Raw genomic sequence first — 60,948 nt, 5'->3', positions numbered from 1 at the left:
TTTGTAAACAGATATTATGTATGATTTCAATGAACAAGACAGACACTATTCTGCAGAAATGTTTAGATTGTTGTAGGATTAAAAGCATTTAATCGTCATGGCAACTATTATATCCAATTACACCAAAGAATAAAGGTAGGCATGTGAATGTTTCACGAGGTGGCGAGTGGATGACTTTTGTGAAATTGAGTTGAGTTTGTTGTTGGACTACCAGCCATGTTCAGATGTTATAGAACTCTTTGTTATTCGGTTTATAATTGAATTAAGTCGTTGTTGAAAAAAGAAATCTCAGAAGATTTGATCTTATTGAGCAATTTTAAAAAACTTGGATCCAGACAAAACATGGAAGTCATTTTCATTCACACTCTGCTGTGATGAATATTGACGATGAATACATCAGGTTTATCTGCATTTCCACAATATATAATACACAGGATTCACTGCTACTACTTAACTACTCTAATTATTTGGATACCTGAGGTAGAAACTTGTTGCCATGGTAAACGAATACTTGTCATTCCACTGTAATGATGAAAAGGTTGCTTTTTTAGGGTTTCCAAGTAAAAATGATAGAATAATAGAAATTTTGTGGGGAAATGACAGGAGGTATGAAGCGGAGGGTTGGCTGCTGGTTCAGTCTGAAGAAGAAGAAAAAAGTTAATATCGACAAGCTCAAAGCACTTTTCAGGTGAAGTCTGTTTCATAAACGTCCGCTATTGTGCTATTTTATACTTATCGTTGGTTGTAGTTAAATGCAATTAAACACTGTTTGCTAGATTTACAAAGAGTCTGACTTCTGCCAGTGTTTTTGTTAACGACTGTTCTGTATTGTTCTGTTTTCACACTAATTGTGTATTGATTTTCAAAGAAGGAAAGGATCTTGCTTTGTCATAGTCTTTTCTGAAGTGGTATCAACTTTCTTTTATTGAAATTATAAAGAGTTTGACGAGAACATTTAATCGTCTCAGCCTAGCCCATATATACCATTCACCTGGGCCTGACATAGGCTTATGATCCCACTGCCAACTTTTCCCCCAAGACGGCAATTTTAACACATAGGCTACCTGGAGTATAACTCCACTTACGTTTTTATATGATTATATACTTTACATTTGATTATTTGGTCATTTGATTAGCTGCTTAATTATAAAAATTATTCATCGATCCATTTTGAAAGCAATTTCTTGCAAGTCGCAAGCTGCGTAACGTATATTTCAGCGTATTAGCCTCCTCCAAGGTTTTCATGCTAAGAATATGTTTTTTTTGTGTACCTGGGGTATAAGCCCACCCTTACGTTCTTCTGCTGTGACAAACGTGAACGTCACCCAAATTGTGTGCGTTGACATTCTCAATTTCACATTTGCTGTGCACTGCTGCTAAAAGGTTCCATGCAACAGTCGATGTCTGTATTTGACGCAAAATTAAACGCCCAGGAAATATTGTATTGAAAATGTCAACATGTAATCTTATGAAAATTACATATGAATATATGCATTGCTTTACTGTAGATGAGAGAATTGGTTATAACATGGTCTGTGTGCATTTTACTACTCTTGATTTGTGGAAAGTTTGACGCCGGTTTGCAGGTAGTGATACCCCAGCCTCCTCTGTGCAGCAATTTGGATGGGTGGGCATCGATTAGGAAATTGCCAAATGCACACTGAATTTCCCATGAGGATGGGGATTCAGGATGCAGACATTCAGTTGCAGGGCGCAAGAAGCCGTTTATGACAAATTCTTTGACTCCTGTGGTCCTGTCTCCTTCCCACCATTTATAAGAGGAAGAAAGTGTACCAAGGTCATGCAATGCTTGAGTGCTTTTGAACTTACTTTTGTAGATAATTATGGTGAAGCCTTTTACTGCATATTTTCGAATAGAAGCCGTGGCTACTGTTTTTTTGATCATTTTGCGCGGCCTCTATTTTTTAATCGGATCAACAAACAATCAGACTGTTTTACTTTGTTGCAAATCCTGTTTAATCAGTGGATGCTGTAAGAGACTGCTCACATTCCGAGTCTCTTGTTGAAAGAACATTTTCACACTTCTAATTCAGCACGCATTCAGGCATTCAACTTGGACTTGTACTCAATAGCGGCCGCAGCTCATTTAAATCTCTCCGACCGCTGTGTCCCACAAGGTGGGGTTTACGCCTTCCTGCTCTGGATTCAGGATTGTGTTCTGGATTGATTGGCAAGTTTGTCAAACGATTTCTCAATTGACATTTCCACCCGTAGTAATGCAAATGATCATCTCCACTCTATGGAGAAATTTTCAACTTATTTCATGTTTCGAGTTTTACAACTTCCTCTGATGCACGTGGCACCTATTCATGTTGATTTCCAACGTTGTGGCATGAGTGTCGGCTATTTTCACAATCTTTGCGAAAATCTGCTTATTATCTTGTCTGGTTTTGGCGACAAACAGCGTGCGAAGCGTTTTTTCGAAAAATGTGAATCAGCATCACGAGACTTAGGCCTCGAACTTCCAAGTTTACAAAATCAGATCAGGTTCGAGAAGCGTCGCGCCTCAGCAGACAGGAAATGCTTCTGCAAAAGAGTGCTCTGCATCTCTCTTTGTGAAAGTTTTCCAGGAATGCTTTGCTGCACTGAAGAAAAGATCCCTCAGGAAGATTTGGCATCAGCTTCAGCGGTTGAAGACGCATTTCTCCAACCAAGCAAACCTGTATCTACTTGCATTGCCGAGCTGTATGGCAACGATTTGGACTTAAACCATCTTAACCTCGAAATGCAACAGCTTAGAATAGTTGCTGAGGCAAAGTTATTTTGTCTAGTTTGTGTGAATGACTTTTGTGAGTTTTTTAAGTCTGATGCTTGTTATAAAAAATTATTTCCAAATGTGCTGACCTTGCTTTGCATTTATCTGTCGTTACCATGCACCACCTGTGAAGCAGAACGATCTTTCAATACTTTACGTCTTCTGAAAAATTATTTGCATACTACCATGTCTCAGAAACGGCCTAATCACGTTTGTATTTTAAACATGTTAAAAAAAGACTTGAGTTAATTCAGAGCAGACTTACTTGAGTTAATTTCTATAATAAATGAATGGATTGATCGCATTAATCCTTTCACCAGAATAGTTTTTCCAAGTGAGATTATTTTAACCTCCCAGTGCGCTTTATTTTTTGCTTTTCGTTACTCACTTTTTTGAATGGTATTTCTGCCTGTATATTTTAAATCAATGCAGTTCGAGTCAAAAGGTGATATATATATGCTTTTGTTGAAAATGTTTTTAAGATAAAGTCAAATGTCTGGTGTAATACTATATTGCCTTCTGCGCCCAAAATGAAAAGTATGTTGGCAGTGCTTGTGTTCGGTCAGTATATCAGTAATATGGTAAATACAAACAAAAATGACTAAATATGACGTTACTTGAAGTTATGTCTGTACAGACACCAAACATAATGATCGAAAATAACCTTAGGACGACTTTTGACTATTTGTATGTTTAAATGTCTGTGGAGCACCTGTAATACAGTGCATCACTCTATGGTTATGCAATGCCAGTAATCTGACATTAGAAAGATATTAAATCAAGATTTCTATTTTTAGTGAACGAAGAATAGAACTGGTTGAGGTAAGATGTCTATGCTTTTAATGAGTATTTTACTTCGCTTTCATTTTTCTGTTAATTTCGCTTCAAATTAATTTTGTCAAATATTTTCTCAGATCAATTTGAATGAGAGTTTGGATGATCAAGGCCCGTTTCATGTCATTGTTCACAAACTGACAGATCTCATGATCGATGAGATGGATGGGAATGAAAAAGCTGCAAAATATTTATCGCACTTCCAGGTCAGGTTTACTCTGCATGTTGTTATGAACACACTGGTTTATTAAGTGCTTTTTCTCCACCTTGTAAAGATGATAATTGCTGCACAGTAGAAGCCACATTGTGTATTATCTGTCCAACATTGTAATATTACACTTTGACATTTTGGGCATGACATGACATGACGTAAGCATTTTCTTATCGTAAAAAGGTTGGCTGAGTCAGATTGGATGGTAATGCTCATGTTATATTGCTTGGATGTATGCCTCATGTCTGGTTAAAAGTCGCAATTTTATTACCAACGTCCACTCCCACCATCAGGCTTTTACTGCCCAATTATGGCCTGGGAACAGCTCAAGTGGCTGCAGGCCAATGCTGGGCCACTTAGCTCTTCACAGATGGGAGATGCAAATGTAGATCATGCAACATCCTATTACCGTGTCTGCCACATCTGTCACGTGACCTGCGGCTTCTGCCTCGATATCTAGTGGTGGTTATTGCTTGAAATTGCGTTCTTTGTATTGCAGTGTTATCTTGAACGAAATCCTGGAACCGTTTTGGTTGACCCTCTTCACAGCATCAGGCGACTTTTGAACCGATACGAGACTTACAAGTTGATCAGCGAAACCAAGTTGTGCAAACAAGGTGAGATGAGTTCACTATGATCAGTATTTAGCTTCAGGTTCATCTCATGACGTGAATATGTCATAATTTGGGCAGATCACGTGATTCATGTTCCCTCCTTCGCATTGATACTGTCAAGAAATAAAGAGGAAACCCTCGCACAAATGAGAGATGCCAACGTACACTTTCCAATAAGTACAGGAAACAAAATTTACACTTAAAATTCTCTTCATTTAATTTCATTGATCCTCTTTATGTTAGATTCTTACAAAGCTACCTGATAACGTTTCTATTTTTGCATCTGTTTAGTGTGCAAGAAGAATATTGCCCACGGGTCAGAGTCTCATAAGGTTCAAATGTTTTTATTCGATAAAATTGATTGCAGTAATATTTTTGCCAAAGCTGGTTGTGAGATTATTAGCAGCGTTCCTGCTGTTTGATAAACTAAAATATTCCACAACAGATGTCAATAATCTTTAATGAACACGGCTTGGATAATGTGGACCCCCCATGTGTGGCTCAGACCTTTGTTGATCACAATGCGATGTTATACAAGGTAAGTCAATGCCTATCTTTTATGCTGTGACTTGCATTGTTTGGAAGTTCATCACCATCACTCAATTCATCTATTTCAAAACAAACCGAACCTTTTTGGTCCAAAATTGTGGTCAAAAAGTGAGTTAATTCGTAAAACAAACAAATGACATAGAACCTATATATTTAGATTAACAGCTTTTTTGCTTGACACGCACGGCCTTGATTTAGGATTTCTTCTCGTCTTATGTCCCAGATCTTTGTGATTGCCAACAAGTATCAGATGGTGGAGCGGCCCTCCTTGATCAACTTCTCACGCCCAGAGTGGAACGATCATTCGACGATATTTTTTAACTCTCACGACATTTCCAGCGCTGACTCACTCCGAAGCGAGCTCACCACGGTCTCTTTATTTACTTTTTCTTCTTGTTTGTAATTTGCTCACCAACTTCTGTCTGCAGCTTGGTAAGGGCGAGGATCATTGCGGCAAGATTGACTCGGAGATCGTCCATCGATTAACGCAGCAGTTACATCAGGAAGTTCAAATGTCAATGTATGGCATCGACATCATAGTGTGTCCGAAGACATTGAAGCATTATATCATTGACGTGAACGTTTTTCCAAGTGAGTGCCTGCACCAAGGTTTTTACAGAAACTTCAAATATTTTCTCCTCTCTGGTTGTAAAATTTCTGTTCACAAAGTATTTTATTCACGCCCAAGTTGTCCAAATAATTCTACTCGTGATTCTGATAAGGTTACGATGGAGTGGATGGATATCACGCGATGTTGGCCGACCATATCGCATCTACAATTGACAGACAGTCAACGTCGGTTGATCTCTTGAAGATAAAGAAGGGGGAAAGGAGATTATTTAATGGAATCCATGCGAAAGTCAACGATCCTTTGTAATCCACTTGAACAGTTCCACCTTTACCCAATTTTGTTCCACACAAAGCTTGCACTGGTTCAAATGGAATGATGACTTTTAAAACCGTTTTATCTTGAATCGAGCATTTTGCATGATCTCTGTTTTAAAGCAATTTATCCACTGTGCTTCGGTCCCACAATGCTACTTGCTTGTTGCTTAACTTCTTCAAAAGCAACAATGGTTAAATTGGAATTCCTGTAAACGTTGACAATCTTGCTTCTTTGTTTCTGTTTATTGGTCGTACATTATGCACTTTCATGGTCTCGTTTTATAAGCGGATGATTTTGCTCGTTAACCGGTCATTGATATGATAGTTAAGTCAAGGCTTGTGACGGGAAATTTTGCTCCCATGAATGCTGTTGTACATGATATCTTCACCCCAATACTCAGAACTTGATCAAGTGTGTGCAGTCGCCTATATGCAAAATTACGTGTGTGTGCTACAAAGTAAAATCAAAGACAAACCTTCGTCAAATATTGTGTTTCACTTGAGAAATGGTGATGTAACAATGTGTATCGATCATTGTTTTACTGGAACGATCCCACTGCGGATACAAAAGATATCTGAAGTTCTGAACCCAGATTCGCGTTCTAAGCGCAGGAACTGTGCGTTAAAACCCCCTCTTTCAAGACCCACTTCTTCATCTCGAGAGGTTTGTGGGGCAACAGCCCTAAGGACTACCAAAAGAGTTCGCTTCTTTTCACTACGTCTGCTAGTTCTGGTGAAGGGATGTCTAGCAGTGGCCACCTAGTTCTTGGATAACCGCTCGTTGACTTACTTTGCTTAGTAGTTGGGGCCTCTCAATATGAAGAAATATAGTTGCTCAACATTTACGGTGTTCGGTGCGTTACGCATTTGATGAACTCAGTAGTGTTGCACCACAAACCCGTCTCGAAAATCTCACTTCTGAAGTGTAGAGCTGTCGTTTTCGTTATAACTTCATTATGTTATTGTTTACTTACTATGGTCAGTTTTATTTACCTTGCTTGTTTTTTTAGATAATGCTTAGTCAAAAAGAAACAGCAATCTGTGTTAAGTGTAGAAAAGGCTATCGGACTGGTGATTCACTGTGTCATGTTGGAGCTTATTTCTGCGAGAGTGATAGTACCACACACCCTTTGGACACTATAATTGGTCATGCTTTGAAACTGGATTGTGAAACGCTGGTCGCAACTTTGCAGAAAAATAAAGAAAATGGCGATATTACGTACATCCACACATCATGCCGTAATTTCTTGAGAAACCATGCGAGATCCAAGAAACGTCCAGCCTCAAGCACTAAACAATCCAGTAGCAAGAGAGTATCGACCCGGTCAGATCAACAGTCGTTCGACTTTAAAAAGCAGTATTTTTACTGTGGATATAGTTGTATGTTTGATGAACGGCACCCTGATCGAAATAAATTTGAAGAGATGCGGACAAAATCATCAGGTATAAGTTATATTACGTAACACTTGCTTTATGCCAAAGTAGAGACGATGAACTTACTAAAACTGTTCAGGCACGACTGCTTAGTGCACACGACCTGGTGGCTGCTGAAGCCAGATACCATGTACCATGCAGAACAAGGTTTGAGAATCCTGCACAGTATTCAACACCTGGTCGTCCAACATCCACTGAAAAAATGACATTGTTTAATGATGCGTGTAAAAAAATGGAAGATGATATGGACTTGTACACCGTTGCAGAGTTTCATTCCATGATGCAGGAACTTGGTGATGATGTATATTCATTGAAGATGACCCAAATAAAAATAAAAGAAAAGTATGGAAATTCATTGCGCTTCGTCGAAAGAAATGGCAAGAGTAAAATTATTCTCCTTGATAGAGTGAGTGGAATTATAGGTGAAAAATGGTATGAGGAAAGAGACAGCAATGTATCTCAGGAGACTGAGCGCATTGTTAAAACAGCAGCAAAATTCATAAAGGATGCCATAAAAAATCATGAACACGAAAGCAGTACGTATCCTTCAGTTGAAGATATTCTTGGCACAGAAAACCCCCATGTACCTGAATTGCTAAAAGTATTCATGATCGAATTGGTTATGGCCCCAGTTAAACAGGTAACATTATCACAAGCCTTGTTTGCTGCAACCCGTACACGATCTTTAATGCCACTGCAATTTGGACTTGCTATAGCGACTGACAATCACCTCTCTTCAAAATGGTTGAACACTTTTCTGTCAAGGTTGGGATTTGCTGTGAGTTACGACGAGGTAAGTGTAGTTGACTTTCTTTCCCATGTCCATGTCCACAGGTGTGCAGAAGTGACAGATGCACTCAGTACAGTCACGTCATTGTCAAATTCTGATGATAAACACAAAGAGGCATTTGCTGGAAGAATCAAACGTGATAATGATGATTTTGAAAAAGTACAAACCTGGTTTCGTTCACACAATCCATTTAAAGTTGGAGTTCAGCTTATGGCTCTAGACTCAGGGTTGGTTGATGACAACAACAGTGTGACCTGTGACCGAGCTGAGGAGATAGGGGCGTCTATCCAAGCTGAACTTGATGGTAAAACCTTTGCCAACTATTCCTTCAAGAGGAAGAAGCAAATACGTGCTATACAGAGCCTTTATTCCCGTGTGAAAATTGACCATGATACTATCACCATTGATCCATTAATACTCTTTTTGAGATTGGTTGTTGTCATAGAGAGAAAGCCAGAAAACGAAATTGCAGACTACTTCTTCTACGAGTTATCACCGTACCCAATGTCACTGTTCAAAGATGGAGTTCTAAGAACTGCGCAAAAATCAAAACTAAAGTCACACATCTTGGACAAAGTTGAAATGACTAAAGAACCGGACTCCACAAAAATTATTGATGGCGGTGCCTTGTTGTGGTGTTGTGACTGGAAGAAGAATGAGAAGTTCCATGAGATCTTCAAAAAGTAAATCAGTTTTCTTCAGCATTTGCGCGCCAATGTTATTGTTTTTGATGGCTACAGGGTGTCAACCAAAGATTCGACCCATCAAAAACGCTCTGGTAAGACGTCTCAAACTGTTGAATTGAATAATCAAAATCCTTGCCCAACTGAAAGGAACATCTTTTTCTCAAACTATACAAACAAACAAAGATTTGTGGTGGCTTTATCGAAACAACTGGAGTTGAATGGTTTCAAAGTTCATTTGTGCCCTAGTGATGCAGATACAACAATCGTTCAAGTTGCTTTTGATTCGGTAGGTGGGACACCTGTAACTGTGTACTCCAACGATACTGATGTCCTTTGCTTGCTAGTGCATCATGCTATGCACCGCGACTATCCTGATATCTTCTTGACAAACATTACAAGAGAGAAAAACTGCCAGCAAAGACAGTGATACAGAGTTAGAAATATTATTGCGAAGGTAGATGTTATTGTTTTGGAGTACTTGTTATTCGCTCATGCATTTAGGGGCTGCGATACAACTTCAGCAGTTCATAAATTCGGCAAGATATCTGTATTTGAGAAGTTGAAATCAAGCAGTTTGCGAAATGTTGCCGATGTTTTCTACGAAGACGACGTGTCTCCAGACCAAGTTGGCAGGGCTTCGATACGGTTCTTCGAATTTTTAAACTCGTCTACGTATACTTTATCGCAAATCAGGAAACAGAAGTACGAGGAAATGGTCATGTCTAATCGTTCTCACGTTGATCCAGCTCTCCTTCCACCATCACCACGAGCTGCATATCACCACGGCCTCAGAGTATATCACCAGCTGAAAGTTTGGAGAACTTTAAGCAACTCAGATTTGAAACCCTTGTCATGGGGTTGGCAAAAGAAAGATGACATGTTTTCTCCAGTGATGACGGATGTAGCTGCTGCACCAGAAGATGTCTTGAAAATCATTTGATGTAGCTGCAAGGGATCATGTAACAGACGCTGCTCTTGTCGGAAAGCGGGCTTAACATGCACATCGTCATGCAAGGAATGTTGCGGAATGACATGCACAAATACTACAGTCGTGTTTGATGACGAATTGGGAGAAGAAGAGAGATATTTTATGGATGCGTTTGCATGATTTTGATTGAAATGTGTTTATATTTTATTAGAACTTAAAACTGTAAATATCGTTTTTACATCTTTACAGTTGGTTTAACCCTAGCAAGACCGGGCTTTTTTGGCACTCCAGGACTGGGGGTGTACAGATTTTTGGTGTATTTTTGTAACAAAATACCCTATGAAATAGCATTTTAACTAAATACATCTTCACTACGTCTTAGATAACTTTTATGTGTTGCTTACATGACCTTGCTTATAAAAGAAAAACCTTTTATTTCGGTGAAATCTCTCCTATTATCTCAGTCTCGGTCAACTTTTACCCCCTTAAACGTGTGATAAATACCTCTTAATAAAGTTATGTTTTATTTTTTTTGCTGTCCTATTGTTAGTTTGCTTTGCTGATAGTAATATTCCAATTTATGGTGTTGTATTCTGTTACGAAGGTATCGTATTTTAGCTTATAATTGTATTATAATGTTAGGCAAAATAGTGTTTTACCCCCTAGCACGTTTTTGGTCATAACTTTTTTTCCCCAAGGTAAAAGAAATGACAAAACCCATCATTGAAAAGCTGATAAAATTATCTTTCCAACAGTATATAATACGTCTTTATAAGAATTTTTTCTAGGTTGACCAAAAATTCTACAGGACTATGATGTTAAAGCAACAAACTGTCGGATGTGCTTCACGTTACGATGTATAGGCCAATCACGACTGCCTCTACTTTTTCTGCATCAAACACCACGCAGCTTCCTAGGAAATTGTGTGCCCTAAAATCCTTTTTAGTAGGGGAGGGTGGGGTAAAGCGGATCACCTAGTCCTAAGGCTTAATCGTTACAATTCACTGATTTCACCAAAACATTTGACTTGTTTGTTTTGAGAGTTAACTCTAAGCCTAAGGTATTTCGCTAATTTTTGAAGTGCCCTTTTATTGATTGCTTGCTTTCTTACATAAAATTTTTTTTGATTTAAAAACACCTCCATTAGTCCACTTTACCCCACATGTGTGGTTTGGTGTCACTGGTTACTTGTCGTTGTCATGGTTAGTTGACGAGTTATTTCATCTTGTCTGCGCTGTCAAAGCTGTGCGAGCTTCTGTCAGTCGCTTACAGCAGATGCAAAACCCTACTCAGTTATTTCTTGTCCAAAGTCAACTTCAAATTCCCTAATTCGTTGGAGGCGGCTGTCGGTGGGTGACGTCATAGGTGTCTTTGTAATTTTGTGCGAAGTCGCTGCCAAGGTCGTTCGTTGGTCGCCCTCTGTTGCGTCATCAATGCGCAACAATGTTTGCATAAAATCCTTCCAACGATCGTCGCTTTCTTTCATGATACGATTTCTTTCATACACGTCATTGTTTCGTCATGAAAGCGTGATTGTTACGCATGAATGAGCATGATTACGTGATGTTTGTTTAAATCTTCAGCTTGTGAGCAAAGATCAGAATCAAGTTCAGAACGGGTGGACCCTCCAAGCCCAAGTTGAAAGGTGAAGCGACGACAGGAATCGCAGGAGATCCAACGCGTCATACATTCCAACCAGGATGACGTAGATGGTAATATAGAATGTTCTCAGTAGGGAGACTGTTAATTATTACATTTAGCGAAATTCCAACTCAAATTATTGTTTTGTCTCATGAGTTTAAATGATCACGTGATCTGAAGTGAAGTTCAAGATGTAATTTACTTCGTCCGCAGATACCCAAAATGATGTGACGTCATCATTCATGGTCGATGCTTGGGAACAGAGCCAGCAGAAACTCCTCGAGATGGCGCTAACACAATTCCCGAAATCGTCAGCTGAGCGGTGGGACAAAATCGCGAAATGTGTCCCGGGAAAGTCCAAGGTGCTTCCCCTCATACCAGATTGTTTTCCTAACCTTGAAATGTTAATAAGTTTATGACGTAGTATGGCACATGCAGAGAAGCCACCACTATGGAGAGCCAAATTAACCATATTTGGAACTCAATGGCATACCATATTTGGTATGTTTGGCAGACAATAAAGTTCTGTTTTTCACCAGTTGTGCCTATTCCCGATGATGCTATATTAGGTTATTCCGCGAATTTCATTCTTTCGATTGGGTTCGTCCCCACGAAAAACCGTTGATTCTTCACATGCTAATGTAGAGGAAATGACGTAACCGAGGTTTATTACTACTTCACAGGAAGAATGCATCGCACCATACAGATTTTTGGTTGAAAAGATCCAGCAGCAAGAACCTCTTCCACTCTTATCAAGGCTTTGCGAGATGATGACGTCATAGCGAGTAGAATGGCAAAGTGGATTAGCATAGACTTGCGAGCTCAGCATGGAAATTTATAAAACAGACCGTTAAAAATGTTTGTATTAATATTTCACGTTGATTCATTGACAAGCCGGGCTTCACATTTACGTATTTAGTTTCCTAGATACTTTAGATCAGGGATGTCCAACCTTTTATTATAGTGGGCCGCATTGTCACTTGAAATAATTCAGTGGGCCGCAGAACCTATTAATTTTCAAGAAAAATTGATGAAATTAACTACTTTAACAATATCAGTCATCAAAGTTTTCGGAGTGAAAATGACTAGCGGGCCGCACAAAAATCTCAGGCGGGCCGCAGGTTGGACATCCCTGCTTTAGATAAAACCATGATCTCTGTATATCCTTAGAGATATTTAAACCTATAATTATAACAGCTATGATGGAACCATTGAAACTCCTCCTGCACAGCCTTGCTCAGTAAATATTTTGCCATGTTGAGTTTCTTATGAGTTGCGTTCTGGAGGAGTTTTCTATGACGTCAGCTCAAGTATCGATGTTTCTTAAACTTGAGTTGATTGGGCTCGAATATTAAATTATGCATAGACCCTTTTATTGATATTTGCAGAAATCGACCCTCGGGAATAAACTAAATCCGAACATAAACTTCCCTTTAAGCATAAAGCGCGTTGATGAAACAAACTGAGGCAGACCTTGCAGCGCAGTAGGCCATGTTGGTGATCAAGTTTCGAGTGAGAAAGAACATGATTGTTAAGTCGTTTATCAACCGATAGGGTCGAGATTCGTCAATTTTATCAGTTGTTGAAACATTAATCAAATGAGAAGACATTTGCTGATCACCTGCTCGAGACGACAAGAGATCAAAACAAATGTTGATTCAAATCAAATTCAGAGGAGCTTCGACAATTATCGTTTTAAGTTTCTCTTTTTCTCCGATTTTTAAAACAGTTTACATTTGCGTAAAAGTCGCAAACTTAATGAATAATTCAGCGGTTTTTGTGGTATTATGTGGATAAAATGCAGCCCCAGTCAGAAATTTATCTTTGGCCTTACTATGTGATATCTACTGCACATGTTAAGAACAAAGTTGGCCCAAGGTACGTCCGCCATTCAACAGCCAGAGATATATGTTAGAAAGAGGTCAGGAAATTTGACAATGGGCAATGCTTGGCCCAAGTATGGCGACCGATCATAAGCCTTATATAACCATGCAAGAGCCTGAGAAAAATTATCTTATATTTTTCTCTGGGCCTAGTCTTTACCTGACATAAAACTCTTTCAGTAACATTACTAATAGCTACGATCATTTGCGACTTAATACAACGTATATATACGTTTTAAATGGCATTTATTGAAAGTTGAAAAAAGCGAGAACGCAGAAAATTAGAAAAAGAAACGAAGATAAAATACAAAGTAAAATAGGAGTTCTTAATTATAGGTAAGTGTCTTCATCTTGCCCACTGCTGCAAGACTCCTCCTCAGACAAAACGTAAGAAATGTGAGACTCTAATGCGGCTCTTTTGGTCGGTAGAACATTGTCAAAGCTGCAGTCTACTGCAACCCTCTTTGCCCTCCCACCTTCCCAATCTCCCACTCCATTAAATACAAACTTTGCCGCCGTGGCAATATCAGCATGCAGTGCTTTGCAGTGGGATGTGTAGTGTAATGTGTCTTGAAATAAAAATGCAAATATCAGTACAAGTCATAACGTTTGCTAATATATATGTACTGTATACTATACATACAAACAAACATAATTAAAACCAAAACTTTCCAACAGGCCAGTCCATGTTAATACAAATTTGGAATAATTATTCAGTTGTTAGAAAACTTGTCTACCAACTAAATATCACAATATTAATTGAAATTTGTAGTTAAAGCCTTACCAAGAAAAACATTATATAACTTGTGATCTTTGAAGGCATTCTTTATTTTCCTTCTTTTTTGACCCAGGCCGCTCCACGAAAATTCTGAAGCTAACGACTTTGTCATAAAAACCCTGACAAAATTCCTGAGCGTTGCACGTAAGGACTGTACGTCGACTTTCCTTGCAATTAATTCAATACCCTACAACAAGAAAATGCATTAGCAAATATAACAAACAATGTGCGCAGATATGAGTTACATTGATTATTTTGTTTGGCATACCTTTTTAAACAACTTTATCTTAAAATTTGATTTAAGGTAAGCTTGTTTTAGCACTTGATCGTAATGTTATATAATTTCTCCAAAAGTGTCAGTAAAGCTTACATGTAGATCCTGCAGAGACTTGTCCAATTCTTCCATTGTTTCCGATCTTTTAGGAAGAACTGGGGCCTGGTAAGTCGACTGGTGACCACACTGTGATAAGCCAGGTTTGTCTAAAATTGATTTGATAGCATGCAACTGCTGGCTTATTACATCAAATCTTGATGCAATATCTTTTGAAAGCTCCTGCAGCAATTCTGTTGTGGAACTATTAGGATTTGCAGCACCGCAGTTCACAGCCACAGTCTTTTGCATTGGCTTTCCTGGTCTCATGAATACACTGCAATAAATAATGTGTACCTAATATCATACAACAACGAAAAGGCTGTTACATCATTTATAACATCACATGGTAAGTTTACAGGAACTTCTTACAGAAAATTAGACAGTTTTTTCATCTGCTGGTGGTTTTAAACATTGACATTAGGTTTAACATGGACTAAAAAATTAAACATTTTCAAATATCTACAACAAACAGAAAACACACACCAACCAAGAATGAATGCCATGCAGCAATTTAACAGTAAATGGAAGAGTATTTACCTTTCATCATTAGTTCGTACAAGACTTGATCTTGCATTTTCGTAATACTCTTCATCAGGCTCACTGGACAGCTCACTGGTTGAGCACTGCTGTGTTGTATATGCTATTCTGCAGCACTTTTCATACAAACCTAATAAAAATAATGGAACAGGTAAGTCTCGTTAATCTAAATGAGTTTACACAAAAAGGTTGGCTTTGGGTAAAATGATATTTCTGTGATGTTTTGTTTCTCCTGTTAGCGAGTTACATGCTACAAGATTACAAAACCTCACAAAAATGTCTCAGTAATGCCAACTAAACAATATTTGTATTACCTGCTTATAGTCATACACAACAATTAATACTTATGTACTCACTTGACTGACACAATACTGTGCACTTAAATAACTTCCAATTTTTTTGTGGGGGGAATTCTTGTTTTCTCATAATCGCAATGTCCACAGACGAATTTGTAGGCCATTTGCATAACTTGCCTTCATCACATAGCCAACTCCGTGGCACCACATCATTTGTACCCCCGTTAAACTTTACACACACAAATCTCTTAAATTTTTTCATGATCTGCAACAAAGTAACGTTATCACTGTACCAACTTTAGTGAAAGGGCAACCAGTCAAACCATTACATAAATTTGTCTGTTACAAAGTTTTTATACATCACAAGTACTGTACAAGCGCAGTGCACCAGAACACAAATGTTGAAATTAAACAGAATGAATGACTTCACATGCAACAAATTTGTTTCTAAAAGGCAATAAAATGCATTTCTTGATTGAAGAAGTAACCTTGATCGCCTCATAGCGCTTACTAATTTCGCTTACCTCATATATTCCAACTAAATTCGAAGAAACAGGATTCGTAAAAAAAGCATTCGTATTTTTGTACCTTTTAACAATAAAGTACATTCCACCCTCACATTGTATAATATTGAAAACTCTGTAAACGGTAGATGAGATACAAATTGTGGAATCAGCAATGGAATTACGCTTTATAGAGCAATTGCTATGGGGTAGTTGAACATCACAAAAATGCAACAGACATGACCTTTCAAACTGAGGAGTAATTACACCTGTTTCTACACATGGAGTTAATTCACAAGTAATGTTGCTACGTAAGCATTTTGATGTAAACAAACAATTTTCATTGTCATGAAAAGCATGTTTTGCAACTTGTTGCAGTGGTTTGAAACCAGATCTTACACAGTTTTTAAGCACTCCTAAATAACTTTCAAATGGAAAACTATTTACATTTTCAAGAGACCCATACAACACATAATCATCAACGAGGTGTAGCAAACTATGAACATTATCAGATACAAAACTTTTCCCATATAACGTTGCAGATTCGCTTACAAATTCGCGCAAAAGATTTGAACAAACTTGCAAGTGTTGAGGACTAGTGTTTTGATATAACAGAAAACGCATCGCAACAGTCAACTTTAAAAAGTGAAAGTATCTTGATTGCGATAAAACGTTCTCATCATGTAGCATAACACAACCCACGTATAACATAAACAACCTATATTCCGAAGCTTTCCAATATGGCAAATCAGAAACAGGTCGCAATTTCCTATTAAACTCCATAGGAATGAAAGGCTTCATCTGAACCACTTTCATGCTAATTCTTGCAATAGCATCAGAAGAAAGTTTAGCTTTACGTTGTCTGCAAGTTAATTAATGCAAACGATTATTTAGGCTACTGATTTTAAAGTTTCTCAAGTATTATCTGTAAATAAATTTAAACCAAAAATTTATAGCTTAGGCCTATACAGTACTCACAATAACATGCAGCTTGTTTACCTTCGCACACCTTTCCACCAAGTCATAAGCCTCTTTGTGACACCAAGGCAGGAGAGGTGCATATAATCCAGCACAAAATGCGAAACCATATCTACTCCAAAATCAGTTAATGCTGAATGCCCTTTGTGATGTTCTGGATCACTTTGCAGCACAAAATCAACATCACTTCGTCGTATACAATTAGTATTTACAAAACAAACCCGGCCTTCAATGTATTCTCCATGGACAGTGCATCGTTCACAGCTATTATAGCCAGTGTGAGATTTTATAGCTTTAAACGATGATCTTGCTGGTGCATCACAGACAAATATACCACGATTGGCTAAATGATAAGACAATCCTTTGGTAGTTACTGGGGTGTTTTCAAGGAACCTTAAGTCATCCATCAGAGCTTTTAAAAATACATCTGCCGAAGGCATTTCACGATTAGGTGATTGCTCGGAACAATAAATGCCTGCACACAAGGGTCTCATTGGTACTTTATAAAGAGAAATTAAAATAGGATACAACTTGTAATTCGGAGAAGATTTAAATAGTGGTAAACCATCAATATTTATAATGAGATGATAAACTGTTTGATGGTTGACATTTGAAGACAAGATATCTTGAAGACCCTTTTTCCAGTTAGAAAGATGCACATAGCTTCCTCCAGCCATTGTTTCATATTGCAACCGTGGTGGTGGTAATAAAGTTTTATATGAGCACGGTAAACTATTATTTACATTGCGTAACTGGTGAAGAAGCCTGGTGACTGCAGCATTTGGCACATTTTTCTCCAATATTACCCAATTAATAATTGCTTGACGCATAGTTACATTTTCGGAAATCTGCGCTGAAGGAGAGTCAACTTTTTCATTTGGGTGAAAGCTTGTAGTTTCAATGAAATCACAACCTTCGTTACTAGTGTCAGTTGAAATTGAGCTACAGCTAGCAGACTCGTCACTTGAAGAGGTTAAGTCATTTACGCTGCTATCTGCAGAAGTTGAAACACAACTGACAGACTCAACACATGAAGAAGTCGTTTCATTCTCAACAAAATTAGGAACGCAACCGACAGATTTATTACTTAAAGATGAAGACATGCTATTTTCGATATTTGGTTCATTTTGACATTGTTTATCTTTTTCGCAAATCTTTCGTCGTTTCCACTTTTGCTGTCTTGACAACTCTTCATAACGTTTATAAAATATTCGAGAAGATCGTTTCTTAGGCATAATTATCTCAAGCTTAGTTACTGAAAAAGGAATAAACATAAGCTGTATTCTGTAAGACTGCTGATGGAGACATTCTGTAAGACTGCTGACGCTAACTAATATTGGCAAACAAGTCACGGCTTATCAGATCTAGGCTAAGAACAGGAATTCAAGACAAAGAAAAGGAATTCCCATGAGGCTACATTTCGTAAAAAAAGCGCGGAATAAATCAATGCCACGCGATTGGTCAAGGGGAAGGACCTCATTGGTAGAACTATGGGTAGAGTGATGACGTAGAAACTCTTCGGCGTAAAGAGAACAACTATAAAGGTTTGCGATTTGGTCGCCATTTTGAAAATGAGTATTGTGTACGAGCTGTTGAAAGCGTGGCAGTGAGTTAGGTTTTATAACTACAAATGATTCCAAAAGTAACACTTTTTGCGTTTTTGCATAAAATTTTGAAAATGTACATTCCATCTTATAATAATGATTTATAATTAAGTGAACCGGTTAATTATTCTACTTGCGCCTTGCATTTTATCGCTACTTATTGTAATATCGCACTACCACAATTATCATTACAATACAGTGTCTACTGTGTGATCATTATCACATTATACAATTTTCACACCTACAATGTTGGTAATGAATAATCATCTATAGTCCCAATACAATTAATTGTTTCCAATTACCTGGTAGGCCTACAGTGACATGCAGAAATAAGGCCTTTCAAGTTTGGTGAAAGGATACGTAAATAACAATACAATACTTTTGATAAAACGTACATAAAAAATTTCGATTTTTATACCAATATTATGCAAGAAATTCTTACTTGAGGCAAGGTTTGGAAAAGTACCATGAACCATCGATGGGCTGTTTATGATAAACTAGGATATATGTAAGATTATGTAGCTCTTTCTTACGAACAAACATAATACACACATAATCTGTTATAATCAGACATAAGTGATCAAATGGCCATACATAATCTGGTATAATTTCCGACTGGGGCGTTGTTTTTAGGCAACGCACATTTTGCTTCATAATGGTCCTATTTTATGTCGCTTATATTAATATTAATCACAGTGATTTCGGTCAATTTTAAAGCATCTGGATGAACTAATTTGTCGACTAACAATGCCGACTAATTCTTGCTGTGTATCTCTTGGCATCTCAATCGACTTTGCCATAGCACAGTGTCAAAAAGTTTGGATTGGTCTGGATCAATTATTAAAGCTTTGTATAAAGATGGCGGCCTCTTGTCTTTGACATTACAATTTTTAACATTTCCTCATAAACTGAAATTATTTACGGATCGTTTTTGAAAGGGTTTTATAATGTCTTGCCACCAACCTTCACTGCAATTGCCCTCGTGTGGTTTCGGTTTCAATAAGACAAGAGGTGCCCGCCCCACCTGCCAGTCTCACAATGAACCAATCACAATTATGTTTCCAGCTTTAACAAGCGATGAGTAGGAAGCTCGAAATGACAAGGTTGGCCAATCCTGTGTTTGGCGGGATGTTGAGGCGGTCGAGCCGGCAGAGCAGTTTAAGTTTTGTTCCTGACCTTCTTATGCAGCCAATTATTCCGGTAATCGCCAAGTTAAGACGAAAACGTTGTAGAAGGAATTCTCTCCCCGCAAACTTGCAGCAAAGATCTTGGATTAAACGGGTGAACTTTGTTTATATATAACCTTCATTTTTTATTTTCTGTTTACTTTGTTTTATTTAAACAATAACGAAACGGTAACGCAATTTTTGCCTTAATCAATTTATCTTATTATTATTTCATGTGGATTGCAACTGTGGCAGCTATCTTAATTTAATTCATAGATAAACGGAAATAATTGGAACAAATCTCTATAATTAGATGGGATCCGGTGACAGTTGAAAGTGTTACCTTGGGTTGAAATCGGACCAGTTGAAAACATTGTCATTTTGTAAATTTCCATCTCGATTAAAAATAGTGGCAGATGATCGAGTTTATTTTCCACAGCGGTTAAACTTTTCTTTGAGAAAAAACAGAACCTAATTTGCAAAATCTTGTTTAGATTCGACTTGATTATTTTCGTTCTTGCTGGAAAGTGCGTGTGCATTATTAATAGGTCCGCATTTTAGGTTTCAACCTAATTGCCATACCGCTTAGGTCTACTTCATGCGTGAAGGAATTTTAGAGAAAAAGGCCGCATGAAAGCAGGGTTGCCAGATTTTGCAGAGCAATATATACCAAATATCAAAAAATTATATACCAAATGTATACCAAACGAATCTGCAAAAAAAAACCAAATTTATACCAAACAGATCTGAAAAAGCAAATGAAACGTTAATGTAAAAACACTTTTTACACACACACCAACTTTAGGAGTAATTTTTGAAAGCTATCTAACTTACAGAAAAACGTTACTTTGACTGTTTAATTCATAATATGACTAGTTTTATTGATTAGTGACTATTGTTAACGCAAAACACTGCAGATCAGTTCTAGCCCACATAAATTGGTTCTGGATTAGCATTAGTTTCATCATCTGCAAAGTTTGCAATAAGGTGCATCTCCTCCATCACTAGATTTAGAGATCCAAGGAAATTCATGAGACCATTCTGAACGAAATTTTCGTTGACCATCATAACGTGGTTTCCATTTCCTTGATGCCATTATTATTCAATTTTGAATTAATCGTATAACGCCTTATAAACCAACTAAATTTAGCGCCCAGCTACCGTTTTCTCAAGACGGCTGAGAACAGTGAGTGACAGTCAGCACTCAGCAGTTCAGTTTCAGTAAATTCAGTCCTACACTCTACTGTTAGTCTGTTACTGCAGGGTTGCCAGATTGTAAAGTAAATCTGTGATAGAAATTCAGAAACAGTTTTTTTAATTTCAAAAATATACCAAGAATATACCAGTTTTCCAAAATATACCAAACGAAAAAATCGCATACCAAACAGGTTTGAAATATTCCAGATTTCTGGAATTTGGTATATAAATATACCAGTTGGCAACCCTGCATGAAAGTCGAGGCTTGTTGTTAACCTCCCGCATATTAAGAAAACCTGACAATATGTAAAGTCTGTGTTCTGGCTCATTTAAAACTCTGCGTAGAGAAGTTATCAAACGCATTTCTCCGCTTCTATTTCACGAGAACTTCCTGTTTTGGGCGAAAAGTCAGTTGAACGTATTTAGACCAATCTTCAGGTCATGTTTGTTTGCGATGAGTTTGAAGAGTTTGCGTTTAAAGTATGCTTTGTTATGCCAATGTGTGGGTTTAGTTTCTCGATGAGGGAATTATCAGAAGAAATATTGTTCCAATTACTTTGAGCAGACTCGAGTCCCAGCATTTTACTTTATTTACATTAAGTATTGGCAGATATTTTTCTTAAAAAGGAAAAAAGGGAATTTCATCCAGTTCTTATTCATCAGTTATTATCGTTTATGACGAGATAGCCTATTAGATGTCTATGTTGTTGCAAGGTTTTAGCAAAACGATCAAAACCATGTTTTAAGCAAGAAGCGATCCGTCAGAGCCGCTTGATCAGGTTCAAGCGATGTTTACTCGAGTTGACGCACTATGGTTTGTTTTAAACGTCTGTGTTAGATCGAAGAAGAGTTAATCATTGTATAAGTAGAAGCGCTTCGCTTCATTTGTTACTTGAGCAAAGTTGGTGGAAAAAGCGAAGTTTTCTTCAACATTTTTTAACACTTCTGGAGCTTACTAAACGGGTCTGATTTGACAAATTTATATTAAAATGAAAAATCCATCGAACTAAAAATCATCTAACTCTTTTGTTTACCGCACACATACCTTCGACCAACATACAGTAAACTCATTGCTTGTGTAAGCCTTGGGTTGGGTTCTTTATGACTCTCGCGTTGCTGTTGATGCATGAAGGCTATTGTGTGATTGTACGCGGCTGAGTGAACGTTTGAATTCTCAAACTGATTTTCGTTGTTGTGCTTCTGGCATGCAAGGAATGATTGCCATGATCTATAGAATCAAATTATTCGGGCTATTTAAGTTTCTTTGCGGTTGTTTGAGCTTGCTCCGCTAAACGTCCCATCCAAGTAGCTTAATAGCAATTGGACATTTTGCAATGCTTTATTATTAGGACAAAAAAGTGTTTGATAATGTTTGGTTTCCAAAAGTTTTTAAAAGCTATCCATCCCTTGTTGTTGTGAAACCTGAGACAAACACCACGATAAACTGTTTTCAAAGTTGCTTTATCCTGCTTGGCAGAACCTTGCTTACGTCAGAGAGAAAGAGTATTCTATGCTTGAACGAGCAAAATAGTTTAGTTAAGAGATCAAGAAGTCACACCGAGGTTAACGAAAAGGCGTTTAAGGTTAAGCGATGCGTAGTGAGCAAAATTTGACGATTGTTAACCCACGAAGTCAGTTTTTATGCGCAGTGTCACTCACTAATGTGGTCAAACCCTTGAAGAAAAAATTGCCTCAATAACTCTGAGAAAGATTGTTAAGACTAAAATCCGACTAAAGTCTAAAATTGTTTTAAATAGCTCAGTCGCGTTTCGATATTTTTTTGTCTGCTTTTGACCTCAGTCTAGATCCCGACGCTGAATGCATCGGTGGCCGAATAAACAGCTTTCCACGCCCGCTGATAAATATTAGTTGCTCGTGGCATGAATTGGTGACAGGACATTTGACTTCATATCGCAATGCAATGTCAGGTCTGTGCCATGGTAATGTGTCTAATAAGGTCTGGTGAGAGAAAGTGAATTGTTTTAGTTGAACCAGCGCTGAATCAAGCGGGAAGCAAGTTTATCACGTGATGGTAGGCCTGTTAATAATTTTGATTACTAACAAGCTTAAGTGATTAAGAAGCAAAATTTTAATTTTTATTTTCCTATGAAGCAATCGACTTCGTCGAAATGCGGATGCAGGAGGAGCACGAACCTGAACTTCGGAGGTTGGAGCCGCTCTCCTCCTTCGCAACCCGGGACACAACATTTCATGCAAAGGTTGTCTTTCACACAGACATCTTATAAAGTGTTCTACTGGCTATTGTGGTTTCGCAATCTGACTGAGGAAATTCTTTGCAACCTAAACCCGGCGAAGATTCGTCATCACTCGAGCGACGGTTACCGAGCTTGCTGATGTGCAAGTTCTGATTTTTACTTTTTTATTTTTTACATAAGTTGACACTGCCCGATTTTGGAACTGCCCATCGGGTCCACTGAACAGAAGCAAGTGTCATGAATGCCTTGCCCAAGTATATTACAACGGTATAGCGTCACCTGGTATCGAACTCGGACTGCGTTTCTACGGGCTAGGCACCTCGACCGCTCCCATGTTAAAGCGCAACTTTCTTTTTAGAAACCGATCGCAACGAAGCAAGAACCGGATTTACCTCGAGAATCGACCGAAGCTATTGAGGTGGTTCGCGCGCATCCAGTCAATGATCCACGAAAACCCGGGCATCCGGCCAAGTATTTGTGCGGTCATCACTGGATTCGTCATAATCGTCTTCACACTCATAGTTTTTGCAATACCGTTCGTAAGACGCTACCTCTCGTCATGGGTAACCCTGGGTCTTGTCGCTACTGGGACGATTGTCGTCATCGGTGGCGTTTTGGGAGCTCTGAAGTTCATCTTTTTGCCCAAGATGTTTCACAAGAAACGTTTGCAGCAAAAAATTGCAAAAAAACGCGACAAAAAATTTTCAGTCGGCGACAAAAAGGGTGTTTCTCTGAAAAATGACTGGTCACAGAACGAAGCAACACAAGTGGTAGGGGACTTCACTCAAAACTAATCATCAAATCTGGGAGCCTTAGCATAAAAGGTCACAGCTCAGACAAAAGACAGACGAAATTCTTTTCGCCTCTAAGCGACTCTGGGAATCCCCTTCCTCTCATCAAAACATCACCTGTTCACGTGACCCGCGAGAAGAGTCCTCTCTGCTGCTCGCTGCCAAATCTTTACGCAACGCCTTCCTTCGACGTCGATTATAATGCGGAGATCGAAGCTGATGCCCCGGAGCATGAACTGGTCCATGTTCCCCGCTCACAAGCGTCAAGACCGGACCATCGCCTGCATTCCCTTATATACGAGCGATGCACGAGTGACTCCTCACAAGACGATACAAAGGGCAACGACTTTGCAAAGTCATTTGCTGGGGAAAAAGCAAATGATTTATTTGATGTTTATCTTAGCTGTCGTTTGAGTTGACTGTTGTCAATGCCAGTGGTTCCCAACCTTTCTACACCAGAGGTAAAGATTTTTAAAAAATGGTCACGGGCCGGCAACATACGATTGTAGTGAATAGAACAGATATTTTTAATCTTTATGTTAACCAAATTTGTCGTTGCGTAACATAACGCAAGATTTTGGCATTAGCTATGTTTTTAAGAGGGAAAATTAGAACTAAATGGCAATCAAATCAACTCAAACAACAAAATGTCAATCGATTTTCATGCAAAATCAATGTTAGTGGGAAATTTGTATTACAAAACTTTTTGCAACCTAGACGCAGTTTATGACGAAACAATCATATATGGCACAAAATCTAAGGCATTCTAAGTCCAAGATTAGCTTTTATTATAAAACATTTTTGCTGTTTTAACGATGACGAGATATGCCAGTTATAAGGTACCTGTACCAATTAAGGCCCACCTAACTCTTTTTTGAAAATAACTCAAGAACCACAAATGAGAATAGACTGAAAAATCGTATTCTATTAGTAAGGGTATATGACTACAAAATGTTAAAACCCCAATACGAGACAACCCACCAAACATTTTTTATAAAGAAATTAAAAATTCCAAAAAATGGGCTAATAACAACAAATATTAACGATTTTGGGCAAACTGACCTTACTGTAAGTTTGATGATTTCATCATAAAACAGTTTTTGGGGTAACGCATTTTGAAGTTGTTATAATTGGTAAAAATAGCTACTTTAGGGTTAAGCGTTTTGAGTTTGTTGTAATTGTAAAAAGTTACTTGGTTAGGGTTGAGACCAGTGGAATTGGCGAGATTTGGAAAATGTTACTTAGGGTTAGGGGTGAAATCGCCCTTAAAATTGACGGTTAGTATGGCAGGAAATGGTGTCTGGACAAGTTCTCTATGGTGGAATTGTTCTCTACCAAATAAATTAAATACAAAACTGGTTTCCAAATGTTCAGGGTTAGGACTTTATGACCGGTCGCATCTCGCAAAATGACTCCATTTAATTGAGGGGTTAGGGTTTAGGAATTTTCGGTGAGCCGTGAATGTCAATTTGCTTCTTTTTTATTAGATGTCTATGCGTTCCCGCCAAACGTGCCCTTTTTCCCGGGAGATGTTCGCGCGAGATGTTACGGCATTCATTTGAGGCAGTCGGTCGTGAAATTGGCAGCGTTTAAGTTTGACGATTAGAATGAAATTGAAAAGGCAGAAAAAATGGTTCAAATACAGCATAGGACAGAATGTCAAGACCTCCGGCAAAACTTATAAAATGGTAGTATGAATTGCTCAAAACTTGAATCGAGGCCGGACGGTCTACGTTTGTCCAAGGTTATATTAGGGGAAGTATCATTGACGTCTCATTGTTTGACGTGATTGTAGCAAGATTGTTTTTAAGCCTGTAATTTATTAGCGACTTCATGAAGAATATTCACGTCATATCTAGCAATCTACGGACTTAATGTTTTCGCCCTCCGTAACATCGCAAGATTGCTCTTTGTAACTTGTCAAACTGGAGCTGCAATTGCGTTTTAAGGCCGCCTGCGAGTTTTTTTCGTACTCATTAATTACGATTGATTGCACGATCGTTTTGTAATCGTTTAATTTAACAGTTTAATCAGAGATTAAACGTTTAGTTTAATAAAATCTTTTAACATGAGGTTAGTCGTTTAACTATTGAAATTCGTTTAACCTGAGACACAAATTACAGGGCGAGCAAGAATAAGAAACAATTTTCCAGTTTTCGAAACGGCAAATATCGTATCCCCAGCACGTGCTGGGTTTAGGAATTTTCGGTGAGCCGTAAATAACAATTTGCTTCGTTTTTATTAGTCAAAGGTCAAAGGTTTTTACATTTCCAAAGTGAACTGGAGGCTTTGTAAAGTCCCTGCCGTGTTTTGCAGGTTTTATTGCAGGATTAGAAAATTTGATATGGCGTCTCCATGCAGAAAGAAGTTGTTTCCAGTTAAAAAAGTTGTTGTCTCTGATGTTGATTGTCCTGTCGACGACAGTGACTTGAACATGGATTTCCAACCTGTAATATTCAGCTCGTCGTCCAATGACGACATGGAAACAATCGTCAGCCCCTCCAAGCTTCCAAAAAGGGTTGGTAGTTTGATTTTTCGTTTTGTAAATTCTGTTGATTAACAAGTTATAAAATGTTGTTATTTTATTTTGCAGCTTGTTAAAAGAAACAAAAGAAAAATCCAAAAAAACATTGAAGATACAAGCCCTGGCTACATTGAATTTCAGAAGCAGAAAATGAGGGCGTGTATGCACGGGTTTACGTAAAAGTTTTCACTTTTTCCTTCACTCTGTTCTTGACACAAATTCATATAGATTTTTTCCTTAAACTGTGTGCCAGTTAACAGAAGAAAAAGTTGAAAAGTTTTTTTTGCAGACCACTTCAAGAAGGCCGTGATTATGCGGTAAAAACAAAATACCTACAACGGTCTAATTTCGGGCAAGCCGCAACAGAAAGTATGGGCGAGGTTGCCCAGGATTTGAGTTCTGCTTATAGGTAAGCCCTTTAACGTTAGCATTCAGGTTGTTTGTTTTTATGTATACGGACGGAATTTGAGTTAAATTCTTACTTTAATTGACAATATTTACATTTTCGGTAAGTTTTTCTACGTCTGCTGTTTTGGTTTTGGCTGTCTTAGGCGACTGTGCGGCCGAAGCCGTAGCAGCGAGAGAAATTGTTGAAAAAGTAATACTGGAAAGAGTCGACAGTAGTCTGTGAGTAACATGACTTGAACTTATGCGGGATTTTACAAATAACCACGTTGTGTGTGAACTGTGATGACTTAAAATGCTTTGTTTTATGATGAAAACGTAAAGAAAAGTATCGAACGGGAATCAGAAGAAGAGATGGAAGAGGCAGCAGGGCAAGAAGTGTCGGAGAGAAAAGAAGACGAGATGGTGGTGGATGATGATGGGTTGATGGTAGATGGCGGGCAATCTGACGGGTTGGAAGGTGAAGCGGAGGAAAGTGCTGCAGAGGAGGTGCAACGGCAGACGCCTCGCCTCAAAATAAAGCCAAATGCTGCAGGTATGGTTTTTATTTAGCTGCCCTGAAAACATTATTTCTGAGTTTATTTTGTGACGTTTTTGTTTTTAAGCATATGCGATAAGATGGTGGTCAATGTTAGTCGTCATTGTACCGAGGTGCATAAAATATCGTATAACGAGCTATCTCGTGAAGGCAAGGACCAATGTCCTTTATGTAATAAGTACGTCAAGTTTCTCGTTAAACACCTGAAAGGTGTAAAACATAAGGATGATGCACGAGCGAAGGAGTTGGTGATGTCGCTCGATAAACGGCGACGTGATAATACAGCAAAGGTAATTGCTTGTCTAGATATGTATGTAGCAATATTTAAAGAGAAGAAGTGCTTCAAGAACATGCTGCGCTTTTAGTTGTATGTGTATTGTAATAAGTATAAACTTATAACACTTATTGTCTGTTCAGTCGCCTGAACCAAAAAGTACCAGTTTTTCCTGGACTGTCTGCCTGCAAAAATTTTCGATTTACCTGCAATCCGTCGACGGAGGAGGAAAACGGGAGGTCGATGCAGAAAAGGAGAAATCTATTCTGCAAAGAATAGTTTCCATCTGCGAATTTGAAGATTTGAAAGCTTTCACCTTGGACACATACCAAGAAAAGCACATTAAAGTAAGCACCTGCGTAGAATTTGCTTCATTTGTGGTTTGTTGCGTTTAATACAGACTATATTATGGCAGTTTCTGGAGGAAAGCAAGTGCAAGCCTTCCACCTTCATATCTCACAATTGCGCACTAGTTGCTTTCATAAAATTCCTAACTATGAGGCATGCGGCAGAGTGCAGCTTTCGATTTCAACCAAGTATGATCAGAATAAAACAATGGAATGAGTTTTACCGGAGACGTCTCCTGAGTGGTATGTTATTGGTTTGTTTAAAGTTTTGTTCAAACTTTGATGTTGCCGAAAATATTTGTGGTTAGGGTTAGGGGTGAAATCGCTTTTAAAATTGAGGGTTAGCATCGTAGGAAATGGTGTCTGGACAAGTTCTCTTTGGTGGAATTGTTCTCTACCAAATAAATTAAATGCAATACCAGTTTCCAAATGTTCAGGGTTAAGACTTAATGACCGGTCGCATCTGGCAAAATGACTCCATTTCATTGAGTGGTTAAGATAAGGGGTGAAATCGCTTTTAAAATTGACGGTTAGCATCGTAGGAAATAGTGTCTGGACAAGTTCTCTTTGGTGTAACCGTTCTCTACCAAATAAATTAAATACAATACCACTTTCCAAATCTTCAGGGTTAGGACTTTTAAAACGCTGGCTGCTGCTTTGCGCTTTTCAGCCGCACCAGTAATTATCTAAAATATCGCTTTAAAAACAATGCAAATCGCACCTGTTGTATTTACGGCTGCATACAGCAACATCCCGGGTTAAACGGCTAAATATTCACGTTGGAGGTAAATTTAATTTATTCTTGATTTACATATTTAAATGAAAGGAACGTAATTCTGTGTTGTCTTATCATAATGCTTCCTGTTTTGTGTCAAGATTATTTTTCAGGGGTCGTAATCACAACAATAAAAAACTGAATATGATATCACTTAGCCTGTAACACTAGCTCGAACTAGGATTGATAACAATGATAAGTGTGACGAAGGAAATGACTGTTAATTTCAACAAGGTCAGATGGGATTAAAGTCACAACTTTAAAACAATAATCAGGAAGTTATTATGTCGCAGTGTTACGCTTCGCCGATTCGATAATAAAAGACGAGATTTTCAAATCTTATTTAACCCGTATATTACAATAATTATAATATCATCACAAAAGTAGAAACGAAACAGCACTTTTCGCAAATCACTTATGGAAGCATGATTCCAATTACGCGTTGTTCGAATCTTGCCGACAACGCGGAATTGAAATCATGTTTTTATAAGTGATTCGAGAAAAGTGCGATTTTATCTATTTGCATTGAACATTAAGCAAAGTTGTCGTGGCCGAGTGGTTAAGACGAGAGACTAGAAGTCTGTTGGGCTCTGCCCACTTAGGTTCGAATTCTGCTGACAACGTGTAATTGGAATCATGCTTCCATAAGTGATTTGCGAAAAATGCTGTTTTGCCTCCATGATTACGCACGACTACGCCGGACTACGCACGACTACGCTCGACTACGCTCGACTACGTTCGACTACGTTCGACTACGCTCGACTACGCTCGACTACGCTCGACTACGCTCGACTACGCTCGACTACGCTCGACTACGCTCGACTACGCTCGACTACGCTCGACTACGCTCGACTACGCACGACTACGCACGACTACGCACGACTACGCACGACTACGCACTACTGCGCACGACTACGCACACCTACGCACGACTACGCTCGACTACGCTCGTCTACGCTCGACTACGCTCGACTACGCACGACTACGCTGTAATACGCACGACTACGCACGACTACGCTGGACTACGCTCGACTACGCACGACTACGCACGACTTCGCACGACTACGCACGACTACACACGACTACGCACGACTGCGCAAGACTGCGCATGACTGCGCACGACTACGCACACCTACGCACGACTACGCACGACTACGGACGACTACGCACGACTACGCACGACTACGCACGACTACGCTCGACTACGCACGACTACGCTCGACTACGCTCGACTAATTGTAGTTAGCGCGCCAACCTAGGTCGGACGAAGATTTTTTGTTGGTCTCTACCCGACCTATAAGCCCGCTGGCCATTCAGCGATTAAATTATCGTTGGTGGGCCGCCAGAAGCATGCTAACGGCTTAACGTCGGCCCTCGAGCAACGTGCTATCTGGTTTTGAATTGCACTAACTGAGAACGTTGAAAAACCGCTAACCCATTTTTACCATATACAAAACTCATAAAATATTTCGCAACAATTTCGTTGTCTTTGCGATTGGTCAATTCCTTGGTGAATTAACACAGCGTCACACAATTCTGAAAAAATGAAAAATTATCAAACATTATCAGCACTAAATTACCTAATATCATGGTTTAGTTTTTCGATGTATAATTTCTACGTATAATCTGCAGAAACAGCAATGAATAGCCATAGATTTCTTTTATATAATAATAATATTTGTTATATATAATAAATAATATATCTAAGTGTCTTGAGGTACCAAAGCAAAAAATTAATTTCATTCGCATTGCGTTCGTAATTTTTGTAAGTTATAATTCGCACGGGTACAAATATGCACGAAGTAACAATTACCAAATGTACCTCGCAACTTATACGGGTATCAAATTGTACGAAGTAACAATTACCAAATGTATCTCGCAACATATACGGGTATCAAATTGCACGAAGTAACAATTACCAAATGTATCTCGCAACTTATACGGGTATTAAGTTGCACGATGTAAAAATTACCAAATGTATCTCGCAACTTATATGGGTATCAAATTGCACGAAGTAACAATTACCGAATGTATCTCGCAACTTATACGGGTATCAAATTGCACGAAGTAACAATTACCAAATGTATCTCGCAACATATATGGGTATCAAATTGCACGAAGTAACAATTACCAAATGTATCTCGCAACATATACGGGTATTAAATTGCACGAAGTAACTATTACCAAATGTATCTCGCAACATATACGGGTATCAAATTGCACGAAGTAACAATTACCAAATGTATCTCGCAACTTATACAGGAATCAAATTGTACGAAGTAACAATTACATTCATACAATATTTGTTGAATGGTTTGGTATCGAAATACTCTACAATACAACTACCCTGAAGCTATAACTTTTGTGCGTTTTATGCTATTAGTGCCAATTATTGCAGTATAGCGCAGCTGCAATTCATTTATTACGCATTGACACATTTCTAGAAATTTTTCTTGTTACACCGCGCCCCCACTGTGCGGAAAACCAGCTGACGTTGAGAAGAGAACGAAAGAGAATAGTTAGTCATTTTATTGGTGCGTTAATGAGTAATACGCTTCAATGCGGAGAGAAAGCAAAATTATATAAACATCACAATATCTCAAAAATTACAACATACAACTTTATCAAACAAATATGGACAGATAGCTGAACATTTTTTATGGAAAGTCACCAAATTTCAGTTTTCTACAGCAAACAATGCAACTGTACGCCACGTTATGCTATGACTGTGTGCGGGAGAAGCAATAGTCGATTCGATAAAGTGTTTTCGATTAAGTGTTAGGGCATTTTGCAGTTCGGCAGCGTACGATCTTATAGTCTTATTGTCTGCCGTACCACGCTCCCAATACGGTCACGTCTCCTTGCTCTTATCGAATCCAAATCTTAGCCAAAGTCTGAGTCTCGTATGAATAAAGGATAAGGAAATAATCTACGAAATGCAAGTAAAGGTAACATTTTTCGTGGTTTGACAAACCAATAAGTCTTAACACCAAGACTAGGACGTTAGGACGTCGAAATTAGGACGTCGAATTGGCCAACTTGATTTGAAACAGTTTAAAACGCCGTGGAAAATTTTAATTTTCGTATTTTCCTTATTTTAAGCCGTACAATTACGTCGCTCTGTCTGTAGTAGTTTTTTGTGTCTCAAAGACGGATGATAGCGGTTAAATTCATTTAAAAGCACAGGTTTCGTTTCTTGGTAATGGCGTGCAATAGGAGGTTGAAATTGAAATCGCCACATTCTCTTATCTAAAAAATATCCTTGCCAAACTCTGAGCCACGTCTGAGTAAAGGATAAGGAAATAATCTACAAAGTGCACTTAAGTAAACATTTTTCGCGGTATGACAAACCAATAAGTTTTAACCCCAAGACTATAAATTAGGACGTCGATTTGGCCCATTGGAAAGGGTTAGAGGTGAAATGGCACTAAACATTGAGGGTTAGTATTGTAGGAAGTGGTGTCTGGACAAGTTCTCTATGGTGGAATTGTTCTCTACTAAATAAATTAAATAAAATACTGGTTTCCAAGTTTTCAGGGTTAGGTCTTATTGACCGGTCGCATCTGGGAAAATGACTCCATTTAATTGAGGGGTTAGGGTTAGGGGTGAAATCGCTTTTAAAATTGAGGGTTAACATTGTAGGAAATGGTTTCTGGACAAGTTCTCTATGGTGGAATTGTTCTCTACCAAATAAATTAAATAAAATACCGGTTTCTAAATATTCAGGGTTAGGACTTATTGACCAGCGGCATCTGGCAAAATGACTCCATTTCATAGAAGGGTTAGGGTTAGGGGTGAAAGCGCACATTAAAGTTGAGGTTTTGCATCGTAGGAAGGAGTGTATGGAAAAGTTGTTCATCGTGGAGCTGTTCTTTACGATCTAAAATAAATGCAATAACGGTTATTATATTTGTAGGGTTAGATCCTAATGACCGGTCGCATCTGGCAAAATGACTCCATTTAATTGAGGGGTTAAGGTTAGGGGTGAAATCGCTTTTAAAATTGAGGTTTAGCATCGTAGGAAATGGTGTCTGGACAAGTTCTTTATGGTGGAATTGTTCTCTACCAAATAAATTAAATACAATACCGGTTCCTAAATGTTCAGGGTTGGGACTTATTGACCAGCGGCATCTGGCAAAATGACTCCATTTCATAGAGGGGTTAGGGTTAGGGTTGAAAGCGCCCTTAAAAGTGAGGGTTAGTATCGTAGGAAATGGTGTCTGGATAAGTTCTCCATCGTGAAACTGTATTTTTGGTTATTAGCAGTGCCATATCGACCGAAATGGTACACGAACTTTTTTAATAGTGCTCGGCTTTTTCTGATCGTCTGAGCTGTCGATTTGCATGACGGAGCTGAAGCTCTACTACGCGCGACTAGGCTCTACTACGCTCTACTACGCGCGACTACGCGCGACTACGCACGACCACGCACGACTACGCCCGACTACGCCCGACTACGCCCGACTACGCCCGACTACGCCCGACTACGCCCGACTACGCCCGACTACGCCCGAATACGCTAAACTAGAAAATAGATTTTGTCTGTTTGCATTGCACATTAAGCAAAATTGTCGTGCACTTGTCTGGCTTCTACTTGCGGTTCTTTACTTAAAACACGTTTTTAATCAAAATTATTGCAAATTGTTTCTTTACTATCCACAAAATTAAAATTGCAAAAGTTAAACGCTGTGCAATACAATAGCCCTTTTCGAGTTTCCCAGTTAAATTTCAAATTTGGAGTAGTGATTTGCAAGTTAATCTGGAAATGGCTACAAAATGCGTAGCCATTTTCTAGATACCATACTTTTTAGCAATTTGATACCCGTATACGATGCGAGATACATTTGGTAATTGTTACTTCGTGCAATTTGATACCCGTATACGATGCGAGATACATTTGGTAATTTTTACTTCGTGCAATTTGATACTTGTATACGTTGCGAGATACATTTGGTAATAGTTACATCGTGCATATTTGTATAATTCGCATGGGTACAAACGTAAGTTTTGTAAGTTATAATTCGCACGGGTACAAATAGGCACGAAGTAACTATTACCAAATGTATCTCGCAACTTATACTGGTATCAAATTGCACGAAGTAACAATTACCAAATGTATCTCGCAACGTATACGGGTATCAAATTGCACGAAGTAAAAATTACCAAATGTATCAATTACCTAATAGTTAGTGGCGGAAAAAGGTGAAAATGTTTCTTTTGCAGCTCAGTTCAAGAGGGCCGCGATTATTCAATTAAAGATAAAGACCTACAGAGGTCTAATTTCGCCTAAAGCACAATCGAAAGTATGGGCGAGGTTGGCCAGGAATTACCTCTTGATTATAAGTAAGCCACTTAATGTTAGCATTCAAATTTTTTTTTTTTTTATGTTTAGAAACCGAATTTGAGTTGCATTTTTATTTTTTTTAATATTTTTTACATTAATTGGTAAGTTGTTCCATGTCTGCTGTTTTAAGAGCCTCGCCGACTCAACGTCCGAAGTCGTGGCTGCCCAAGATATAGTGGCTTCAGTAATGCTAGAACGCATCGACAGTTAGTCTGTGAGTAACATGGCTTGAACTTATGCGAGATTTTAAAAATTACCATGCTCTATGTAAATTGTGATGACTTAAAATGCTTTGTTTTATGATGAAAGCGAAAAGAAAAGTATCGAACGGGAATCAGAAGAAGAGATGGAAGAGGCAGCAGGGCAAGAAGTGTCGGAGAGAAAAGAAGACGAGATGGTGGTGGATGAAAGGGAATTTGACGGGTTAGAAGGTGAAGCGGAGGATAGTGGTGCAGACGAGGTGCCGGGGAAGAAGCGTCAGCACAGAAGAAAGGCAAAATACTGCAGGTATGGTTTTTACTTAGCTGCCCTGAAAACATTATTTCCTAGTTTATTTTGTGACTTTTATGTTTTTAAGCATATGCGAAAAAAATGGTGATGAATGTTGGTCGTCATTGCAGAGACGTTCATAAAATGTCATACAATGAGCTGTCTGGTGAAGGGAAGAAAAAGTGCCCCTTATGCGATAAATATGTAAAGCATCTGGTGAAACACCTGAAAGGTGCGAAACATGATAAGGATGGCACACAAGTGAAGGAGCTAGTAATGTCACTTGATAAACGGCGACGTGATAATACAGCAAAGGTAATTGCTTGTCTAGATATGTATGTAGCAATATTTAAAGAGAAGAAGTGCTTCACGAACATGCTGCGCTTTTAGTTGTATGTGTATTGGTATAACACTTATTGTCTGTTCAGTCGCCTGGACCGAAAAGTCCGTTTTTCCTGGACTGCCTGCTTCAGAAATCTCTCGCTTTATTTGCAATCCGTCGACGGAGGGGGAAAACGCTTGGTCGATGCGGAAAAGCAGAACTCTATTCTGCAAAGAATAATTTCTAACTGCAGTTTTGAGGATTTGCACGCTTTCAGCTTGGACACATACATAGAAAAGCACGTTAAAGTAAGTACCTGCGTAGAATTTGCTATATTTGTGATTTGTTGCGTTTAATACAGACTACATTGGCAGTTGCTTGAGAAAGGCAAGTGCAAGCCTTCAACCTTCATTGCGCACAATGCCGCAATAGTTGCATTCATAAAATTCTTAACTATGAGGCATGCGGCAGAATGCAGCTTTGATTATCAACCAACCATAATACGTATCAAGCAGTGGAACGAGTTTTACCGGAAACGTCACCAGGAGCGGTATGTTATTGGTTTGTTTAAAGTTTTGTTCAAACTTTGATGTTGCCGAAAATATTTGTAGACGCCACGAAATCAGGGAGAGGGATAGAAGGAATGCAATTCGGACCGACGATGTTAACAAAGTGCTTCATTCAAGATATGTTATGAGATGGTTTCAAGAAATGCAACGTAAGTAGTGTGACGCAAAACCCGTAAAGCGGGTTTACAGTAAAGCCTTTTTCCATTAGGGTTAGCATCGTAGGAAATGGTGTCTGGACAAGTTCTTTATGGTGGAATTGATCACTACCAAATAAATTAAAAACAATACCGGTTCCTAAATGTTCAGGGTTAGGACTTATTGACCAGCGGCATCTGGCAAAATGACTCCATTTCATAGAGGAGTTTGGGTTAGGGGTGAAAGCGCCCTTAAAAGTGAGGGTTAGTATCGTAGGAAATGGTGTCTGGATAAGTTCTCAATCGTGAAACTGTATTTTTGGTTATTAACAATGCCATATCGACCGAAATAGTACGCGAACCTTTTTAATGGTGCTCGGCTTTTTCTGATCGTCTGAGTTGTCGATTTGCATGACGGAGCTGAAAGCTGACGTCAGAACGCTCCACAACGATAGACTATGCTTACCTATGCTCTACTACGCTCCACTAAGCTAGACTACGCTCGACTACGCTCTACTACGCTCTACTACGCTCTACTACGCTCTACTACGCTCTACTACGCTCTACTACGCTCTACTACGCTCTACTACGCTCTACTACGCTCTACTACGCTCTACTACGCTCGACTACGCTCGACTACGCTCGACTACGCTCGACTACGCTCGACTACGCTAGACTACGTCCGACTACGCCCGACTACGCCCAACTACGCCCGACTACGCCCGGCTACGCCCGACTACGCCCGACTACGCCCGACTACGCCCGACTACGCCCGACTACGCCCGAATACGCTAAACTAGACAATAGATTTTGTCTATTTGCATTGCACATTAAGCACAATTGTCGTACACTTGTCTGGCTTCATCTTGCGGTTCTTTACCTAAAACACTTTTTTAATCAAAATTATTGCAATTTGTTTCTTTACTACCCACAAAATTAAAATTGCAAAAGTTAAACGCTGTGCAATACAATAGCCCTTTTCGAGTTTCCCAGTTAAATTTCAAATTTGGAGTAGTGATTTGCAAGTTAATCTGGACATGGCTACAAAATGCGTAGCCATTTTCCAGATACCATACTTTTTGGCAATTTGATACCCGTATACGATGCGAGATACATTTGGTAATTTTTACTTCGTGCAATTTAATACCCGCAACGTTGCGAGATATATTTGGTAATAGTTACTTCGTGCCTATTTGTAGCCGTGCGAAATATAACTTACAAAACTTACGTTTGTACCCGTGCTAATTATAACTAACCCTAACCTTATTTATAAAGTGGTTACACTCAGTAGGCATTTGTTAACCCTATTTAGCAAATGGTTACAATCAGGTCGCATCTGGCAAAATGATTCCAATTAATTGAGGGCTAGGGTTAGAGGTGAAACCGCCTATAAAATTGAGGGTTAGTATCGTAGGAAATGGTGTCTGGACAAGTTCTCTAAGGTGGAATTGTTCTCTACCAAATAAATTAAATACAATACCGGTTTCCAAATTTTCAGGGTTAAGACTTAATGACCACTCGCATCTGGCAAAATGACTCCATTTAATTGAGGAGTTAGGGTTAAAGGTGAAAGAGCGTTTAAAATTGAGGGTTAGCATCGTAGGAAATGATGTCTGGACAAGTTCTCTATGGTGGTAATGTTCTCTACCAAATAAATTAAATAAAATACCGGTTTCTAAATCTTCAGGGTTAGGACTTATTGACCAATAGCATTTGGCAAAATGACTCCATTTCATAGAGGGGTTAGGGTTAGGGTGAAAGCGCGTATTGAAGTTAAGGTTTTGCAACGTAGGAAGGAGCGTATGGAAAAGTTGTTCATCTTGGAGCTGTTCTTTACGATCTAAAATAAATACAATACCGATTTCTAAATTTGTAGAGTTACAAACTACTGTCCGGTCGCATCTGGAAAAATGATTCCAATTAATTGAGGGGCTAGGGTTAGAGGTGTAAGCGCCCTTAACATTGAGGGTTAGTATCGTAGGAAATGTTGTCTGGACAAGTTCTCTATGGTGGAATTGATCTCTACCAAATAAATTAAAGAAAATACCGGTTTCCAAATTTTCAGGGTTAGGAATTAATGACCACTCGCATCTGGCAAAATAATTCCATTTAATTGAGGGGTTAGGGTTAGGGGTGAAATCGCTTTTAAAATTGAGGGTTAGCATCGTAGGAAATGGTGTCTGGATAAGTTCCCCATCGTGAAACTGTATTTTTGGTTATTAGCAATGCCATATCGACCGAAATGGTACGCGAACCTTTTTAATGGTGCTCTGCTTTTTCTGATCGTCTGAGCTGTCGATTTGCATGACGTAGCTGAAAGCTGACGTCTGAACGCTCCACCACGCAAGACTATGCTTAACTACGCTATATTACGCTATATTACGCTATACTACGCTCCACTACGCTCGACTACGCTACACTACGCTCGACTACGCTCGACTACGCTCGACTACGCTCTACTACGCTCTACTACGCTCTACTACGCTCTACTACGCTCTACTACGCTCTACTACGCTCTACTACGCTCTACGTATACTGGTTTTAAGTTGCACGATGTAAAAATTACCAAATGTATCTCGCAACTTATACGGGTATCAAATTGCACGAAGTAACAATTACCAAATGTATCTCGCAACTTATACGGGTATCAAGTTGCACGAAGTAACAATTACCAAATGTATCTCGCAACTTATACTGGTATCAAATTGCACGAAGTAACAATTACCAAATGTATCTCGCAACCTATACGGGTATCAAATTGCACGAAGTAACAATTACCAAATGTATCTCGCAACTTATACGGGTATCAAATTGCACGAAGTAACAATTACCAAATGTATCTCGCAACTTATACGGGTATCAAATTGCACGAAGTAACAATTACCAAAAGTATCACGCAACGTATACGGGTATCAAATTGCACGAAGTAACAATTACCAAATGTATCTCGCAACTTATACGGGTATCAAATTGCACGAAGTAACAATTACCAAATGCATCTTGCAACTTATACGGGTATCAAATTGCATGAAGTAACAATTAATAAATGTATCTCGCAACTTATACTGGTATCAAATTGCACGAAGTAACAATTACCAAATGTATTTCGCAACTTATACTGGTATCAAATTGCACGAAGTAACAATTACCAAATGTATCTCGCAACCTATACGGGTATCAAATTGCACGAAGTAACAATTACCAAATGTATCTCGCAACTTATACGGGTATCAAATTGCACGAAGTAACAATTACCAAATGTATCTCGCAACTTATACGGGTATCAAATTGCACGAAGTAACAATTACCAAATGTATCTCGCAACTTATACGGGTATCAACTTGCACGAAGTAACAATTACCAAATGTATCTCGCAACTTATACGGGTATCAAATTGCACGAAGTAACAATTACCAAATGTATCTCGCAACTTATACGGGTATCAAATTGCACGAAGTAACAATTACCAAATGTATCTCGCAACTTATACGGGTATCAAATTGCACGAAGTAACAATTACCAAATGTATCTCGCAATCTATACGGGTATCAAATTGCACGAAGTAACAATTACCAAATGTATCTCGCAACTTATACGGGTATCAAATTGCACGAAGTAACAATTACCAAATGTATCTCGCAACTTATACGGGTATTAATTTGCACGAAGTAACTAGTACCAAATGTATCTCGCAACATATACGGGTATCAAATTGCACGAAGTAACAATTACCAAATGTATCTCGCAACTTATACGGGTATCAAATTGCACGAAGTAACAATTACTAAATGTATCTTGCAACTTATACGGGTATCAAATTGCACGAAGTAACAATTACCAAATGTATCTCGCAACTTATACGGGTATCAAATTGCACGAAGTAACAATTACCAAATGTATCTCGCAACTTATACGGGTATCAAATTGCACGAAGTAACAATTACCAAATGTATCTCGCAACGTATATGGGTATCAAATTGCAACATAAAATCTTCGTCGGACCTAGGTCTGCGCGCTAACTACAATCTTACACGATTCGACGTTGGGCCTACCAACAATCACTAACACACAGCCTTTTTACGCGTTACGAATTTGAAACAGTAAACACAATATTTTACTGCAATAAAACGCTTTCACCACTTGACGCAGATGAATCGAAGTTCAAAAAATAGACTTGTCTGGCTTCATCTTGCGGTTCTTTACCTAAAACACTTTTTTAATCAAAATTATTGCAATTTGTTTCTTTACTATCCACAAAATTAAAATTGCAAAAGTTAAACGCTGTGCAATACAATAGCCTTTCGCGAGTTGCCCAGTTAAGTTTCTAATTTGGAGTAGTGATTTGCAAGTTAATCTGGAAATGGCTACAAAATGCGTAGCCATTTTCCAGATACCATACTTTTTGGCAATTTGATACCCGTATACGATGCGAGATATATTTGGTAATAGTTACTTCTTGCCTAACACTGAACACAGTCGATCACAGGCTAATGTGTCACAAACATATGTTGCCTAAATGGAACAATGCAATGAAGTTTTTATGCTTGTCAAGGGTAAAGCACACAGTGAAAAGCCAATATGTCTCGTCGAAACCAATATTTCATCTGTGCTTTCTGAATTTATAGTTTAAAAAGTTGATCGCTTGAAAACGACCAGGGTGTAATTGACATTTATTTTACACCATTGTCGAAAATGGTTAATTTGTAACATAGTTAACGGGTGTTTCTGCTTTGCTGTATTGTCAAGAAAACGTTCCTCAATGAGCTTGATTGAGGCGCGAGTACCTGGTGTGATAGCTCTGGACAAGAAATCTGCTGCTTGATTGTCCTGCGTAGAAAGTAGGATCAGTTTTGGGTTATATTGCGATATATAAAGCAAATGTCAATATTGACGCGGCGACAAATGTGTTTGTTTGCCCGATACAATTGCATTGTAAAGAGGTAAGTTTTCCACTCTTAAGGTAAAATTACGACCTTCCAAAAAATAAATAAAAATGTTTGTGTCAATCCAAACAAGCACACCGTCTAGCTCAGTAATCATCGCTCGAGAGGTGAACAACGACGGCCGATTTTATAATAAAAAAAATATTAATAATAAATTTGTATATTCCTTACGTTTCAGGCATAGTCTTGTCTTGTAAATTGACTTTTTCACTCACTTCGATACGAGAAAAAAGTTTTCCAAGGGGTTGTGTAAGTTACAAAGACAGTCTTTCACATCAAACATTCTCATCAAAAAATGTCAACACTTTCCGCATTTTAAGATTAACTTAAATCAGTTTACTGAAAACAATCTAAAACAAAAAAAATTTAGCAACTTAAAAATGCTATTTATGGAGTTCCCGCCGCCAAGCAAACTTTTTTTTTTTGCTCTGGATGTGTTCTCTTCTCGCAGTCAGCTGATTTTACAGGCAATTAAGCATAGCGGGAAGGCGGGGTAACAAAGAAAAACTTCTAGAAATGTATTACTTGAAGAAATACTTAATTTACACGAAATGCACTTTCTTTAGTATTACAATTATGATGTACACAGGAAGCTAATTGATTTTTCTACTAACCTGTAAAAATCCGATCAGTTTACGACGCATAGTTTTCTAGTAATTTACGATTGAAAATGTGTGTACGGGGTCCTAGTTTTTTAGCCTAGTTTTTTAGTAAATTTTAGTAAACTCGAGTCTGGTTAGGATAAGGTTAATTGAAGAGAAAACTTAGAGTGGGGCATAAATTAACTAACTAACTCACAACTAACTCAGCCAAGACAAGTTTTCAAACTGAAAAAAAATTTCGAGTTTCTCCGTTTTGAAAGTGCAACTGTTCCACGTACTGCGACCGTGGCCAATCACGCCTTCCCCGGTCAATATAACTGCAATATTCGCGTCTTCTTTGTGACTTCATTGTGGTCTGTCATGCGTGATGCCGCACGTGGTCTGTCATGCCGCACAATGGAGTTGGCGACGTGTGACGACCTCACGACCTCAGCGCAGTTGGAAAGTAACAAGTCAATAGTTACCTTTATACTGTTTCCAGAATGGACGCGAAGCTACAGAATCAATGGAAACATCCGAATCGGCAACGGCTGCATTATGGGTCCGCGAAGGTTTACCCTTCGCGCGTTTCCAGATTTATGTCGAATTTTCCCACCAAACACGCGAGCGATCGTTTTCGCGCCCAGGGATAACTTCGCTGCTCCTTGAGGTCGTGGGAAAAGAGCTATTACGGGGAGATTGCTTAAATTAAGTAATAAAGTGCACCAGCACGCGATTTCTGTAAGAGAACATGCGACGTTTCGTTCTCGAAATAAAATCGTCACATCCGGCGCGTCCCCGAACGAAATGAGCTGGTAAGAAGTGGGTGGGCGTCGTAAAATTTCACTCAAATTTCAACTCTGCTACTGACGTCATCCCACATACAACTGAGCGGACCTATTAAAATGGGTTCTAATTCGTGGTATTCAGTGATTTTTAAACAAATGATGAGTTTATCTACAACTGTTTTCTCACGACTTTGTAACAAAGACAAAAGCTTTAGTTTTGTCTTAATTTAATACACTTATGCGTAATGTGCCTTATCAGTTATCAGTAACAGTTAGCTCAAATTTATTGAGTGGCAAAAACTTGTATTGAACACATTTACTCGTGATGCGTTTTAATAAAAGACTCCTACTAATTAATCTTTTAACTCTGCGGCTCGCAATTTTAAGAGCTTAGTTACCTCTGCTCTAAATATTTTCAGAGAATTTCACTGGAAGTTTAGAAAAAAAATTGACCAAACCTGCTCAAAAGCATTGCATTATATATGTTTTCTAACTTTAAATGTTTTAACCATTAAGTTTCAATCATGAATGGCTAAAGCTATATTAATGGTTTCATATTCTGTTATGATCAGAGATTAGGAAAATTATCATGCAAGACTATGAAGCCAATGGAATAAAGGGGGGGAATAGGGGAGTCCATTAATAGTTTTCTGCAAATTTACGGCCTAATGGTTCAATGCCGGAATATATCAGAGTTGTAACGAAACTAAATTGTTGAATTTTTAGTGTTTTACTTCATCTGAGTAAAACTTCGACAAAATGAAGTTCACAAATGTATTGTACTTCATCCTACATTGAGTTCAATAAACTTTTGCTTAAATGTTGCAGTTTGTTAAACTTTCATATAAACCAGGTTGAAATTGGCTTAGAACGAAACTTAACTTTTGCACTGCTTCGAAGACAATTTTAATTTTTCGTTCTGGCAGCGCACACGCAATGCGTAAGCTTTGTGACTTGTACTGCGCTTTGTTACGAAACAATGAAACCAACCATTCTCAATTTAAGCATTAACACGTGGCTGTCAATACACAGACATTAACATTTGCACTGTTTTAGTTTCATTTAAGGCTAAGCGTTGCGTTAAGATGATGCCGTAATATGTGAAGAAGTTTACGAAACAAACAAGTTGAAAAAGACGACAATAATAAAGAAAGCTCTGCTGACGCAATCGCTGTGACAACACCAAAAAAATAAAGAAGTTCTGCATGCACTTCATACAATTCGCCAACGACTACAGTTTGAAGGGGCGGACATGGCCACATTTGTGCGCTTAAAAACACAAATGCAAGAAAGCATGTTTTCATCTTTTGCGTGCTTGAATGAATGAATGACCGCTACACACAATAAAAGTTAGTGTTTTGCGTGTTGACGTCTTTACACGTGACCAGCGTCGCACGTCAAGTAAGAAAATTAGTGGAATTTGCACTTTCTCATAAACGCATAATTCGTTTAATCGCATAAAAAGGCTTGGAAAATTGACTATGCAATTGTTATGTTTTGCTTATCTCACTCTTAGAATTCCAGGCATATGTTCTATTTAAAAGCAGTTAAGTTAAGTTTGTCTTCACACAGCTCATCTCAGGACCACCACTACAAAACTGTCAACTACTTGTCGGACACACGTCGATAAAAAGACACATGTGCTTAATTAACCATGGAAACGCGCAATCGGCCGCAAGGGACAAACGTAACAGATACAGGGCAAAACAAGTGTAGCACAATCAACCGGATTCGACTGTATATGCTTTGTTGGAAGTGTTTTCCATTCTCTGGTGTCTGTCTGTACAGACAAACATAATGACCAAAATTAACCTTGGGACGACACATGCGAACCGTTTAAAGAGGATAACGACTGCAAACCTAGAAAAGGGTGCGGAAAAGCACAGGCCACATACTTTACTCAACTGCATGGTTGAAAATTTTAACGTTTTTGATTAATTATTATGTGTCAAATAGAAGTATATTCAGTAATCGTTGCTGCTAATTTTGTTAGATCTATTTCGTTTTTTTGATGCAAATAAAAGGAAAAACGAAAGATAAATAAAGAATAGATAATATATAATTAATGATTGAATAATGCGTATAAGAATTTCGTTCATTTTTGCCGTAAGCTTCACAGAACTAAAAGTAGGACGTATGGTGGAACAAAGAACATGCTCACAGCAATCCGTAGGCAGAAAAAAGTGGCAGAGCACTAAGTCTAAAACATGAATAGAAATACAATTGTGCTATAAGTGTTAGGTTAGCATAACCAACAAGTCTAGGATTTTTATAAAAAGCAAAAACTTGTAGCATGGCTGATGTCGCAAATAACGTTGATTAGAAGTATATTTTATCCTATTTTATGTTTTTACACGAATCCGCTTAATTCGGAAACCGGATAACCCGGAAAACAGCTTTATTCGACCAAAATGCTCGGGAACGGAACAAAAGTAAAAATTGAACGTAAAAAACTCCCGTTAATTTGGATAATTATCCGCTTAATTCGGACAGAGGTTCGCAATTCCTATCATTAGGTTATGAAACAATAAACAGTACTTCGTTCGTTTTAACCGTGCCGTGGCAGCTTCATAGTCGCTTTTACTTCTGTACAATTACGTCCATCTTGTAGAACAGAATGCTGCAGAAAAGTTTAGCAGATAAAGTGAATTGCTCACTAAAGTAAATGAAGAAAAAAATAAAGACGCTTCCATGACACAGCTATATACAATATTTGTTGAATGGTTTGGTATCGAAATACTCTACAATACAACTACCCTGAAGCTATAACTTTTGTGCGTTTTATGCGATCAGTGCCAATTACTGCAGTATAACGCAGCTGCAATTCATTTATTACGCATTGACACATTTCTAGAAATTTTTCTTGTTACACCGCGCCCCCACTGTGCGGAAAACCAGCTGACGTTGAGTAGAGAACGAAAGAGAAAAGTTAGTCATTTTATTAGTGCGTAAATGAGTAATATTAAATGGAGTCATTTTGCCATTTGTGAATTGCCCAGCCAAATTTCTAAGCTTGTGTAGTCATTTGATAATTAGGGCTTGTCAAATGGCAATTTGTATTTCACAATTGGCTACAAAATTCGTAGCAATTTGTTAAAGACCACACCTTTTGACAAATGACAATCTGCTACGGTAGCACTTTGTCAATTCTGTAGCCACTTTTTAATTGCCCAGCCAAGTTTCTAAGATTGTGTCGTCATTTGATAATTAGGATTTGCCAAATGGTTACTTGTATTTCACAATTGGCTACAAAATTCGTAGCCATTTGTTAGAGACCATACCTTTTGACAAATAACAATCTGCTACGGTAGCACTTTGTCAATTATGTAGCCATTTGTGTATTGCCCAGCCAAATTTCTAAGCTTGTGTAGTCATTTGATAATTAGGGTCTGCCAAATGGCTACTTGTATTTTACAATTGGCTGCAAAATTCGTAGCAATTTGCCAGAGACCATACTTTTTGACAAATGGCTACCCGTGCACATTGTCAGATACATTTTACAATTTGTAACTCCGTAGACAGTTGTAAGTTATGCAATTTTCTGTCAGTGAGAATTAACAAATTACTACCTAATTGTCAAATGGCTACGTTAAACCACCAGGGATGGGGTGGTGGAGCAGAAAATTTGTTGAATTTTATTGGTAGGCTGACGTTTCACCCCTAATCATAACCCCTCAATTAAATGGAGTCATTTTGCCAGATGCAAACGGACATTAGGTTCTAACACTATAATTTTAGAAACCGTTACTTCATTTATTTTAGATCGTAGAGAACAGCTCCACGATGAACAACTTTTCCATACGCGCATTCCTACGGTGCTAAATCTCAAGTTTAAGGCGCGCTTTCAGCCCTAACCCTCACCCATAAATTAAATGGAGACAATTTGCCAGATGCGACCGGTCATTAAGTTCTACCCCTGAAGATTCGGAAACCCATATTGTATTTATATTATCTTGTAGAGTACAATTCCACCACGGAGAACTTGTCCAGACGCCATTTCCTACGCTTCTAACCCTCATTTTTAAAATCGATTTCTCCCCTAACCCTAACCCATCAATTAAATGGAGTCAGTTTGCCAGATGCGACCGGTTATTAAGTCCTAACCCTAAATATTTGGAAACCGGTATTGTATTTAATTTATTTGGTAGAGAACAATTCCACCATAGAGAACTTGTCCAGACACCATTTCCTACGATGCTAACCCTCAATTTTAAAGGCACTTTCACCCCTAACCCTAACCCCTTCAATTAAATGGAGTCATATTGCCAGATGCAAACCGAAATTAGGTTCTAACACTATAATTTTAGAAACTGTTAATGCATTTATTTTAGATCGTAGAGAACAGCTCCACGATGAACAACTTTTCCATACGTACATTCCTACGGTGCTAAACTTCAAGTTTAAGGCGCGCTTTCACCCCTAACCCTCACCCATCAATTAAATGGAGTCATTTTGCCAGATGCGACCGGTCATTAATTTCTACACCTGAAGATTCGGAAACCGGTATTGTATTTAATTTATATTGTAGAAAACAACTCCACCATAGAGAACTTGTCCAGACACCATTTCCTACGCTTCTAACCCTCAATTTTAAGGGGCTGTCACCCCTAACCCTCACCCATCAATTAAATGGAGACATTTTGCCAGATGCGACCGGTCATTAAGTTCTACCCCTGAAGATTCGATAACCGGTATTGTATTTATATTAAATCGTAGAGTACAATTCCACCATGGAGAACTTGTCCAGACACCATTTCCTACAATGCTAACCCTCAACTTTAGGGGGCTTTCTCCCCTAACCCTAACCCATCAATTAAATGGAGTCATTTTGCCAGATGCGACCGGTTATTAAGTCCTAAACCTAAATATTTGGAAACCGGTATTGTATTCAATTTATTTGGTAGAGAACAATTCCACTATAGAGAACTTTTCCAGACACCATTTCCTACGATGCAAACCCTCAATTTTAAGGGCGCTTTCACCCCTAACCCTAAACCCTCAATTAAATGGAGTCATTTTGCCAGAAGCGACCGGTCATTAAGTCCTTACCCTGAATATTTGGAAACCGGTATTGTATTTAATTTATATGGTAGAGAACAATTCCACCATAGAGAACTTGTCCAGACACCATTTCCTACGATGCAAACCCTCAATTTTAAAAGCGATTTCCCCCCTAACCCTAACCCCCCAATTAAATGGAGTCAATTTGCCAGATGCGACCGGTCATTAAGTCCTAACCCCGAAGATTTGGAAACTGGTATTGTATTTATCTTATATCGTAGAGTACAATTCCACCATGGAGAACTTGTCCAGACAACATTTTCTACCATACTAACCCTCATTTTTAAAATCGATTTCACCCATAACCCTAAACCTTCAATTAAATGGAGTCATTTTGCCAGATGCGACCGGTCATTAAGTCCTAACCCCGAATATTTGGAAACCAGTATTGTATTTAATTTATTGGGTAGAGAACAATTCCACCATGAAGAAATTGTCGAGACAACATTTCCTACGATGCTAACCCTCAATTTTAAAAGCGATTTCACCCCTAACCCTAACCCCTCAATTAAATGGAGTCATTTTGACAGATTCGACCGGTCATTAAGTCCTAACCCCGAAGATTTGGAAACCGGTATTGTATTTATATTATATCGTAGAGTACAATTCCACCATGGAGAACTTGTCCAGACATCATTTCCTACGATACTAAGCCTCAATTTTAAGGGCGCTTTCACCCCTAACCCTAACCCCTCATTTAAATGCAGTCATTTTGCCAGATGCGACCGGTCATTAAGTCCTTACCCTGAAGATTTGGAAACCGGTATTGTATTTAATTTATTTGGTAGAGAACAATTCCACCATAGAGAACTTGTCCAGATACCATTTTCTACGATGCTAACCCTCAAATTTTAAAGGCACTTTCACCCCTAACCCTAACCCCTCATTTAAATGGAGTCATTTTGCCAGATTCGACCGGTTATTAAGTCCTAACCCTGAATATTTGGAAACCGGTATTGTATTTAATTTATTTGGTAGAGAACAATTCCACCATAGAGAACTTGTCCAGACACTATTTCCTACGATGCTAACCCTCAATTTTAAGGGCACTTTCACCCCTAACCCTTCAATTAAATGGAGTCATGTTGCCAGATGCAAACGGAAATTAGGTTCTAACACTATAATTTTAGAAACTGTTAATGCATTTATTTTAGATCGTAGAGAACTACTCCACGATGAACAATTTTTCCATATGTACATTCCTACGGTGCTAAACTTCAAGTTTAAGGCGCGATTTCACCCCTAACCCTCACCCATCAATTAAATGGAGTCATTTTGCCAGATGCGACCGGTCATTAAGTTCTACACCTGAAAATTCGGAAACCGGTATTGTATTTAATTTATATTGTAGAAAACAACTCCACCATAGAGAACTTGTCCAGACACCATTTCCTACTCTTCTAACCCTCAATTTTAAGGGGCTGTCACCCCTAACCCTCACCCATCAATTAAATGGAGACATTTTGCCAGATGCGACCGGTCATTAAGTTCTACCACTGAAGATTCGATAACCGGTATTGTATTTATATTAAATCGTAGAGTACAATTCCACCATGGAGAACTTGTCCAGACACCATTTCCTACAATGCTAACCCTCAACTTTAGGGGGCTTTCTCCCCTAACCCTAACCCATCAATTAAATGGAGTCATTTTGCCAGATGCGACCGGTTATTAAGTCCTAAACCTAAATATTTGGAAACCGGTATTGTATTTAATTTATTTGCTAGAGAACAATTCCACTATAGAGAACTTGTCAAGACACCATTTCCTACGATGCTAACCCTCAATTTTAAAAGCGATTTCACCCCTAACCCTAAACCCTCAATTAAATGGAGTCATTTTGCCAGATTCGACCGGTCATTAAGTCCTAACCCTGAATATTTGGAAACCGGTATTGTATTTAATTTATATGGTAGAGAACAATTCCATCATAAAGAACTTGTCCAGACACCATTTCCTACGATGCTAACCCTCAATTTTAAACGCTCTTTCACCCCTAACCCTAACCCCCCAATTAAATGGAGTCATTTTGCCAGAAGCGACCGGTCATTAAGTCCTTACCCTGAATATTTGGAAACCGGTATTGTTTTTAATTTATATAGTAGAGAACAATTCCACCATAGAGAACTTGTCCAGACACCATTTCCTACGATGCAAACCCTCAATTTTCAGGGCACTTTCACCCCTAACCCTAACCCTTCAATTAAATGGAGTCATATTGCCAGATGCAAACGGAAATTAGGTTCTAACACTATAATTTTAGAAACTGTTAATGCATTTATTTTAGATTGTAGAGAACAGCTCCACGATGAACAATTTTTCCATATGTACATTCCTACGGTGCTAAACTTCAAGTTTAAGGCGCGATTTCACCCCTAACCCTCACCCATCAATTAAATGGAGTCATTTTGCCAGATGCGACCGGTCATTAAGTTCTACCCCTGAAGATTCGGAAACCGGTATTGTATTTAATTTATATTGTAGAAAACAACTCCACCATAGAGAACTTGTCCAGACACCATTTTCTACGCTTCTAACCCTCAATTTTAAGGGGCTGTCACCCCTAACCCTCACCCATAAATTAAATGGAGACATTTTGCCAGATGCGACCGGTCATTAAGTTCTACCCCTAAAGATTCGATAACCGGTATTGTATTTGTATTAGATCGTAGAGTACAATTCCACCATGGAGAACTTGTCCAGACAACATTTCCTACCATACTAACCCTCATTTTTAAAATGATTTCACCCATAACCCTAAACCCTCAATTAAATGGAGTCATTTTGCCAGATGCGACCGGTCATTAAGTCCTAACCCTAAATATTTGGAAACCAGTATTGTATTTAATTTATTGGGTAGAGAACAATTCCACCATGGAGAACTTGTCGAGACACTATTTCCTACGATGCTAACCTTCAATTTTAAAAGCGATTTCACCCCTAACCCTAACCCCTCAATTAAATGGAGTCATTTTGCTAGAAGCGACCGGACATTAAGTCCTTACCCTGAATATTTGGAAACCGGTATTGTATTTAATTTATATGGTAGAGAACAATTCCATCATAGAGAACTTGTCCAGACACCATTTCCTACGATGCTAACCCTCAATTTTAAGGGCGCTTTCACCCCTAACCCTAACCCATCAATTAAATGGAGTCATTTTGCCAGAAGCGACCGGTCATTAAGTCCTTACCCTGAATATTTGGAAACCGGTATTGTATTTAATTTATATGGTAGAGAACAATTCCACCATAGAGAACTTGTCCAGATACCATTTCCTACGATGCAAACCTTCAATTTTAAGGGCACTTTCACCCCTAACCCTAACCCTTCAATTAAACGGAGTCATATTGCCAGATGCAAACGGAAATTAGGTTCTAACACTATAATTTTAGAAACTGTTAATGCATTTATTTTAGATCGTAGAGAACAGCTCCACGATGAACAATTTTTCCATATGTACATTCCTACGGTGCTAAACTTCAAGTTTAAGGCGCGATTTCACCCCTAACCCTCACCCATCAATTAAATGGAGTCATTTTGCCAGATGCGACCGGTCATTAAGTTCTACCCCTGAAGATTCGGAAACCGGTATTGTATTTAATTTATATTGTAGAAAACAACTCCACCATAGAGAACTTGTCCAGACACCATTTCCTACGCTTCTAACCCTCAATTTTAAGGGGCTGTCACCCCCTAACCCTCACCCATCAATTAAATGGAGACATTTTGCCAGATGCGACCGGTCATTAAGTCCTTACCCTGAATATTTGGAAACCGGTATTGTGTTTAATTTATATGGTAGAGAACAATTCCACCATGGAGAACTTGTCCAGACACCATTTCCTACGATGCAAACCCTCATTTTTAAAATCGATTTCACCCCTAACCCTAACCCCTCAATTAAATGGAGTCATTTTGCCAGATGCGACCGGTCATTAAGTCCTAATCCCGAAGATTTAGAAACCGGTATTGTATTTAATTTATTTGGTAGAGAACAATTCCACCATAGAGAACTTGTCCAGATACCATTTCCTACGATGCTAACCCTCAAATTTTAAGGGCACTTTCACCCCTAACCCTAACCTCTCAATTAAATGGAGTCATTTTGCCAGATTCGACCGGTCATTAAGTCCTAACCCTGAATATTTGGAAACCGTTATTGTATTTAATTTATATGGTAGAGAACAATTCCACCATGGAGAACTTGTCCAGACACCATTTCCTACGATGCTAACCCTCAATTTTAAGGGCGCTTTCACCCCTAATTCTAAACCGTCATTTAAAGGGAGTCATTTTGCCAGATTCGACCGGTTATTAAGTCCTAACCCTGAATATTTGGAAACCGGTATTGTATTTAAGTTATTTGGTAGAGAACAATTCCACCATAGAGAACTTGTCCAGACACCATTTCCTACGATGCTAACCCTCAATTTTAAGGGCACTTTCACTCCTAACCCTAACCCCTCAATTAAATGGAGTCATATTGCCAGATGCAAACGGACATTAGGTTCTAACACTATAATTTTAGAAACTGTTAATGCATTTATTTTAGATCGTAGAGAACAGCTCCACGATGAACAATTTTTCCATACGTACATTCCTACGGTGCTAAACTTCAAGTTTAAGGCGCGATTTCACCCCTAACCCTCACCCATCAATTAAATGGAGTCATTTTGCCAGATGCGACCGGTCATTATGTTCTACCCCTGAAGATTCGGAAACCGGTATTGTATTTAATTTATATTGTAGAACACAACTCCACCATAGAGAACTTGTCCAGACACCATTTCCTACGCTTCTAACCCTCAATTTTAAGGGGCTGTCACCCCTAACCACCACCCATCAATTAAATGGAGACATTTTGCCAGATGCGACCGGTCATTAAGTTCTACCCCTAAAGATTCGATAACCGGTATTGTATTTGTATTAGATCGTAGAGTACAATTCCACCATGGAGAACTTGTCCAGACAACATTTCCTACCATACTAACCCTCATTTTTAAAATCGATTTCACCCATAACCCTAAACCCTCAATTAAATGGAGTCATTTTGCCAGATGCGACCGGTCATTAAGTCCTAACCCTAAATATTTGGAAACCAGTATTGTATTTAATTTATTGGGTAGAGAACAATTCCACCATGGAGAACTTGTCGAGACACTATTTCCTACGATGCTAACCTTCAATTTTAAAAGCGATTTCACCCCTAACCCTAACCCCTCAATTAAATGGAGTCATTTTGCTAGAAGCGACCGGACATTAAGTCCTTACCCTGAATATTTGGAAACCGGTATTGTATTTAATTTATATGGTAGAGAACAATTCCATCATAGAGAACTTGTCCAGACACCATTTCCTACGATGCTAACCCTCAATTTTAAGGGCGCTTTCACCCCTAACCCTAACCCATCAATTAAATGGAGTCATTTTGCCAGAAGCGACCGGTCATTAAGTCCTTACCCTGAATATTTGGAAACCGGTATTGTATTTAATTTATATGGTAGAGAACAATTCCACCATAGAGAACTTGTCCAGATACCATTTCCTACGATGCAAACCTTCAATTTTAAGGGCACTTTCACCCCTAACCCTAACCCTTCAATTAAACGGAGTCATATTGCCAGATGCAAACGGAAATTAGGTTCTAACACTATAATTTTAGAAACTGTTAATGCATTTATTTTAGATCGTAGAGAACAGCTCCACGATGAACAATTTTTCCATATGTACATTCCTACGGTGCTAAACTTCAAGTTTAAGGCGCGATTTCACCCCTAACCCTCACCCATCAATTAAATGGAGTCATTTTGCCAGATGCGACCGGTCATTAAGTTCTACCCCTGAAGATTCGGAAACCGGTATTGTATTTAATTTATATTGTAGAAAACAACTCCACCATAGAGAACTTGTCCAGACACTATTTCCTACGCTTCTAACCCTCAATTTTAAGGGGCTGTCACCCCCTAACCCTCACCCATCAATTAAATGGAGACATTTTGCCAGATGCGACCGGTCATTAAGTCCTTACCCTGAATATTTGGAAACCGGTATTGTGTTTAATTTATATGGTAGAGAACAATTCCACCATGGAGAACTTGTCCAGACACCATTTCCTACGATGCAAACCCTCATTTTTAAAATCGATTTCACCCCTAACCCTAACCCCTCAATTAAATGGAGTCATTTTGCCAGATGCGACCGGTCATTAAGTCCTAATCCCGAAGATTTAGAAACCGGTATTGTATTTAATTTATTTGGTAGAGAACAATTCCACCATAGAGAACTTGTCCAGATACCATTTCCTACGATGCTAACCCTCAAATTTTAAGGGCACTTTCACCCCTAACCCTAACCTCTCAATTAAATGGAGTCATTTTGCCAGATTCGACCGGTCATTAAGTCCTAACCCTGAATATTTGGAAACCGTTATTGTATTTAATTTATATGGTAGAGAACAATTCCACCATGGAGAACTTGTCCAGACACCATTTCCTACGATGCTAACACTCAATTTTAAGGGCGCTTTCACCCCTAATTCTAAACCGTCATTTAAAGGGAGTCATTTTGCCAGATTCGACCGGTTATTAAGTCCTAACCCTGAATATTTGGAAACCGGTATTGTATTTAAGTTATTTGGTAGAGAACAATTCCACCATAGAGAACTTGTCCAGACACCATTTCCTACGATGCTAACCCTCAATTTTAAGGGCACTTTCACTCCTAACCCTAACCCCTCAATTAAATGGAGTCATATTGCCAGATGCAAACGGACATTAGGTTCTAACACTATAATTTTAGAAACTGTTAATGCATTTATTTTAGATCGTAGAGAACAGCTCCACGATGAACAATTTTTCCATATGTACATTCCTACGGTGCTAAACTTCAAGTTTAAGGCGCGATTTCACCCCTAACCCTCACCCATCAATTAAATGGAGTCATTTTGCCAGATGCGACCGGTCATTATGTTCTACCCCTGAAGATTCGGAAACCGGTATTGTATTTAATTTATATTGTAGAAAACAACTCCACCATAGAGAACTTGTCCAGACACCATTTCCTACGCTTCTAACCCTCAATTTTAAGGGGCTGTCACCCCTAACCACCACCCATCAATTAAATGGAGACATTTTGCCAGATGCGACCGGTCATTAAGTTCTACCCCTAAAGATTCGATAACCGGTATTGTATTTGTATTAGATCGTAGAGTACAATTCCACCATGGAGAACTTGTCCAGACAACATTTCCTACCATACTAACCCTCATTTTTAAAATCGATTTCACCCATAACCCTAAACCCTCAATTAAATGGAGTCATTTTGCCAGATGCGACCGGTCATTAAGTCCTAACCCTAAATATTTGGAAACCAGTATTGTATTGAATTTATTGGGTAGAGAACAATTCCACCATGGAGAACTTGTCGAGACACTATTTCCTACGATGCTAACCTTCAATTTTAAAAGCGATTTCACCCCTAACCCTAACCCCTCAATTAAATGGAGTCATTTTGCTAGAAGCGACCGGACATTAAGTCCTTACCCTGAATATTTGGAAACCGGTATTGTATTTAATTTATATGGTAGAGAACAATTCCATCATAGAGAACTTGTCCAGACACCATTTCCTACGATGCTAACCCTCAATTTTAAGGGCGCTTTCACCCCTAACCCTAACCCATCAATTAAATGGAGTCATTTTGCCAGAAGCGACCGGTCATTAAGTCCTTACCCTGAATATTTGGAAACCGGTATTGTATTTAATTTATATGGTAGAGAACAATTCCACCATAGAGAACTTGTCCAGATACCATTTCCTACGATGCAAACCTTCAATTTTAAGGGCACTTTCACCCCTAACCCTCACCCTTCAATTAAATGGAGTCATATTGCCAGATGCAAACGGAAATTAGGTTCTAACACTATAATTTTAGAAACTGTTAATGCATTTATTTTAGATCGTAGAGAACAGCTCCACGATGAACAATTTTTCCATATGTACATTCCTACGGTGCTAAACTTCAAGTTTAAGGCGCGATTTCACCCCTAACCCTCACCCATCAATTAAATGGAGTCATTTTGCCAGATGCGACCGGTCAATAAGTTCTACCCCTGAAGATTCGGAAACCGGTATTGTATTTAATTTATATTGTAGAAAACAACTCCACCATAGAGAACTTGTCCAGACACCATTTCCTACGCTTCTAACCCTCAATTTTAAGGGGCTGTCACCCCCTAACCCTCACCCATCAATTAAATGGAGACATTTCGCCAGATGCGACCGGTCATTAAGTCCTTACCCTGAATATTTGGAAACCGGTATTGTGTTTAATTTATATGGTAGAGAACAATTCCACCATGGAGAACTTGTCCAGACACCATTTCCTACGATGCAAACCCTCATTTTTAAAATCGATTTCACCCCTAACCCTAACCCCTCAATTAAATGGAGTCATTTTGCCAGATGCGACCGGTCATTAAGTCCTAACCCCGAAGATTTAGAAACCGGTATTGTATTTAATTTATTTGGTAGAGAACAATTCCACCATAGAGAACTTGTCCAGATACCATTTCCTACGATGCTAACCCTCAAATTTTAAGGGCACTTTCACCCCTAACCCTAACCTCTCAATTAAATGGAGTCATTTTGCCAGATTCGACCGGTCATTAAGTCCTAACCCTGAATATTTGGAAACCGTTATTGTATTTAATTTATATGGTAGAGAACAATTCCACCATAGAGAACTTGTCCAGACACCATTTCCTACGATGCTAACACTCAATTTTAAGGGCGCTTTCACCCCTAATTCTAAACCGTCATTTAAAGGGAGTCATTTTGCCAGATTCGACCGGTTATTAAGTCCTAACCCTGAATATTTGGAAACCGGTATTGTATTTAAGTTATTTGGTAGAGAACAATTCCACCATAGAGAACTTGTCCAGACACCATTTCCTACGATGCTAACCCTCAATTTTAAGGGCACTTTCACTCCTAACCCTAACCCCTCAATTAAATGGAGTCATATTGCCAGATGCAAACGGACATTAGGTTCTAACACTATAATTTTAGAAACTGTTAATGCATTTATTTTAGATCGTAGAGAACAGCTCCACGATGAACAATTTTTCCATACGTACATTCCTACGGTGCTAAACTTCAAGTTTAAGTCGCGATTTCACCCCTAACCCTCACCCATCAATTAAATGGAGTCATTTTGCCAGATGCGACCGGTCATTATGTTCTACCCCTGAAGATTCGGAAACCGGTATTGTATTTAATTTATATTGTAGAAAACAACTCCACCATAGAGAACTTGTCCAGACACCATTTCCTACGCTTCTAACCCTCAATTTTAAGGGGCTGTCACCCCTAACCACCACCCATCAATTAAATGGAGACATTTTGCCAGATGCGACCGGTCATTAAGTTCTACCCCTAAAGATTCGATAACCGGTATTGTATTTGTATTAGATCGTAGAGTACAATTCCACCATGGAGAACTTGTCCAGACACCATTTCCTACCATACTAACCCTCATTTTTAAAATCGATTTCACCCATAACCCTAAACTCTCAATTAAATGGAGTCATTTTGCCAGATGCGACCGGTCATTAAGTCCTAACCCTAAATATTTGGAAACCAGTATTGTATTTAATTTATTGGGTAGAGAACAATTCCACCATGGAGAACTTGTCGAGACACTATTTCCTACGATGCTAACCTTCAATTTTAAAAGCGATTTCACCCCTAACCCTAACCCCTCAATTAAATGGAGTCATTTTGCTAGAAGCGACCGGACATTAAGTCCTTACCCTGAATATTTGGAAACCGGTATTGTATTTAATTTATATGTTAGAGAACAATTCCATCATAGAGAACTTGTCCAGACACCAATTCCTACGATGCTAACCCTCAATTTTAAGGGCGCTTTCACCCCTAACCCTAACCCCTCAATTAAATGGAGTCATTTTGCCAGAAGCGACCGGTCATTAAGTCCTTACCCTGAATATTTGGAAACCGGTATTGTATTTAATTTATATGGTAGAGAACAATTCCACCATAGAGAACTTGTCCAGACACCATTTCCTTCGATGCAAACCCTCAATTTTAAGGGCACTTTCACCCCTAACCCTAACCCTTCAATTAAATGGAGTCATATTGCCAGATGCAAACGGAAATTAGGTTCTAACACTATAATTTTAGAAACTGTTAATGCATTTATTTTAGATCGTAGAGAACAGCTCCACGATGAACAATTTTTCCATATGTACAATCCTACGGTGCTAAACTTCAAGTTTAAGGCGCGATTTCACCCCTAACCCTCACCCATCAATTAAATGGAGTCATTTTGCCAGATGCGACCGGTCATTAAGTTCTACCCCTGAAGATTCGGAAACCGGTATTGTATTTAATTAATATTGTAGAAAACAACTCCACCATAGAGAACTTGTCCAGACACCATTTCCTACGCTTCTAACCCTCAATTTTAAGGGGCTGTCACCCCTAACCTTCACCCATCAATTAAATGGAGACATTTTGCCAGATGCGACCGGTCATTAAGTCCTTACCCTGAATATTTGGAAACCGGTATTGTGTTTAATTTATATGGTAGAGAACAATTCCACCATAGAGAACTTGTCCAGACACCATTTCCTACGATGCAAACCCTCATTTTTAAAATCGATTTCACCCCTAACCCTAACCCCTCAATTAAATGGAGTCATTTTGCCAGATGCGACCGGTCATTAAGTCCTAACCCCGAAGATTTAGAAACCGGTATTGTATTTAATTTATTTGGTAGAGAACAATTCCACCATAGAGAACTTGTCCAGATACCATTTCCTACGATGCTAACCCTCAAATTTTAAGGGCACTTTCACCCCTAACCCTAACCCCTCAATTAAATGGAGTCATTTTGCCAGATGCGACCGGTCATTAAGTCCTAACCCCGAAGATTTAGAAACCGGTATTGTATTTAATTTATTTGGTAGAGAACAATTCCACCATAGAGAACTTGTCCAGAGACCATTTCCTACGATGCTAACCCTCAATTTTAAGGGCACTTTCACTCCTAACCCTAACCCCTCAATTAAATGGAGTCATATTGCCAGATGCAAACGGACATTAGGTTCTAACACTATAATTTTAGAAACTGTTAATGCATTTATTTTAGATCGTAGAGAACAGCTCCACGATGAACAATTTTTCCATACGTACATTCCTACGGTGCTAAACTTCAAGTTTAAGGCGCGATTTCACCCCTAACCCTCACCCATCAATTAAATGGAGTCATTTTGCCAGATGCGACCGGTCATTATGTTCTACCCCTGAAGATTCGGAAACCGGTATTGTATTTAATTTATATTGTAGAAAACAACTCCACCATAGAGAACTTGTCCAGACACCATTTCCTACGCTTCTAACCCTCAATTTTAAGGGGCTGTCACCCCTAACCACCACCCATCAATTAAATGGAGACATTTTGCCAGATGCGACCGGTCATTAAGTTCTACCCCTAAAGATTCGATAACCGGTATTGTATTTGTATTAGATCGTAGAGTACAATTCCACCATGGAGAACTTGTCCAGACAACATTTCCTACCATACTAACCCTCATTTTTAAAATCGATTTCACCCATAACCCTAAACTCTCAATTAAATGGAGTCATTTTGCCAGATGCGACCGGTCATTAAGTCCTAACCCTAAATATTTGGAAACCAGTATTGTATTTAATTTATTGGGTAGAGAACAATTCCACCATGGAGAACTTGTCGAGACACTATTTCCTACGATGCTAACCTTCAATTTTAAAAGCGATTTCACCCCTAACCCTAACCCCTCAATTAAATGGAGTCATTTTGCTAGAAGCGACCGGACATTAAGTCCTTACCCTGAATATTTGGAAACCGGTATTGTATTTAATTTATATGGTAGAGAACAATTCCATCATAGAGAACTTGTCCAGACACCATTTCCTACGATGCTAACCCTCAATTTTAAGGGCGCTTTCACCCCTAACCCTAACCCATCAATTAAATGGAGTCATTTTGCCAGAAGCGACCGGTCATTAAGTCCTTACCCTGAATATTTGGAAACCGGTATTGTATTTAATTTATATGGTAGAGAACAATTCCACCATAGAGAACTTGTCCAGATACCATTTCCTACGATGCAAACCTTCAATTTTAAGGGCACTTTCACCCCTAACCCTAACCCTTCAATTAAATGGAGTCATATTGCCAGATGCAAACGGAAATTAGGTTCTAACACTATAATTTTAGAAACTGTTAATGCATTTATTTTAGATCGTAGAGAACAGCTCCACGATGAACAATTTTTCCATATGTACATTCCTACGGTGCTAAACTTCAAGTTTAAGGCGCGATTTCACCCCTAACCCTCACCCATCAATTAAATGGAGTCATTTTGCCAGATGCGACCGGTCAATAAGTTCTACCCCTGAAGATTCGGAAACCGGTATTGTATTTAATTTATATTGTAGAAAACAACTCCACCATAGAGAACTTGTCCAGACACCATTTCCTACGCTTCTAACCCTCAATTTTAAGGGGCTGTCACCCCCTAACCCTCACCCATCAATTAAATGGAGACATTTCGCCAGATGCGACCGGTCATTAAGTCCTTACCCTGAATATTTGGAAACCGGTATTGTGTTTAATTTATATGGTAGAGAACAATTCCACCATGGAGAACTTGTCCAGACACCATTTCCTACGATGCAAACCCTCATTTTTAAAATCGATTTCACCCCTAACCCTAACCCCTCAATTAAATGGAGTCATTTTGCCAGATGCGACCGGTTATTAAGTCCTAACCCCGAAGATTTAGAAACCGGTATTGTATTTAATTTATTTGGTAGAGAACAATTCCACCATAGAGAACTTGTCCAGATACCATTTCCTACGATGCTAACCCTCAAATTTTAAGGGCACTTTCACCCCTAACCCTAACCTCTCAATTAAATGGAGTCATTTTGCCAGATTCGACCGGTCATTAAGTCCTAACCCTGAATATTTGGAAACCGTTATTGTATTTAATTTATATGGTAGAGAACAATTCCACCATAGAGAACTTGTCCAGACACCATTTCCTACGATGCTAACACTCAATTTTAAGGGCGCTTTCACCCCTAACCCTAACCCATCAATTAAATGGAGTCATTTTGCCAGAAGCGACCGGTCATTAAGTCCTTACCCTGAATATTTGGAAACCGGTATTGTATTTAATTTATATGGTAGAGAACAATTCCACCATAGAGAACTTGTCCAGACACCATTTCCTTCGATGCAAACCCTCAATTTTAAGGGCACTTTCACCCCTAACCCTAACCCTTCAATTAAATGGAGTCATATTGCCAGATGCAAACGGAAATTAGGTTCTAACACTATAATTTTAGAAACTGTTAATGCATTTATTTTAGATCGTAGAGAACAGCTCCACGATGAACAATTTTTCCATATGTACAATCCTACGGTGCTAAACTTCAAGTTTAAGGCGCGATTTCACCCCTAACCCTCACCCATCAATTAAATGGAGTCATTTTGCCAGATGCGACCGGTCATTAAGTTCTACCCCTGAAGATTCGGAAACCGGTATTGTATTTAATTAATATTGTAGAAAACAACTCCACCATAGAGAACTTGTCCAGACACCATTTCCTACGCTTCTAACCCTCAATTTTAAGGGGCTGTCACCCCTAACCTTCACCCATCAATTAAATGGAGACATTTTGCCAGATGCGACCGGTCATTAAGTTCTACCCCTAAAGATTCGATAACCGGTATTGTATTTAATTTATATGGTAGAGAACAATTCCATCATAAAGAACTTGTCCAGACACCATTTCCTACGATGCTAACCCTCAATTTTAAACGCTCTTTCACCCCTAACCCTAACCCCTCAATTAAATGGAGTCATTTTGCCAGAAGCGACCGGTCATTAAGTCCTTACCCTGAATATTTGGAAACCGGTATTGTTTTTAATTTATATAGTAGAGAACAATTCCACCATAGAGAACTTGTCCAGACACCATTTCCTACGATGCAAACCCTCAATTTTCAGGGCACTTTCACCCCTAACCCTAACCCTTCAATTAAATGGAGTCATATTGCCAGATGCAAACGGAAATTAGGTTCTAACACTATAATTTTAGAAACTG

At 38.7% G+C, this 60,948-nt stretch overlaps 4 protein-coding genes and 2 long non-coding RNA genes across 8 annotated transcripts; 4 read left to right on the top strand and 2 right to left on the bottom strand.

The window, feature by feature from the left end:
* The first annotated feature begins 526 nt into the window (after positions 1–526).
* Positions 527–6,355, top strand: LOC143461972 (inositol-tetrakisphosphate 1-kinase-like). Its single transcript, XM_076959939.1, has 10 exons — positions 527–688; positions 3,574–3,598; positions 3,691–3,816; positions 4,321–4,438; positions 4,514–4,612; positions 4,727–4,767; positions 4,881–4,973; positions 5,208–5,354; positions 5,413–5,575; positions 5,707–6,355. The coding sequence occupies exons 1-10, from the start codon at positions 597–599 to the stop codon at positions 5,859–5,861; spliced, it is 1,059 nt and encodes a 352-aa protein (XP_076816054.1). The 5' UTR covers positions 527–596; the 3' UTR covers positions 5,862–6,355.
* A 4,525-nt stretch (positions 6,356–10,880) lies between these two features.
* LOC143461973 (uncharacterized) lies at positions 10,881–12,137 on the top strand. The gene is made up of 3 exons (XR_013118112.1): positions 10,881–11,419; positions 11,562–11,710; positions 12,032–12,137. It is a non-coding gene; the product is annotated as an uncharacterized LOC143461973 (long non-coding RNA).
* Positions 12,138–13,442: 1,305 nt separating this feature from the next.
* On the bottom strand, positions 13,443–15,477 carry LOC143463206 (uncharacterized). The gene is made up of 5 exons (XM_076961616.1): positions 15,276–15,477; positions 14,920–15,049; positions 14,380–14,644; positions 14,016–14,196; positions 13,443–13,800 (listed from the first exon to the last, which is right to left on the bottom strand). Exons 1-5 carry the CDS (start codon positions 15,475–15,477, stop codon positions 13,562–13,564), a joined length of 1,017 nt encoding a protein of 338 aa, XP_076817731.1. The 3' UTR covers positions 13,443–13,561.
* Positions 15,478–15,479: 2 nt separating this feature from the next.
* Positions 15,480–18,732, bottom strand: LOC143463205 (uncharacterized). Of its 2 annotated transcripts, none has more exons than XM_076961614.1 (2): positions 16,718–18,732; positions 15,480–16,580 (listed from the first exon to the last, which is right to left on the bottom strand). In XM_076961614.1, exons 1-2 carry the CDS (start codon positions 17,968–17,970, stop codon positions 15,623–15,625), a joined length of 2,211 nt encoding a protein of 736 aa, XP_076817729.1. In that variant the 5' UTR covers positions 17,971–18,732; the 3' UTR covers positions 15,480–15,622. The 2 variants fall into 2 exon arrangements, with proteins under 2 accessions (XP_076817729.1, XP_076817730.1); XM_076961615.1 differs by having other exon boundaries at positions 16,452–16,580; positions 16,697–18,732.
* A 3,389-nt stretch (positions 18,733–22,121) lies between these two features.
* On the top strand, positions 22,122–24,122 carry LOC143462880 (uncharacterized). The gene is made up of 3 exons (XM_076961185.1): positions 22,122–22,695; positions 22,776–22,882; positions 23,238–24,122. Exons 1-3 carry the CDS (start codon positions 22,693–22,695, stop codon positions 23,671–23,673), a joined length of 546 nt encoding a protein of 181 aa, XP_076817300.1. The 5' UTR covers positions 22,122–22,692; the 3' UTR covers positions 23,674–24,122.
* Positions 24,123–34,017: 9,895 nt separating this feature from the next.
* LOC143463419 (uncharacterized) lies at positions 34,018–34,561 on the top strand. 2 transcript variants are annotated; one of them, XR_013118305.1, is made up of 3 exons: positions 34,018–34,091; positions 34,187–34,384; positions 34,455–34,561. It is a non-coding gene; the product is annotated as an uncharacterized LOC143463419 (long non-coding RNA). The 2 variants fall into 2 exon arrangements; XR_013118304.1 differs by lacking the exon at positions 34,018–34,091 and having other exon boundaries at positions 34,159–34,384.
* Positions 34,562–60,948: the final 26,387 nt, after the last annotated feature.

Source organism: Clavelina lepadiformis, chromosome 6, assembly GCF_947623445.1.
Source record: "Clavelina lepadiformis chromosome 6, kaClaLepa1.1, whole genome shotgun sequence".
In the NCBI taxonomy this organism is placed as follows: Eukaryota; Metazoa; Chordata; class Ascidiacea; order Aplousobranchia; family Clavelinidae; genus Clavelina; species Clavelina lepadiformis.
The sequence above is the reverse complement of the archived record's forward strand: the minus strand, read 5'-3'. Positions and strand labels throughout refer to the sequence as shown.

Excerpts from the sequence above, each read along its gene's own strand:
- LOC143461972 (XM_076959939.1), top strand. The coding sequence starts at position 597 with ATGACAGGAGGTATGAAGCGGAGGGTTGGCTGCTGGTTCAGTCTGAAG. Across the intron at positions 3,817-4,320 it reads AATATTTATCGCACTTCCAG|TGTTATCTTGAACGAAATCC; the intron begins GTCAGGTTTACT and ends TTTGTATTGCAG. Across the intron at positions 4,439-4,513 it reads AACCAAGTTGTGCAAACAAG|ATCACGTGATTCATGTTCCC; the intron begins GTGAGATGAGTT and ends TAATTTGGGCAG.
- LOC143463206 (XM_076961616.1), bottom strand. The coding sequence starts at position 15,477 with ATGAAAAAATTTAAGAGATTTGTGTGTGTAAAGTTTAACGGGGGTACA. Across the intron at positions 14,645-14,919 it reads GTACGAACTAATGATGAAAG|ACCAGGAAAGCCAATGCAAA; the intron begins GTAAATACTCTT and ends TGTATTCATGAG. Across the intron at positions 14,197-14,379 it reads AGTCTCTGCAGGATCTACAT|GGTATTGAATTAATTGCAAG; the intron begins GTAAGCTTTACT and ends TTCTTGTTGTAG.
- LOC143463205 (XM_076961614.1), bottom strand. The coding sequence starts at position 17,970 with ATGTTTATTCCTTTTTCAGTAACTAAGCTTGAGATAATTATGCCTAAG. Across the intron at positions 16,581-16,717 it reads TGGTGGAAAGGTGTGCGAAG|ACAACGTAAAGCTAAACTTT; the intron begins GTAAACAAGCTG and ends ATTAACTTGCAG.
- LOC143462880 (XM_076961185.1), top strand. Across the intron at positions 22,883-23,237 it reads ACACAACATTTCATGCAAAG|AAACCGATCGCAACGAAGCA; the intron begins GTTGTCTTTCAC and ends CTTTCTTTTTAG.